The sequence below is a fragment of the Pteropus medius genome, unplaced genomic scaffold (genome assembly GCF_902729225.1).
Source record: "Pteropus medius unplaced genomic scaffold, Ma_sr-lr_union100, whole genome shotgun sequence".
Classification (NCBI taxonomy): Eukaryota; Metazoa; Chordata; class Mammalia; order Chiroptera; family Pteropodidae; genus Pteropus; species Pteropus medius.
This window is the reverse complement of record NW_024353790.1, coordinates 1,807,056-1,879,144: the sequence shown is the minus strand read 5'-3', so window position 1 is coordinate 1,879,144 and position 72,089 is coordinate 1,807,056. Positions and strand designations below refer to the sequence as shown.

The 72,089-nt window shown below is 42.9% G+C and overlaps 1 protein-coding gene and 1 pseudogene across 1 annotated transcript; one reads left to right on the top strand and one right to left on the bottom strand.

Annotated features, from left to right (window-relative positions):
• Window positions 1-28,128: 28,128 nt before the first annotated feature.
• On the bottom strand, window positions 28,129-28,247 carry LOC120593496 (uncharacterized; annotated as a pseudogene).
• Window positions 28,248-48,809: 20,562 nt separating this feature from the next.
• On the top strand, window positions 48,810-65,467 carry IYD (iodotyrosine deiodinase). The gene is made up of 5 exons (XM_039851316.1): window positions 48,810-49,041; window positions 56,255-56,446; window positions 58,372-58,531; window positions 61,886-62,042; window positions 63,852-65,467. The coding sequence occupies exons 1-5, from the start codon at window positions 48,864-48,866 to the stop codon at window positions 64,032-64,034; spliced, it is 870 nt and encodes a 289-aa protein (XP_039707250.1). The 5' UTR covers window positions 48,810-48,863; the 3' UTR covers window positions 64,035-65,467.
• The last annotated feature ends 6,622 nt before the right edge of the window (window positions 65,468-72,089 follow it).

The following is a 72,089-nucleotide window of genomic DNA, read 5'->3' as shown; positions in this document are numbered from 1 at the left end:
GCTCCCTGAAGAATAAAGCCACAAGTACTCCATCACAGGGAAGACAGGTTTAACATAGCCGGGCCAAATGCTTAATTAAACCCCCAGGAAAGGGCCAGAGTTGCCTCTGCTCTTCCCAGCCTTTGTATTCTGTGCTTCTCAGGAAGAGAGGAGCCGAAGTCTGGTATTGTGCAGCGATGAATAAAATGACCTGGCTGGGTGTCAGCTGGCCTGCAAATCTGGCAGCTGGCAAGGAAGAAACAGAACTTCCAAGGAATTGAATCAATTTGCATGTGTAATGTGTTCATATATGCTGTCTGCATATAGATTATATAACATCCATGACATACAAAGGACTTTGGGTTCCTGGATTAGAAAGAAGTTCAGAAATAGACGTTTCTAGGGTGGCACAAGTCAGGATACAGATTCTGGTCTCACACACAAGGTGATCTCAGCTGCCAGAGGACATTTTGGGAGGCAGGGAGGCACACGTGGGGATAAAGGAAGTCATTCCCACAACCGGGCCCTGACCTGAAGCTCAGAGAGGGAGGGGGGGTTTCCTGGCAGCAAAAGAAACTTCCTGTCTTTCCAGCACCCTCATCAAAAGCATAATAAGATGACTTTTTTTTTCCTCCCCTGGATTTTCATTTTTCACTTGGTTTCATCTGAAATTATCGGGAACTCACTGTAATTTGTTTGAGGCCTCATAGGGATCATTCCTCATGGAGAAACTGAGCCCCGAGGAGCTAAATTTCATGTCGCTGAAGAGTTTGGCTGCACTGATGAGTTTGCCAACTCCTACTGTGAGCGAAATGTGATGACAAAACCTCACAGCTAGGAGCAAGGAGGTGACATGGTCTCAAATGCGGTCTCAAATGCCGGCAGAAACAGCAAATCATCGATCTATTAATTTGCATGATTATTCCTACTGTACGCCATTCTGATGTTTTAGAGGGCCGGGCATTGGCTCCCAGCCCCAGATTCACCCCTGCCTGTCTGAAGGCCCTTTGCCTCTCCAGGAGTCACACCCCGAGCCTTCATAGGAGATGTTTCCACCTGCCCCCCACGCGGTACTGTTCTGAGGTTCAGTGTGGGGGTGAAAGAAAACTCCTTGGATTGTAAAAGCCTTCGAGAATGCCACTTTATATATATTTTTATCCCTATGTACTGTATAGGCACTGAGCATTGAGTTGTTTTTTTGTTTGTCTGTTTTGTTTTGTTTTGTCTTTTAGGCGAGGCAACCATTGACCTCATAGATTGCAAGGACCTTGTCAGTTTACAATCTCTTATTTTTTATTTTTTACGCCTACAGTACCTGGTCTTCCTAGGTGGTCTCCCATCCAAGTACTAACCAGGCCCGACCCTGCTTAGCTTTTGAGTTTTTAATATATTAGGTTCTCCAAAAATGTTCATTGTGTTGCATAATAAGAAGCACATATATTTCTGTGGGGTTGCATGGTCCTCGGCCTTTCCAATTACAGAGCACAGTTTTGCTTGGGCATTAAAGGCAAGGGTGTCCCCCAAGAGAAAGGCTTGGAATGTCATATTTTAGCAGCAAACACTTGGATTACATTATAAAGCATTCTCAATGAAATGAAAGAGTCGAGATACAACATTTGTGTAGACTGAGGGGTCCAGAGAGGCACTCACCCAGTGCGTTCTGCCGGGTGACATACTGAGGGGGGCAGATGGGATTTAATACTCCTGGTCACTTCAGATGTTATGGAAAAGGAAGTTCACTGTGTTTCCATGTGTCCAGCCAGAACCTCTCAGGATTATTTTATGGCGAAGGCATGTTCTTCATTTTCTAGAAGCTTTGAGTTTTGGGTTGGGGAGAGGAGCAGAACCTCACTGGGGAGAGAAGCAATGCTGCTGACTACTTGGCATTTTCTACCAGAACAGGAGCAAATAAAGGGCTGGAGGCCCTGTAGGAAGCGTCCATTTTGGAACTGCGTGGGTGAGTCTGTAGGATTGGGCGGGAGACCCTACGCTATGGGTGGGGGACCCTCGCATTAAACTTTCTAGTTTGTATTCCTAGTGGTTGGATCTAGTAACTTTTAAAAACATCTTTCTTTATTTTTTTTCTTTTTCTTAAATGATTATTTTTCTTGACAGATCTGACCCCCCTCTCCTCACAAAAGTGAGCGTTTATCTTTTACTTGCGCCTCTGGTTTCTGAGCTTGTGAAATGTCCTAAATAAACCTAGAGTGGAAGCAAAGATGCCATTTACTTCCTCCCCAGAATGGACCAGCTTCATCCCAGGACCCTGCATCCCAGAATGTGCAGGCAGAGCCAGAGATTAGCCACAGGCTATTGATTCAGATCCTGATCTTGGTTCATTCTGATGAGGATTTATCTGGTGTGTTGTTTTCTTTTTCCTTTCTTTTTTCTTTTTTCATTCCTTTCTTTCCTTTCTTCTGTGTGTGTGTGTGTGTGTGTGTGTGTGTGTGTGTGTGTGTGTGTGTGTGTGTTAAAGGAGAAACTTTATTCAGGTAAACAGCTTGCAAAACAGGAAAACACACCCTCTGATGAAAACCGAAAGCGTGCCCCACTGGTTTGTTGTTGTTTTTGACATGGTGGTGGTGCTGGTGGTTGGCAAGTTTGCCAGATTTGAAAATGAATGGCTTTTCTAAAGTTTTCTCTGGTCATTCCACGTCTTGATCTTCAAGAACGCTTTTGCAACGGTGACTTCTGTAAAGCCTACTTCTCTGGTATTTTCTCCAAATGGTTGACGGTATCAAGTCTAAATTTATGAAAGCTGAAGCTTGTAAAGAACTAACTAATTTCTTTATAAAAACTAAAAGTTGATCCTTTAACATTACCTCAGAACACTCATCTGCTTCTCCAGAGAAAAAGAGAAAGTATTAACTACATGGAAGGCCACTGTCTAGTCTTATTCACCTACTACTGAACTAGCAGCATCATTTCTAAACGTGCAGGGAGATGTAGCAGGTACGTATGTGATCGAGCAGGTGATTACACGCTTAGAGGTGATATTACTGGAATATATCTGGGTCTCAAATAAATACTAAAATAATGATCTTGATATTTCTGTATTTTATTTTTAAAGGTTCATAGAAGTATAGTTGACAAATCAAACTGTTATATATTTAAAGTGTATGATGTAATGATTTGATATACAAATATTATGAAGGGATTCCCCCCATCAAGTTAATTAGCACACTCATCACCTCACATACTAACTTTTTTGGGGAGGACGTGAGAACACTGAAGTTCTACTCACTTTGCACATTTCAATTATACAATGCAGTGTTATCAATTATCATTGATATGCCTTTCTCAGAGCCTGCATGATGCCTCACCTGTGCAGTGTTCACCTGCCTCTACCTCTTCAAACTGTATCCGCCCTTCAGGTCCAACCCAAGTTCTATTTTTCTCATTAATTTTATTCACCTCCTCCTAAGTGCATCTATAACATATCTGATCTGGTCTCAAAGATTTTCATTAATCATAAATTAAACATGATTATTTTATCACAATAATTAGTCATGTTTATCCATGTTAGAGTATAATTAGTTTTACAGACTGTCCCTGGCGTACAACGGTTCTATTTAATGATTTTTCTACTTTATGATAATGCGAAAGAGATACGCATTTCGTAGGAACCATACTTTGAATTTTGTTCTTTTCTTGGGCTAGCGGTATGCGGTACGGTACAGTCTGGTGACGCTGGGCAGTGGCAGCAAGCTGCACTTCCCAGCCAGCCATGCGATCATGAGAGTAAGCCACCGATTGATACTCTTGATTGATACTCTACAGTATACTGTGTTGCCAGCATTTGTGGACATTGTGTTTTGTGTTTGCACATCCCATCATGTCTATGCAACGTCCATCTGTGTCCTGCTTCTGGTGAGAAGAAGCAGGCAGTTACCCTAAAATGAAATTCAACATAATTGCCTAACTGCAACTAATGTAAGTGTTCTGAGCATCTTTAAGGTAGATGAGGTGCATTTTTGACTTATGGTATTTTCAACCTATGATGGGTTTATCCAGACATAACCCCATCCTAAGTCGAGAAACAGCTGTATTCATTCATTAAGGAGATTTTTGGAGACCAGCTGAGATATGGAAATGAGAGACATAATTCCTCCTGGGGTAGCCTGTCACTGAGTGGCCCCAGCTTTTCATGCTTCTGTATACACACCCCTGGATGGTTCCTTACTAAATGAGTCTAGGTGTAATCATGTGACTTGTTCGGCCAATGGGACGACAGCAAATGGGACACAAGAAGAGGGTGAGAAAGTGCTTGCATATTGGATCTTGCCCTGTCTCTTTGCTGGAAACTTCCATCACCCATGAACAAAGCCGAATTGATCTGAAGGATAGAGATCTCAATCATTCCAGTTATCTAATTATCCCAGCCATCTCAGCCGAGGCCCCAGAGGTGAAGGAGAAGCCACCGGACACCATTCGGCACCAGCCAAGCCAGCCTCGACCAGAAAAACTGCCTGCACAGTACTAGCTCTTGGATCTGGAGAGGACACAGATGTGCGCACCAGCAATGACACAGAGCACGGCTATTACTCTGTGAGAGGCAGGTGCCGGGGGGCATGTGTGCAGAGCAGGGGCCGTGGAACTGGCCTGCGGGAGACGAGGAAGGACACGCACAGGTGGTCATGTGGGAGCTAGGACTTGGAGAAGGGGCAGCCACCGGCAAAGTGGACAAGCAGGAGGAGGGTGGTCCAGGACCGAGGAAGAGCTTGGGCGCGGGGCAGAGATGGGGGCAGAGTGTGGAGTTGGAGGGTGCTATGGGGACTGTCCCGCTGTCGGAGGGCACATGCATGGCCAGGCATTCCCTGAAATCAGCCCGTCTTAGCCCCTGCACTTTGTACACCCAAGTGAGTACAGACAGGAACATATATACATAGATGCAGAAAATTCAGGGTAAAGATTCATCAACTGATTGATTTCTCAAAATTCTGTTTTTTAAATCAATTGATTTATTTTTTACTTTTCAGGTTTTTATGACGTCACCATTTCTCAACTTGTTCTTGCTCTCCCCTCTTTGGTGTGAGGGCAGATCTGTTTATCGAATTACTTTTGCGAGCAAGTCTGAGGCTCTATTAAAAAATTTCTTCCTCAGGGCCAGAAAGAACGTATTTGTATAATATAGATCACCCACACCCCCTTTTGACCCCCAAGTTGGACAATTTGTACTGGTAGCCCTCCAGTCTCCTGGGCCCTGCAGGAGATTTAAAATAATTTGAAAGAGTTAACTTCATGTTGTCAGTTATTAAGCTGTTTCTCTCTCTCTCTTCTCTCTTTCTCTATCACCCTGATTCTCTGTCTCTGTCTGTCTCTGTCTCTCTCTTGCTGTTTCTCTCTCTCTCTCTTCTCTCCTCTCTCTCCTCTCTCTGTCTGTCTCTCTCTGATTCTCTGTCTCTGTCTCTCTCTGTCTCCCTCTCTTAGTTTTGCAATTCCTCAGAAGCACTGGAAAACACGGTTTGCGGGGGAATGTGTCTTTCCCCAGCCCCTCTGGATGCCAATGACAACACAGCATGCTCTGTGCTTTTTGGAATAGAGCCCTGGGCCCAGTGGCCAACAGCGACAGGATAACAGTGATCAAACAGGACCTTCAGCTGTCATATCCAGAATGTCACACCCCACGCTTGGAAAAAAACTCTTCACTCATGCTGAATATTGCTTTTGCTGCCGTCTTTCTTGACCCCTTCTGTCATAATGCATAACGATTCACACTTTAGTGTAGTGTGAAAAATTTTTGTTTCTTTTTTTTTCAAGGAGAGTAATTTCTGAGTGTTCCTCGACATGTTGTGAGAAAGCACATTTTGATATGACTGTGCTTTTCTTTTCTCTGTTTAATCCACGTTTTGATCTGCTTACTGGACAGAAGGCAGGGAGGCCAAGAAATTACTGTGATCCTAGAAGGGATGGTTTAGGGCTGGGGCTGCTGTCTTAGACAAAGTTTTCATATGAATTGCAAATGTCTGGGCCAGAAATTTTCAGTAGGTGTTATCAGAAATTAGGATCTTAAGAGCCAGAATGCATTTGTCAGGGCCTTGGCTAGGGTGCTAGACAATGGCTCTAAAATTTAGCCTTACAGAAAAGAAAGTTAACTGGTAAAGAGCACCAACTATACTATTCCGCCCCCCCGCCCCCCGCCCCGCGACACCTTTCCGGCTCACACTCTGAGTATCTGTCCATCTGCCTAATGCAAGTATTTCATACCCTGCGGAAAGAATTAGTATTATCAATAATATTCTTAGGCAACAGGCAAGAGCCAAGATCTAGTCTCTTTTTTTTCCCCCTCTTTAATTCTCCTCGCTCCCCACCCTGCCACCCCTGATCTATGGATGTTGTTGTTTCCCCTTTAAGAATTGGATATCTGAAGGTGGGTGTCTCCTCCCACACATTCCCAAGAGAGACCCCAGCCTTGGGCCAGGCCTGGCCAGGGCCAGTCATCTGCCAGGGGCCCCCAGGGGGCCTGGCGCATGGGTGTATGGTCCATGGCTCCGCCTGGGGCATGAACCCAGGACCTTCTGCATGTAAAGCAGATGTGCCAACCGCTACACTATGGAGCCACCCCAAGATCTAGTCTCTTAAAAGTTTCACTAGTATATAGGTTTTCTATTGCTAAGTAACAAATTATCCTTATACTAATTGTCTTAACACAACAAACCTTTCTTATCTCCTACAGTTCCGGTGGGTCAGGAATCCAAGACTGATTTAACTGGGTGGTTCTGGCTCAGAGTCTCTCATGAGGTTACAGAAAAATGTTGGCCTGGGCTTGCTTGGGGTCAAGCATCTGATTGCAAGATGGCTCCCTCTTGTGACTGTTGGCAAGAGGCAGCAATAATAGGACTTTGATACTGAAAGACAGCTTTCTAAGCCGAAGTGTCCCTCTGCAGTTCTTGTCAAGGGGCCAGTGGAGGGCTCAGCATGGTGGATCTAAGCGAAGAAGAAAGTCGCTGGTGAACTGGTCCAGGGAAGGAGCAGGGAACAATACAGGCAGCTCCCTGAGAGGGAAGATGAGATGAATTAAGGTTAGAGAGTCCTAAAGAGCCTTGTCATGGAGCCGCTGTCTTCCTGGACACAGAAAGGTCTCATTTCAAAGTAGGAGCACACACCTGGGCAAGAGGTTTGGCAATTTGATGGAGAGGGTGTTGAGTATGATGAAATGAGTTTAGCAGCAGAGGTAAGAGCTTGACAATGACTTACTTCTCTACCACTCACAGCAAACTATGGGATGGAGAAGGGGATGAACCATGTGCAAGTCACTGCCAGAAAGAGAGGTTAGTGAAAACTACTCATGAGCAAAAGGGCCAGATTAAATGGTTGCATTTCATTTCCTATGAACTGCAGCATATTCTAGTGTTTATGTACCAAACATACAGCCGTGTTCTCTGAAGTAACATTAACATACCAGCACCAGCCCCAAATTGTAAGCAGACTTATTCCTAGTAGGGAATTAATTGAAGGATGACTCTCATTCAACAAACCATCTTATACAGAAGAAAGAAACTGAGGTTCTAGGAGGAGGTTAACTGATATCCTCGAGGCCACTGAGCCAGTAGCGAATCTGCTACTGGGCCTTCTATCTTCTGCCCCATAGGCCTGAGACTCTTTCCATTATATTTCTAGAGAGATTCCTGCAAGGTTTTAGAAGACAATGAGCTGCCTTATTTCAATTACCCTGGGAAAATGCAGCTCTGAGCTGGAAGCACCCTTTTATCAGCAGACCTGAGGGCGAAGAGATGGAAAAGGATTGTTCAGGCTCCTAATGGATTTACCTCCACTTGTCCTGTGACACCCCCAGCCTTATTCACACTGTGACATGCAACACAGTAGAAGCCTACTAACACTGACAAATCCTTCTGAAGGAATAAATGGTTTGTGCCTTTGGCTCAGGGCATACAGCAACGTTGTGCAGCTGTCCCAGATTTCCAGACACTAGCCTCCTGCGACCTGCGGGGTCAGAGCGCCCATATACATTCCTCCATCCCTCCTGGGCAACCTCAGATCACTGCTGCTGCCAGAAGAACCCGTGTTTCACTTACCTTAAGTCTTTGAAGCCTTCACATGGGTGCCAGGACTCCAGGCTATTTCCCCGGTGAGGCTGAGTTGAGAGACGTCACCAACATATTAGTGTCAGCTTTTCAGAAATGCATTAAGACGTATTCATGCCAAATCAGTCTCGAGAGAGCATCATATGAATGAGTGACTTGCTTTTTGAAGGCTGAGCTGTGAGAACAGAGGCTATATAGAACCAAGCACTTAAGAAGTCACTCACAGCAGCTCTTGCTTTTCTCTGTTGTTCATGCGTCAAGGCCTTGGGTAGTTTGACAAAGAGAAAAAGAAGCCAATCTATGCAGCTCCAGGCCGATGGGCCCTTTGGGTGTGTCTGCAGGGTGACAGGGGCTTTAGATGCTGGCCTTTGCCCCTAGATTCTGGCCATGCTTTGCTTCTCACCCTCAAGCTGACATCCATTACAAGATGATTATTGAGATACTCTTTAAATGTGTGATTCTGATTTAGTCTTCCACCCAGCAGCTGTCTCCAGGAAAATGACTGTGAGCATTCATGGCCCCTTTGGCCAAACAATTTATTACGCTCTTTCGACAGGGTCGGTAGATAGGTGGACATGAGCTGGAGGGAGAGAGACAGTGAGGAACTAATGAGGCCTTGAGACCAGCTCAGCAGAAGAAAATATACAACCAGGAGTCTGGCAGGCTAGTGGAGCCTCCTTTATTCCTCCAAGGTCAGATGCCAGATCGGCAAACTAAAAAACCTGGTAGTGCCAGATACCTTCCTCGTCCCTTTCCCCCTTCGCTTGCCTACCCCGGCCACGCTTCCGCTGGTCAGTTAACAGCAAATGACCATTATACGACCTTACTCAAGGGGCCCTCGACTGGTACGGGCAAAATTAGTTAACTGCGCATGCGCTTACCTTCAAAGTTCCCACGGCTCAGGCGTTTGACTTCCCATCTTCAGGCACACACTGCGCAGGCCTAAGGGAGGAGCAGAAAATTGCGCCGTTTGAGGTAGAAGGGACAGAAAGAGAACAAAGAAACCCTATGGCCCATATAAACCGCAAACCGCAACTTCTTGGGGTCCTCTATTGAGGTGCCCGCTTGGACTTCCCCCAAGTGTACTATCATTAATAAATCCCTTTTGCTTGCTTCTTTCTGTCTGCTCTGTCATTCTTCTCTGAAAGTTGACCTCCATGCAAATATTTTGTGGGGGAATCCAAGGACCGAGCCCCTGACTCGCACAGCACAACGCAGACACCTGATTGCTGGTAAGACGTGCTGTGTGCAGCTGTGGCTGTTGAAGCATTGAGCTCTGCTCCTAGGCAGTGGGGGACTGACTGGCATAAACTGGGTGGCTTTGGCACCTCTGAGGACAAAGATCAAAGCCTGCCGCAATAGGTTTATTGCAAGTGAGAGTGTGAGTTCACTCTGATGTAGGAAAAACCGTCAGGAATGAAGTTGTTAGGAAATGTAGCAGACCACATTTACTAGGGGACAGTTTCTGTCCGATTAGACAGCTAGAGCTCTGCGAAATTTAGCATGTTGCTTTGTTGGTGTTGACCAATAATATCCCAAAGATGCAAGATGCTAAGCACAGTTTCCAGCGGCATGGCCTGGTATCAAGGATGAGTGTGGGAGAGGGAACAGCAGGGCACGTGAGGCTCGCTGGGCCCACAAAACAGGCAGAGCTGGGGCTTAATAAGGTGCCGGTGGTGGCAGGTCATCTGGAGGCCTGTGGGGGCCAATTTTCCCCTTTGCTGTACCACCTGTGTGATATATATCAACAACATGGCTCAGAGAGATCCGGGCTATTTCTGGAAGATTCCTATCACAGTGAATTTCGGCTTAAACAATTAAAAATAGATTACTCTTTCTAGCATAGGTTAGACCAGACTGATTAAATAAATGTCAAAGATTCCCAGAACAAGATACCCTATGGAAAGGGCGAGCAAACTTTGGCCCACAGGCTGGCAACTTGTTTTTGTAATTAAAATTTTATTGGAATGTGCCACACCCGCTTATAAATTATCTACGGCTACTTTCAGGCTGCAAAGGAAGAATAATTTTAAAAGACAGAAAGGCCCACAAAGCCTGAGATACTTACTATCCTGCCTTTTTCGAAAATATTCTGACCCCTGCCCCAGAGCAATGGTCCCTGGGCCAGCCTTTTTCAGTATTTCCAAAATCTAATGGGACTTTGTGCATTTACTGCTGATAGGGCTACAGAAACTGGCCACAGCAGGGGTATCAAACTGGAGGCCCAGAGTTCAAAACAGCCTGCAGATGTGCATTCTCAGGGCAAACGGTTGTGTTTTACCAACATAACCAACATTTTCAAAATAGGATTTCACTAATAAGTGTCTGATTTTTGGCTACACCTGAAAAATTGGTCCATCTGGCCACCCCGGACCCCCATTCCTGCACGGTAATCGTGGGCCAGAGCCTGGCAGCAACAGCCTTCTTTAGAGGGGGTGTATCCTGTTCTACTTTGCCACAGACCTCACCACTTCCTGTTGTCTTCCCAACACTAAGACCATATCAGCTGGAATTGGTTATGACTCTTGTCCTGCTGGGTTCACAGCCCCAGAGGCTTGGTTATATATCACTTGCCAGTTAGCATGAGTTTACAACCCTGGAACTGAAATCAAGGTTCTTTGCTTTGGGCCTGAATTCTCTCAGGTTACTTGAAACTACTGGTTATGTCATTCTGATCAGAAGCTCTGTTCCACTATTACTTACATCAAAAAGATAATAAAAGTAATAGTTCATAGTGAAAAGATGGGGGACTGTTGCTCTAAAATGGCTAAGAAGACAAAATGCATTATCTCATGTAATTAAAGTCATTTTGTTTGTTTTTAACCAATCCTTAGGCACTAAGAAACTGTCACTTCCAGGAGAATAAGGGGTCAGGCTGCTGCTGACTCGTTTTTTCCTTAGCCACGTGGGTCTCTCTTACTTGCTAACATTCTCTCCCAGGGGTCGTTGTGGGTGAGTTTTCCCCAAAGAACAGATCCTGTGCTGCCTGCATAGAGTCTCCTGGAATGCTCATAAAAGACACACATTCTCGGATCCACATCAGAGCAATGGCATTAGAGTCTGTTGTGACCATCGTTAATGCAAGGGGTTGCCATCTAGTTATCACTTTGGACAATTTCATCTGTCTTCTGAATGCCAAGAATAAGGGTATGTTTCACCTTTTTTAGAAAATTGAAGCCTTTACCTGTTATCACGGGGATTTACTTGCTTTGTATTCTGAGAGGGGGGAAAAAATGTTGATTTTTAAGAGGGTTTTAAAAATCATAATCGCATGTCCCTTCTATTTGCTTGTTTACACAGCTTAGCATAGAAGAGGGTTAATTCCTTATTCAGAACCTGATGGAAGTATGAGGCATAAAACTCCCAATTCTGTGGCTAACTGAAGAGAAGATGTTTAAAGTTATATAGCAAGTTTCCATCTAAAGGCACTTGGACAGAGTTAACTTCCTTCATCACAGAAGCCAGCACCTGCAGAAATGGAAGCAGAAACAAGGCTCTTCAAGTGATGGTACTGGCCCCAGTGAGCCTGGGGGCTGGTGGGAAAGGCAGGGTCAGCTCTGTCTTCCATGTTGCATGTACCGTTAGCATCTTCTTTATATGGTCAGTGACATGGAACATTAGAAAATATAACTCTCCTTCCAAAGGTTCAGCTATTTTTGGATGGAATTTATGAATGAAGTGATCGTTTTGTTTTCTTTTTAGGAAACTGGAGATCACTGGGGATTCACCCTGAAGATGTCATCTGAGGTATCCAGTTCAGAATCTACTAGCGGCTCGGATTCTTAGCCTCTGAGTGGATCTCTGGTGCTCTGTGGCTCGCACATTCAATTTCAAGATCACAGAGGTAGGAGACGGATTGGTTACCTCCCACCTCCAGACGTCCATTCAGGGGAGATGTAGGCAGGGCTGGGCTGCTGAGCCTTTGCGAGCACTCTTATTTGGGGCCTTTGGACCATCGACCTTCTTCTAAAAACTCTCTACTCTTCATTTGTTGATTGAAAAACTTTCTTACTTAAAGAAAATATTGAAGCCAGTAGGTATGAACTCATTATTAGGGAGAGGTATGTGTTTTTCTCTCAGCCTAGATCTACTTCCTCCAGGCTGTGTGTAATGTTAATTTTATGTGTCAACGTGGCTAAGATACATGCTGAGATAACTGGTAAGATATGATTGCTGGGTGTTTCTGGAAGAGATTAGCATTTGGTTTAGTAGAGGAGTAAAGAGATCCTTTCTCACCAATGTGGATGGGCATCATCCAATTTTGGGGGGCCCAATGGAGGAAAAAGACAGAGAAAGAGCAAATTCTCTCTTCTTGAGCTATGATGACCTTCTTCTGCTCTTGGATATTGGAGCTTCTGGTTTTTGGACCTTCGAACCCAGACTGAACTATAGCACTGGATTTCCTGGTTCTCCACCTTGCAGACAGCAGATCATTGGAGTTCTGACTTCTTGGCCCCCATAACCATGTGAGCCTTTTATGATAAATATATTCATATATTTCTATATATATTCTATTGGTTCTGTTTCTTTGGAGAACTCTAATACACTGTCCACACCCATTCTTATGTAGCAGAAGAAAAATAATTTTCTCTCTACTCTCCTGAGTTCTTGCCTGAGACCCCTGTGATAAAAGACAGAATAACAAGAAAAACACAAACAGAAGTTTATTAACACGTACACCTTACGTACACATGGGAGATACCCAGGGAAAATGAGTAATCCCCCCAAGGTGGCTTAGAATTTAGAATTAAATACAATCTAAATAGAGAAAGTAGGCTTCTTAGGGGACAGTGATTTTTAGGAAAAATGAATGGGCCCTTAGGAAAATAAATGAGACGCATGAGAGTTTTTGATTAAGTCTGTCTGGCTGTGTTGTACATGTCTTATTTCCTTTCCTGAGATAAGAATCCGTCTTCCCTGGTTAATGAAACTTCTGGGAAGGGACTGATGAGGACTGAGTTCCTTTTGGAGGCCCTGTCTTTAGGCAGATAAGGGGAGTTCAGGGAAAGCTCCTCCCTGCATTTGCTGCTTTTCACATAATCAGAACGCCAAAGTGGCATATTTTGGGGTGGCATGTCCTGAACTCCTATCATCATTTTTTATTTTATTTATTTTCTACCACCATATTTTAAGGTAGCATATTCTGCTACCCTTCACTTATTTTTCTTAATCCTAACTTGCATTTTTTTTTGAAGTCTTTTTAAAAACTTAGGTCCCTCCATTGTTTTCCCTCATCATTTTTATCCTGTCTCCTGTGACGTAGAAAATGCTATTCCTAGGATTGCTTCCTCCTGCTCCTCTCTTGCTCCTTCTTCTTGTAAAACTATATCCAAAAGAAACATGATGAATGTTTACTGGGCACTGGTGATTGATCAGGTTTTCAGGTAACCTCACCTATTCAGAGATATGGGAGAATATTCCACTGCCTCAAGCTCACGCCTTCCTGCTCTAAGTGTGCTGCCTCTTCAAAGTTGAATTCTGGGACTGACACCATCCTTCTGTTTATGGCCTCACGACTCTGCAGGAACATCTATCCTCACCACACTGGGGTATGGAAGCTTAAAATCACCTGCTTCTTCAAACATAAAAGTCTAATGGTAGCACTGCCTGCTCCAGGGTGGGATTCTGTGAAACCTGGAGCTTTGCTCCCAAGATGATGCTTTTACACAAAATGTCGCCAGGCACCCCCGTCTGTGAATTAACAAAAAAGATGAGCCCAGATAAAGAGAAAAGCTTGGTTTATGGCTTAACAAATGAACGTAGTAATAATAATAACCACAATAATAACTTAAAAATAACAAGCCAGTTTTTGAATGTACAATAATTTTTTTAAAAGCCTTGTTAGATTAAAATTAAGGAAATCGTTTTAAAAATTAAGGCCGCATTCTGGTTCCAACTTTGACATATAGCTCTGAGACCTCAGGCAAGGGATGTCTTTTCTGGCTGGGAGCTTTCTTGTGTATGAAATGGCTAAACCTGTTCTAGTGAAGGCACTTGGCAGGGAGTATTGTGCCAGGAGACTCTTTCTTCTTGCCTCTGGCATAGGAGAGCCCCTCTCCTCTGAGTCAGAGCTAATTATTTCTTTTGCTGGGTGTTTATTTCTGTGGGGGTGGCATCTATTATACAGTATTATAAGTAGCTGTTTGCCTGCCAGTTTTCCCAACCAAACAACAATCGAGTTCAAGTATTGTGTTGTAAGTAAGAGAAAATTCAAATCAAGCAGGCTTAGCTGATAAAGATAATTTATTGACTCATGTAGTTGAAAGGTCCAGTTGTAAGTCGGGCCTGAGGTCTTGCTGGATTTGGGGGTCCTGTGATGTGACATCACCCCAGTTTCTCTCTGATTTTGGCTCCATTCACAGGTGGACATGAGATGGCTGCCAGCAGCTCCTGCTATGACATCCACCCTCTGTCATTTCCAAAGGGAACGAGAGCTTTCCTTCCAGCAGATCCAGTGGAAGGTAAACTTTTTCCTTCCCAGAAGCCCCTGCAACTTTTCTATTGGCTGTTTCGGTCAAGCGTCTAATCCCTGAACCAATCACTAAGGCCAAACAGGACAATGAGAAATAATAATTAGCATAAGCTACTCGGGCTTCCCTGCCTCCTGGGAGCCGGGGGCGGCTCCACCCAACTGCCTGTCTGCGGACTGGAAAGCAGTGAGTCCTCAGATATCAAGGTGACCGGAGAGGGGCGAGGCGGATGCTGCAGTTCCCTTCACGCATAGTGATCACCTCCGTTACAGCATTCACCACCGCTTGCTTTAGGTGCAGTTGTCCCTGTCTCAGATAGTGAACACCTGGACTCTGCGTGAGTACGTTTGCACGCCCGGGGCCCGGCATACCACATGTGTCAGGGTCAAGTTTTTCCGATGCGTCTGCCGTCTTCACTTTCATGTGGTGCCTCCTGGCTTCTCCCAAGGACTTTGGATTCTAGGTCTGGAGTGAGTAGATGCAGTTAAGTACGGGAAGCAGCGACAGCCTGGGTCTTGGGAGTGGTCTCCTCCAGGCCATGCTAAGAGCTTTCTAACAGAAAGAGATTGTTGAAAGATGGGAGTGGAAATTAACATCCCTCCCCCATTCTGGAGGAGGAATCTGGAATTTGGCTGAAGGCAGCTACTGTAAAAAGATTTGTGGCAGCGACTGTGGTAGAGAAATGAAGTGTCAGGGTTTCTTCCCTGGCTGGGCCCACATCAGGTCAGTGCAGATGGCATCCGCTGCCATGCAGGGTGCTGAAAATATACTTTCAAGGGTATTTTGTCAACTTAGCAAACTATGGTACTGGAACATAATGGCAAGTGAGATAGTTAATAAGATGCTGTGTGAAAATGTTGATTAATATGGATACGGTATTTGAAATAATGTAAGTTAAAAAAAAAACAAACCCTAGAATCAAAATAGCATGAACACATTGATTATAGCTCCATAAAAAATGTGTTAATTTTTAAATACTGTGAGAGTGTTTGGAGTAAAGTAAATAGTGTTTATGAGATTGGAAGCCTTAATTTCTCATTAGTTTAAAAGGATTTCTGCAGAATGATCTTCTCTGAGCAAATGAGTGATGCGTTTTCAGGAATTAAAATCTGCTCATCTGGGCCAATGGATGTGGGTGGTGGTTTTAATCTAAAACTGAGGGTTGGAGTATGAGGAGAGGGCCAAAGGGAAGATGCCAGGGAGGGAGGGTGCACTGGGGCGGTTCCTGGGTTTCCCTGCCTAAGGATATCAAAGCTTAAAGTGATCGCTCTGCAGTTTTGCTAATCCTTTGAAGATTGTTGCAAGAAGCAGGGGCAACGTATGCAGGGCACTAGCCTAGAGCAGGTGCTAAGCTAGAGTGGGCTGATAGTACCCATACCCATGGTATCATGATGCCCCCTGAGATCAGCGGCCATCTCTCAAGCTCTCTCCACCCATGGCCAAGGGCACGTTCACAGTGAAAGGGTGTGTGTTGATATGAGAGTAGATTCTGCCCACATCCAATCGACTTCTGCATCTTTAGCAATTCTGTTCAACAGCAGGGACCATAAGAGTTCATTTCTGGGAGGTCTTAAAAGATATTTGTTCATTTAATTTTTGTTTTTAAAGAAATGGCTGGAGAAAAGCCAGCTCTCTTCTCTTTTATTGATGAAGGGCAAGTTGCTTATGTTAAATACAACATCTCAAAATCTTTCAAATGGAAGTAATGCTGAGACAGACTCAACCTCAGCACACAAATGGGGAATTACTGACTCAGGAAGAGAATGCTCGTAGTTTTAAATCCCTGGCAGTCCCTGGTGCTTGATCCATTAATGTTGTGGGTGATGCTATTAGCCCCCTTCATTCTAATGGGAGATGTCACCTCACATCTCAGAACACCTGCAGACTGAGAGGGAAGGAGGGGTGACCCGTATGAGGCCTCATCTGGACGATTTTCATAATGTTATTTTTTAAACAGCTATTGTTAGAACTTGAAGTAGTTTCAGGTCAGATCAGCCCTGTCGTCTCTGAGGTCTGTGCCCCTAGAGGGGAAGAAGAGGTAACAGTTCAAGTTTACTGGAAGCAAAAGTACATTCTTAAAAAGGAAAGTACACTCTAGGTTCCTTTTAATGACACTCATTGTGTTGTGTTTTCTGGGAGAAGGATGGAGATGTGGCTGTTGGTATTTCTGGGCCACATCTGTTTTGCACACTGACCTTCAGGCTTTGGCTGTTTTTAAAAAAAGATATCTCCAGAAGCCAAACAAAAAATTATGTTTACTCACTATTTACGAATATTTCACATCCATGTAGTGAAGGTATAAATAGTGGTAAAGGGAAGATGGTGCCATTTGGGTAAGTTTCCATGTCATGTAGATCGAGACCAAAGTGAAACTATGAGATAAGCGGTTTGTCTTCAGGGCCCGCCACTCCCTCTTGTCAGCAGTGTCCTTCCAAGTGACTTTCCCCCAGATGCTTCCTTGACACCAGAAAGGCCAGGGCCTCAGCATGCAGGCTGTACTCAGCCTCTTTCTAGGGAAACTGATCGCTCGCCCTGTGCTCCTTAGCTGTGCTGTGCTCCTGGGCATCACGAGAAGCTCCCCTGTTCCCAATCCCCACCAATGCCACTCCTTTAAGATAAGTGGACTTGGGGAGGACTCCTGCTTTAAGAGCACATAGTCTATGCTGTCAGTTAGTGAAGGGGCTTGGCATTAAAGCCTTACCCAAGAGGAGCAAAGTGATTGAAATCAGAGTTTCTCTCTCTCTCTCTTTCTCTCTCTCTCTCTCTGGAATTGGCATTGGTGAAACAGGTAAAAGTCACAGTTAGTGGTAGGCTCAGATGAAAAGACTCGCAGACATACACCAGGAGGAGGGGTGGGGTGGGGGTGGGGTGGGGAGGGCACAGTCAAGCTGCAGAGATGAGAGAGCAGAAGGCAAGGAGGCCAAGAAAGACTCAGGGCAGGGCAGTGCCTCTATGGTGCCAGGAACAGGAAGGAGGAGGACAGACTGGGCCAGCTCACTCTGAGGTGGGGTCTGCCGGCCACCAGGACAGGGTCCCTAGTCACCAGAATGGCTTCGAATCAGGCTCCTCCAGCTCCTGGACTGAGAGGTCTGCTCTCTGTGAGGCTGGCTGCCCAGTGGCGCCATTTGGTCCTGGGGCCAGGCGATTGGTGAGTGAGCTTTTCCGGGATTCCCATGAGGTCTGGACAAGATCCCGTTTTCCCTCCTCCCACACATATATGTGTCCTTAAGATGAAGTCCTCCTTTCATGAACCCGGAGTGGGTTTGATTCCTGTGTGACAGCCTGGTGGTGTCTTCTTATCTTCTCACTGATAATCTCCGTCTTTGCTCTGAATTTTTTGGTTTTAGGGAAAGAAAACATCAGACTCTGTAGGAAGAATAACACATTAAAGTCATGCTGAAACTTGACAGATGTTTCATGTAAGGAACCCAGGCCTCTTCCACCCAGGACAGATAGCTTCTTAGACCTCTCCAGGTTGATGCCAAGGGACAGAAAGCCAGAACCCCAGGGCAGGGCCCAGTATTAAAAACGGAAGTGGAAGGGGCCAGGGAGGAGGCGGATGGGGAGGGGATTGTCTCACTCAGACTTTGTACCATAGGCTGAGTGCCTTCAACGGCAGACGTGTATTTGTCACAATTCTGAAGGCTGGAAGTCAGATTGTCGTAGCCGGCAGCCCACGAAAGACTCACGGACCACCAGAAATCAGTGAGTTATAGGAAACACACTCTTTATTCAGCCAGCAGGGTCTGCCAGGGGTACGCAGACCCCAAATTAAGCAGCCCCGAAATGTAGAGGTACAGGATTTTTAAGCCCTAAATCCCATTCCTCATTCTGTCTTAAACACAAAGGTCTATTTTTCTCCTATTCACTACCTGTCAACCCACAGGTCAGGTGTGCAAGCAGGGGTACAGAAGCAGAAAGCTTATTGTTAGAATGTTATGTTCCCATGGGTGATGGCCTATGTTCCCATGGGCAAGAGCCTATGTTCCCATGGGCGATAGCCAAGCAGTAATTTTCCAGCCACCACATTCCCCACTGGCCTTAGCAGAAAATCAAATCCTTGATTCTTCATGTGGAATTTGCTCATAGCCTCTATTTTGTAATACTAAAAGTTTAATAGAATTAATTCTCTTCCTTATATATACAAACAAGAAATCGAGGAAACATGGGCCAAAAGTTAAGAAGAGGAGGAGGATTAAAGGTCCAGCTATAGCAGGTAGAAGGGTTGTTAGCCATGGGGACCAATTGAACATCCTATGAAACCAGTTATCTGATTCTAGTCTTTGTTTTTCCCTGGTATCTAAATTTCTCTCTACTAGTCGTAAGCTCTCTCTAATTACTCCAGAATTATTAGCATAGAAGCAACAAGTTTCACCTAGAGCCATACATAACCCATCTTGTTCTAAGAATAATAAATCTAAACCTCTTCTATTTTGGAGGACTACTTCTGCTAGTGAATCGACTTGAAGTTCTAGCCTGCTGAGCTCAGTTAAGTTTAGGGGAGTTTCTACCCCGACATAGTAAGGGGGTGTTTTGGGTTTCGGCACAACCAGCAATCTTGTCCTATGTCTGGGGTGGTCTTATTTAAGACCTTGTGTATTGTCGTTAGCAAAGTTATTAATGCTCCTTCTGATTTTGGTTGTGGCTGGTTGAATGCCTGGGCTAAAGAGATAAAAAGGAAGAAACAAAGGGTTATACTTATGTATGCTTGAGTCTTAGTCTTAAGAGTCCGTCTTCCTGAGCTGTCCACTCTCATGCTGCCTTCACGTGGGAGTGATGAATCCAGGATGCCGTCTACTTTAACTGCAATGGGTGTCGTCAGGTAGACAGTGAAGGGTCCTTTCCATTTGGGTTCTAGTCCCTTGGAAGTGAACTTCTGGATCCACGCAGTCCCCAGGCTGAAACTGGTGGGGAAGTCTGTCCCCTGGGGCTGAATGGGCAGTACAAACCCCAGACCAAATCTCCTTCTGTACACTTCGAAGGGCCTGTAAAGACTTAAGTAAGACAAGGTTACAGAGTTCTGCCTTTTTCTCATCTTCTATTCTAGGTACTAAAGGTGGGGGTTTTCCAAAGAAAATTTCAAATGGGGTGAATCTATTAATATATGGTGTACACCCGGCTTGGAGAAGAGCAAAGGGGAGAAGTTCTACCCAGGTGCCACCAATTTCTAATCCTAACTTGACTAATGTCTTTTTTTAGGGTCCAATTCATTCGCCCTACTTGGCCCGAACTTTTGGGGCCGGTAGGCGCAGTGGAGTTTCCATTGCAAATTTAGGTAGCTAGTCAATTGTGATACCTTTGCTATGAAGGCTGGCCTGTCATCCAACCCTAAAGTTCTGGGGAGACCAAATCGAGGGAGAATTTCTTGTAGTAGTTTCTTAGTAACTACTAAGGCAGTCTCTTTCCTGGTAGGGAAGGCCTCTACCCATCCTGAAAATGTGTCTATAAAAACAAGTAAATATTTGTAGCCCCCCACAGTCGGGGTTATCTCAGTGAAATCTACTTCTCAGTGGTCCCCTGGATAAGTTTCTCTTTCCCTATGTCTAGGTTCTTCCATCTTCCCCTTCTTTGGATTAACTTGGGCACAAGCCGGGCATCGTGAGGCGATCTCCTCTGCAGTTCTTCTCCCTTTTAACAAGTGAAAGTAGGGGTCTAAAGCTTGGAGCATCTTAGTTCACCCTAGGTGTATGGTCTGGTGTAGTTGGTGGAGGAGAGTCCTTCCAAGGGCCGTGAGAGCCCGGTTTTTCCATCTGGGGTTGTCCACCACCCCGGTGGGTTCCTAGTGGCTCCCTTATCTTGAAAATATATGTTCTCTTCCGCCATATAGGTCAGAGACGGAGGCAGTTCTGGGTAAGGGACAACAGTCAGTAGATGTGGTGGGGGCCCCACTGGCCTTGTGGCCACTGTTCTTGTCTCTGCATTGGCTCGTCGGTTTCCCTCAGCCTCAGGACTATTCCCTTTTTGATGCCCTTTACAAAGAACAATAGCAAGAGCCTTAGGCATCTATATGGCTTCAAGTAAGGCTAAGATCTCCCCCTTGTTCTTGATGTCCTTCCCAGCTGAAGTCAGAAGCCCTCTTTCCTTGTAGATGGCTCCGTGTACACGTGCAGTGGCAAAGGCGTATCGGCTGTCGGTGTATATTGTGACTGCCTTATCCATTCTCCATCTTAGTGCCTCAGTGAGGGCGATGAGTTCTGCCTTTTGAGCAGAAGTCTTATAGGGAAGAGCTTGTGACCAGATGGTGCCAGTTAGAGTTACGACCACTGCCCCAGCATACCTCCTTCCTTCCTGCATGAAGCTGCTCCCGTCCGTGAACAGAACTTCATCAGCTTCAGGCAGAAGGGAGTCTTTGAGGTCTGGCCGCGAGGAACACACAGCAACAGTGAAATCTATGCAGTCATGAACGGGAGTCTCGGGGTCTGGGTCTGGCAACAGATTGGCTGGGTTGATGACAGTAGCTTTGGATTTTAGCCATACGTTTGGGGTCATCCGGTGCCTCCCTGTTGTTGAACACCTTCTGGGCTATCTCAACAAGTTGGGACAGGTTCATCCCTGCAAAACCTTCTAATTTTTTGCAATTTACACCGGATATCAGGGGCTGCCTGAGTAGCAAAGGCTATATTAATTGCCTGCTGGGCCTCAGAATCAGTGGGGGTGTATACCCGGTACGCCTCGTTCAAGAAATGCTCCAGGGGATTCCTGAGGTCCCTGTATAACTTCAGTTACCTTAGAAAGGTTAGTTGGCTGATAAGCAGCCATCTTAATTCCCCCAATTAGAAATTGGTGGTACCGATCTAATGCCATTCTCCCTGTTTGAGAATTGTGTCCTCAGTCTGGGTGGGTGGAGGGAAATTCCTCTTCGATCTGTTCCCTGCTCCCTCAACTCTCCTCCCTCCCGCAGCTGTCTTTTGTGTTTGAGTCCGAATGCAGAATGCAATGTGTCCACGTTATTCCTCCGTGAAGGGGGTAATTAAAAGCTGTTGGCAATTGTCCCAGGTGAGGCAGTGAGTCTGAAAGACACTTTCTAAGAGTCCTATTAATGCCTGGGGTTTCTCAGAGAAAGGCGGATTCTGTGCCTTCCAGTTGTACAGGTCACTAGTCGAGAAAGGCATGTAAACCATAAAGGGCCTGTCTGTGTGATGCCCCTGGGGTGGTGCTTCTCGCAAGGGGAGGATGGCCAGGGTGGTGGTATTGGCTGGTGCCCCGCCCGGAGCAGGAGCAGGAGGCCCATAGGGGTTACCTGCCTGCGTCTGAGGAGGTGAGGCGGTGTTATTGGGCCTCTGTTGTCTTGGATTGTAGGGTGGGGGAAGGTCACTGTCTTCCAGTGGAGATTGGAGGACTGAGGGACTGGGCTGTCTTGGAGATTCAGTTGCTGCATGTTTCGGGGGGCCCACAACTAAGACTTACGCCCCTAGAGAAAGGGCACACCAGCAGAGCCAAGGAGGGGGTGTCTGAACAAGGTTTAACCATTGATTGATGTAGGGAAACTGATTGGGATATCCCGGGTCTCCCGTGACAATCTTCCAAACATTCCTCACTAAACTCCTGTCAAAAGAACCCTCCGGAGACTAGTTTACATCAAAAGACAGCCACTCAACTTTACACAATGTTTTTAGTCTGGCCTGGAGAAAACTTTATGCCATAGTCAGCTCCTTCTACAAACCCTTCTTTGAAATGTCGCAGGAGACAACCCAAGGGTGTCTTCTGTGAACTCAGGCTTCCCCGCATCGCTTGCGCAGAAAACACAAAACAGACACTCGGAAAAGAACAATCAGACACTCAGACAAGAACAATTACTGGGATGTAGGTGGACCCAGAGAAGTCCGCCACCTACAACCTAGACAAGACCAGAGACAATAAATAGGACCTGACAACAGGGCACAGGAGGCGGCGTCCCACGGCCTGGCCACGGTCCGGGAGATATGACTGCGTCCAGTCTCTCCACGGACCCCCACTGACCGGTCAACAGAAACAGGAAGGTACCTTTTATCCAGACACTGAGGCCTCGGAGATTCCAGATTCCCGTCGGGACCAGGAACAAAGAGCATGTCCTAAAGGTTGCGTCCTTGATGATTGTACTAACCCGTCACAGCATTCAAGGGCCCTGGAACGTCTCAGGTTGGCCACCCCTTTGAATCCGTAACAGGGACAGCAACCGCTTCGGAGGCCGGTCCGGTCTTAGATCCTAGGGCCACTCCCTGAGATCTCACTGGGGCCTCCAAATGTTGTAGCCGCCAGCCCCCGAAAGACACCAGAAAGACACCGGACCACCAGAAATCAGTGAGTTATAGGAGACACGCTCTTTATTCAGCCAGCAGGGTCTGCCAGGGGTACGAAGACCCCAAATTAAGCAGCCCCGAAATGTAGAGGTACAGGATTTTTAAGCCCTAAATCCCATTCCTCATTCTGTCTTAAACACAAAGGTCTATTTTTCTCCTATTCACTACCTGTCAACCCACAGGTCAGGTGTGCAAGCGGGGGTACAGAAGCAGAAAGCTTATTGTTAGAATGTTATGTTCCCATGGGTGATAGCCTATGTTCCTATGGGCGATAGCCAAGCAGTAATTTTCCAGCCAGCACAAGATCAGGGTGCCAGCATGGTTTGGTTGGGGTGAGGGCCCTCTTCCTGGCTTCTAGGCAGCTGCCATTTCATTGTGTCCTTCCCTGGGGTGGGGGGTGGGGTGGAAGGCAAGGAGGGGGAAGGAGGAAGAGGGAAGGAGGGAGAGAGAGCTTCCGGTATCTTCTTATAAGGGCACTAATCATATTAGATCAGGATCCACCCTTATGACCTCATTTAACCTTAATTACCTGCTTAGAGACCCATCTCCAAATACAGCCCCACTGGGGGTTAGGGTTTTAATGTATGAATTTGGGTGTGGGGTCGGAGGACACAATTCAGTCCACAGCAGAGATCGGAGAGAAAAATACAGCTCCTTGATGCCCAGCCAGTGGTGAACTCTGAGTTGCTTTATGGTTGACTTGATGTTTATCTATTAATTAATCCATTCATTAGTTCAACAAGGACTGGCGAAAGCCTATGGTATGAGCACCTCGGCAACGTGATATAAGTACCATGTACTACTCCTAAATAATATTATTTGTATAATGCACTAATTATATAAATAATAAGGAACGTGGGATGGCATTAATGCCTAGAAGAAAGCATCGGTGGAGGTGAGGCAGAGTGCGTGCATGTTTATAATTTTAGGTAGTTGGTATTTTGAACAATGGTCTGGTTGTAAATAGAAACTTTGATGATTTCATCGGATCATGGCAGGAAGTCGCTCTGGACACATTGTCTCTTTCTCTCCTTTCTTGCTTTAAAAATCAGGGCACTGGCTGGGGGCGTGCCTGCCTTTCAGGGACCCAGTCAAGGAGTGAAATCCAGAGGAAGAGGGCGCTCACCATTGTCAAGGTAATAATCCACTGACCAGAGGCACATCCCCCACTCTGCCCTCACGGACACTGGCCAAATCCATTACCCGTAGCCACGGCCTACTGTTGGCCAGTGTCTCCCGGTCTCTGGGGCTTTACTTAAAGGATACATGGCAGAGACCCCTGCACTAGGAGGGGAGCCTGGTGCCTCTGGACCCCGGCTCATGCTGAGGTGAAACGGACTCAGAGTGAGTGCCCACGACCAGTTCTGGGAAAACAAACCATCACCGTGTCCAGGTTGCTTTGGGAATAAAACCTCTGAGAAGTAAATGACCCTAGAGCTCAGGTAAGTTAAATATTTGCATGTCACAGATGTTTGTTTAAAGGAAACAACTTTACCCACAATTTCTTTAATCTTTCCTGATGCGGGCCAATTGCTTCGTCGATCAGAGCTGGATTGTGGGAGAGGACATTGGGGACTAATTCCTCCTCAGTGTCTTCCCTGCCGTATCTGGTAGGAGATGATGCTGTGAGCAGCAAACAGCAGGGGCTGAAATGATGATGTGAGTGTCCCCCTATTTTTGAGCTCTTATGCTGGGCCATCTCTGGATTTAACCAAAACCTTGTCATTTGAGGCCGGAAATGAGGGTTAGAGGCAAGCCTGATACTCTCGGTAGCTTGCTGGCTGCAAAGCACTTACACGGTCGAGCACACAGCATTTGGTGGCTTGTGTGACACATCTAGTGGCCCTCGCCCAGCGGAACGCTGTTTCTGCAGCTTAGCTCCACAGGGCAGCCCGAGCTGCTTAGGTATTCACGTGTCCAGGCAGCACTAAAACTCTGATGGGCTTCGGCGTTGCGTCCCATCCACCTCCAGGTTTGGGAGCCTGGGCTGCAGTCAGAGGTGTGGGGCTGACTCTCCACGGCTCAGTGGCTCTGTGGGATGGTGGCAGTGCTACATCGTGGTTAGACACAGACTCTGGCATCTGGATGCCCGCTCTGCTGCCTCCTAGGTGTGGGCAGGTTATTTCAACTCTCTGTTCCTTCTGGGGGTAATAATGTTACCTCTCTCATAGGATTGTTGCGAGGACTAGATGAAATAAGGTTTTTGTGCCAGACATAAAGCAAGTGTTTAGTATGGAAAATATCTGAAAACCATTGGCGATAATGAGCGGGAACTTTCATGTGGGGCTGTTTGGACTGTAAGAATCCTGGTTTGTTCTTTCACATACTCTGATTTTCTATCGACTAGTCAAGAGAGTGATGCCGCCTACCCCGTGCTAACTGTTGATATCTGTTGGAGACTTCGCCTGGAAAATTGAATTATGTGTCTGAAAGTGGTTCGCTCAGTGGGAAAGGGGCTCCCAGGCCCCAGTTTCTCTGACTGTCTCTCTGTCTAGAACAGGTGGCCTCCACAAGGACCCCTGAAGTAGCAGCTGCTCCCTGATCCCTTGGCACATGCCTGCCACCTAGTAGGCCCTCAATTAACGTCTGTCGAGTAAAGGGAGAGATGGAACACGTCATTTTGTACCTGGGTAGAGTTTTGATTTCTGTGAGGCTTTTGTATGGATGAGGCCAGGCTGGGGCTCTCTCCCAGAGGTCATGACCTCTCCCCACTTTCCCTGTGCTTTACGAGAGAGTCACAGGGATAGGCAACTCCTACAGTGTGATAAATGCAGGGTAGCCATCAAATTAGACCCAAAATACAGCCTCCAGTGACGACACTGCCCACAGTTTACGTCAAGAAGGAGGGAACATGGTGTAATTGCAGCAGCCGAGGGCCGAATGCAGCAGCACGCCCCGGCAGTGGGCCAGGATGTGCACTGAAGGAACACTTACTACATCCATCGACCCCGGATATGGTTTCGGCCCTGTCAGCGGCAGCTCCTCCGTGTCCCTCAGCTGATCCTGGTGCAGACCACGTGCGGCTTGGATGGCTCACGTGAGATAGGAGAGCACTGTCCTGGGAGCATGGTGTGTTTAATTACCACTCACACATTGGTTGCGATATCTTGCAAAGATAATGATTTTTCTAGGACTAGGAGCCACCTGGGGGCCCTTTCCGGAATGCAAAACTGGCATAAAAGCAATCTATGTTCTGAGAATCGGTGTCCAGAAAAAACACACACTCTCGTGGTACTTCCCATGCCTAAGATCAGTAAAGGCAGAAAAAAAAGTCTCTTGACTTCAATGTTAGTGACTCGTGTTTCACAGAATTTTAAAGCCACATTTAGTCCAATGTTTGTAGATGAAAACCTGAGGCTTCGAGGAAATGAAACGACTTGTCATACAACTCCTAACAAAACCTTGATTAGAGCCTCGAGTTTCTTCGACTGTTGGATTATCTAAAATCCACTTTCATTTAAAAATTTGCCCCAGTATTGACACATTGTTTCCAAGATGTTTATTTAGTTTTGTTATATTGAAGTGACAGCCAGTTGGAACTTTCGTCCTCAAGGAGTTTTTTCTTTTTCAAAAAAAAAAAAAAAAAAAAAAAAGTAATATCACCACCATCACCGGTTGCTGAAGCTAAAAAACTTCTGAGTTATCCTTGGTCTACCTTCACCTCCATTTCTGGCCCCAGCAACATCTAATCCGAAAGATCCTGTTTGTTCTACTTCTAAAATACATTTCAAATCCTTCTACCGTCTCCTCTGTCTCAAGCCCCACCATCGGTTGCCATATCTACTGCAAAGCTTCCCATCCATTCCCCACACTGGAACCAGAATGATTGTTGTTGTTTTTTTTTTTAACTTTTTAATTTTGAAATGATGACAGATTCATGAGAAATTGCAAAACATAATGTACTGGGAGACGCCATGTACCCATCACCCGGTTTTCCCCAGTGATGACATAGTGAAACAGGAAGGAGACTTTGGTGCAAGGCACAGTTAATTTCATCAGTTTTACAAGCTCTCCTGTGTGTGCATATCACCGGTCGTTCTGTGCAACCACCACCACGATCAAGAACATTATCTTCAAAAACTGTAAATCAGTCCTGTTACCTCCTTGCTGAAATCTGTCAGCATTATCCCATCCTTCTAGAATACACTCAGACTCCCTCCTGAGCAACCTCTCAGCTTCCTCCCTGACCGGGCACTCTCTCCCTGCTGCAGGCTAACCCTCCACGAGCCTCCAGAGCCTTTGAGGCTGTGGCTGCTTCTAGCAGGTTTGCTTTGTTCTTGGCTGTTCCCGCGGCCTGTTTATTCAGGTCTCACTTGCCCAGCTGCCTTCTCTGAGTACTTACCCTCTGTCACAGCTCCCCGTAGGGCTTTTCACGGCACTGCCGAGATGCTTGCTCACCTACTTCTTTATTCCTCGGAGATGAATAAACTTGCCTCGTCAACAGTTATCCCTTCAAAACTGACTGCTGGGCCTGGCACCTGGTAAACATGTCGAATGATGGTCTGGGGTGATCTACCCCATAATGCCCAGAATCAGCCAGGGTAACTTCGGGGCTGAATTTGTTTGATGGGAAAGACATATGTAGAGAAAAATCTCATGTTTTAAAAAGAATAATTGCATAGTGACATATGTAGAGAAAAATCTCATGTTTTAAAAAGAATAATTGCCTCATGTAATTATTAAAGGATAAATAATACTTTAAGAATGAAGTGGTATTAACTTTTGCAATGTTTTCTTAAAGTCTGTAACCAATACTTTTTGAGGTACTGCAAGGAACGCTGTACTTTAAATTCTTTATCAAATCCTTTTTTTAGGTAAATGCTTAAGATAGTTCTGTTTCTTTTTCTGCACTATAGTTCAGACCTTTAAGAAGAGTATCAAACCCATCTGTCTATGTATACTAAGAGTAAACATTCTGAATACTCCAATGTTGCATTATACAAAGTACAATAGTATTTTGCATTGCAAAGTCTGTGCTTTTGCAGCATAATACAATTTACGCTGCTTGGAGGTATCTGCTTCAGGGTCCTCAGCCACTTCCACACAGTGACTGGTGACAATATTTAGGAGTAGTCCCCAAAGTATGGCTGCAGAGCACTTTTGGGTTAGGCAAACACACTGAAAATGTTGTGCCAATTGGCCAACAGCGGGACATGTAATGCCTCATATTTCAAGATCATTTACAAAAGTTTTCCTCTTTATCACAAGCCCTTCGGATGCATTCATATTATTTAAAATATGGAAGCAAATTATTTATTTTATTTTATTTTATTTTTTCAGGTGAGGCAACCCTTGGTTGACCTCACAGATTGCAAGGACCTTGTCAGCATACAATCTCTTATTTTTTATTTTTTACGCCTGCAGCACCTGGTCTTCCTAGGTGGTCTCCCATCCAATTATTAACCAGACCCCGCCCTGCTTAGCTTCCGAGATCAGACAGGATCAGGCTTGTTCAGGGTGGTATGGCCGTAGACGGAAGCAAAATTTTTCAGTGTGGCTGCCACAGAAGGCTCTGTTGTCAGGACAGAAAAAGCTTCTTTTTTTGTTTACTCTGAATTGAGGGAATCAGCTGAAGTGACACAGGCCATTGGAAACACAGGCTCTTCTGTCAGGTTAATTGGTCATGTCTCCTATGGGACACTCTGCTGTGTATGAACCGCTGTGGACAAGACTGAGGAGGAGAACAAACTTAGGTTCCATTTCTCCATGCGCATTTCCCTTTTTTCTGTCTCATGAGGGTTGTTCGCCCTGCTTCTTCAGCCTCGTCTGTCAGAAGCCTGGCTCTGTTAACTCCCGCCACGTTTCCTTAGGCAATCTAGTCTTTAGCGCTAATTCATTAATTCATTAAACACCCACGAACTGGCACTACTGTGGGTCAGGCACAGTGTCAGAGACACACAGGTAAAAGACGTGTTAATGTTGGCCACCCAGACACTTCCCCCTGCCGATAAATGGATAGATAGGCAGGCCCAGTAAAACGTGCCGGCTGTCACGGGCTATGCGCCTTATGTAACAAGCCTTGTAGAGTTTGGTCCCGATAAAGCCAGCTGAGAAGGATAAAAAGAAAGAGCTGTTCTTTGAACAAAAATAAAAGCTGGCATTTGAGACCTCCTGCTCACAAGTTCTGGGACAAGTGGGGTGTCCTTTCATTGTCCTGGAGGGTTGACTTCTCCTCTTTTCTGACCCTACAGCAGCGGGCGTGACCAGCAGGTGATGGGTGATTCCTTTTCCAAATCTCCTGGGTTTTTCTGTTGTACTTTGCCAGCTTCCTGATTAAAGTCCAGGAGATGTGGCTGCAAGGGCGGGAAGCTCCATGTGGCCGTGGCACTGTCCACTGCATCAGAGAAGGGGGTCCTGGCAGAGGTCTTAAGGTCACTACTTTCTCCCCTTAATTGAGTTTCACCTGACGAGGAGGCTTCTCTTGCAATGTCCGGGTTATCCCCAGGTTTATTAAGATATATTCACACAACCGATTTGTCTCTGTACTTATAAATGCTTTCTTGATTGCATTTAAAAATTAAGAAAATAATACCTATTTACATTTTTCTTTTTCCCCTGAAAGGAAGGTATTGGTAAAAGCCTTCAGCTTCCTTCCTGCCATGGTTACTGCTCTGTCCTCACTCAGTCTGATTCTATTGAAGAAAAAACTCTCATTCTTGAAGCCAATTTGCTGGGGGTCTGCAGCTGCCTCTTTTCTCAATTCAGGTTACTGTGTGTGGCAGATCTGCCCAGAGGCTGCTTGGGACATAAGTGTATGTTTATTTTCTTTGAAGCCTTGTGTCCTCGTAATGGTCAGTTCCTGTCGTGGGAGGATAAGCTGACGATGGCCAAACCCAGACCTGCCTATGAGAACCCACGTGATGCTTCGTTCACCAGCTTTTCTCTGAGATTGCAGAGTGGAAACTCCCTGCCATGCGCAGCCTCTGCTTTAAGGACACCCTCATGGTCAAATTATTTCTTTTCACGTTTTAAGTGTTCAGAGGAACAGAAAGCTGTGGCCTCCTCTCTCTTTCCTCTCTCCTGCTTGCTGCAGGGAAGGGCACCTGAGACCACAGAGGTAGGAAGATATGTAGGTGTTGTTTGTTTTTAACTCTTTCTAATGCAATAATGTAGTCACCTTTCCCCATCTGCACCTTCAGTGAACCAGGAACGCTTCCAGGGGTCACAAATAAAAAACAGCCAACAAAACAGAGAAACATTTCTTGCCCTCGCAGGCTTTGTAAAGGTGGGACAGACTGATAACAATGTCAGATTCTGACGAGTGCTAAAGTAAAGCAGGGAAAGAGGTGAAAAGTTTGAAAACGTTTGGGGTTGCAGTTTTAAATGGAGTCTCCTTCCCTCCAACTGGAAAAGGATTCCTTGGGGCCAAGGAAGGACCAGTGATAAGGGAAAGGGCAAAATGACGTGTTGAGCGGTCTGCCTAGAAGTGCCCGATTTCTCTGCAGAGCCCGGGGGTGGGAGCAAGCGAGCACCCAGGGGCGTCTGGGCAGGCCAGGTCTCACCCAGCTTCATAGCAAGGCTGGGAGCAGCACAAAGAGTCTGCTGGGTCCAGCCAACCATTGGGTTCCATGTGGGCAAAATGAGGGAAGGATCAGAGGTGACCTAGGGGGGGACCAGAGGCTGGATCAATGATCCAGCATCTGTCTGGACCCCGCCCTGCATGCACTGTGGGAGGTCCTTGGACTCTAGACCCAGTTCTAGGGAAGGCAGAGCAGGGTGTTTGACACCTGCAAATTAACTGAGATTTGGTGGCTGCAAATACTGCCCAAATAAAATAGGAAAGGAGGTGGGGGGAGGGGAACTTGCTCATTTTGTGCTTATATAACCATGGAAAACCTCTGGAATGCTGGGCAACTTGGTTGGCTATGGTTGTCTTTGGGGCGGAGACCCTTTGTCCTTTCGAACTTGTGTCACATGCATCTGCCTCTTACCTCTTTTTTAAAGAATGTGATGAATGTGTACAGCCCGACCTCTAGAAAGAAATTAATTTGTATAATTTTTGTGGACTTTTCTATTTGTTTGAGCGGATGAAAAAACTTACTTACGGCGCAGTATTTTTACTAAGGGGCATCAGGCTGTCTTACTCTGGGGACTTGCTGAATGCATATCGCTTTAGGTACGATCTGGCCTTTTTCCTCCCTATATTTAATATCTTGTTTTATCTTTGTACTTATCTTGATCTGTAAGCTATCTCAAATTCTTTCAGTAAAACATTTTTTACAAAGAATATTATTTAGACTATTTATTTAAAATTTCAAAAAATAATTTCAATAAGAGAAGGTTCCTGAATAATTTTAGATAAGTGAATGCATTTATATTCCAGGTGACGATGGGGATGCTGGAGGATTTATTGGCTCGTGTATAAGTCCTACACTCCAATCATGATGGGATTTTCTTATTCTATGCCAGAATTTACCTCAAGTCCTTAGAAAATGGTAGGGAAGTCTCATTTCTAGTCATTCCATCTCATTCCTAGATCAAAACCTCTATGTCTGTGGCATATGCTATACGTTTAATTTTTATTGTCATTTAATTATACGGTTTTCAAAATTTTCAGGTAAGGTAGAATACAAGAAAGCAACATTGATGGAATGCTGACGAACATCGGGGCCAATAGGAGCAGGATTTTGTGACCATAACCTTGAAAGAAGGTGCTGGAACTTTGGTATCGCATTCTGGGAGGGACCCTTGTTTTGGAATTTGCAATAGGGATGTTGGAATGGCTCAACAGGTAGTTACTGACTCATGGTTGGTTTATTGCGATGAGATTAGGAGAATTGAAGCCCTTGAATGGGGTCTCAGAATGGGGTCTCTTTTTTCAGATACCTTTATCTCACATGTGACCTCTAGAGTTTAAATTATTTGCAAGTGATCTGAAAAGCCCACGATATGTAGTAACTTTTAGATTGGCTGAGGCTAGGAATGAGGTGTGCTTTAGAGCTGGTGTGTAGAAACAAATCTCCTAGCTAACGAGTGAGCCTAGCCAGCTGCCAGCATCTCCAATTCTACTGGACTTAACTGTTTTCTCTTTGTTGCCTCATTTGCCTGTAGATGTCGCTCCCCTCCCCGCCCCCACCCTGACTGCTTTTAAAGAATATTTCATCTCAGACTCAGGCATTGAAATAAAAGGCGACACCACATAAACACACTTTATTATCTCACAACATGTTTGAAAACGGAAAGTAGTGTCGAAACAATATTACAGAGAGGAAACTGAAATTGAAAAGGGACAGTTAATACCTTACGATGAATATTCTTCCTCTTCCATATTAGGTTAAGATTCAAGTCTGACTAAAAAGGTAAGCAACAGAGCAACAGTACAATAGACGCCCTCATCTGTCCCTCCTATTTTTCTCTTTTGTCCTTTGGTTGGGGGCTGACTGGAAGTGCCTTCAACTGAGCTTGAAGTGGGAAAAGAAGGTGGCCCCATGTTCCATTTCTGGAGGTTTGACAACAAATTTCTTGGAACCAGTTCTGGTGTGTCTGTTGTCCTAGCAGACTGACATTCCTACCCATGTGAAACTCTGCACGATGATATTTAAAAAAAAAAAAAGCCCGAGTTTTTTGTGTAGTTTGTCAACATCTTCCTGACAGTAACTCAGGAGCCCTGGTGCTCACCATCTTGTCATTCATCTTGGGCAGAGGGAAGACCTGCCCACAAAGAGGAAGTCTGATACTATCTTCCCACTGTGATACCTCTGAGATTAGGAATACTTCCTTTACATATGTCCCTTGAGCTTCCCAGTTGCCTGTGAGGCAGGAGACAAAGTGTTTTATTGCCCTCATTTTAGAGATAAGAAATCCAGGACAGGAGAGGTTAAGTGACTTGCCCAAGGTCAAACAGCCTGAAAATGCTTGAGCAGGTTTTCTGACTCCAGGGCTGGGTGGGGAGAACACTCCCAGATCTGGTTAATATTCTAGGTAGCTAGTGGCACAACTCTTTTAAGCAACTTCTCAGCCAGAAAGGGAGAGTCAGGGGTTACCTGGGGGATCCCCAAAGTTCCGTGACTCGTGTGAAGTCAGTTATCCATTTTTCCCTCCCACCGACCCCCAGTAAGTAATTCACAGGTATGGAAATGTGGAATACAGGATAATACTTTCCAGTGAGATTTTATTTCTTTCCCATGAGTACAGATATGCTGGAAAATCACTGGGGAATCAGCAAAATCTCTCAGTACCTCCAAACTTCCTTAAGAAATTTGTGCCCCCTAAGAGAAAAGTCAAGCTCTGACTTTGTCCTGAGCAGCTGGCAAGCTGCCTGTCTAATTACAACATGGCAGGAATCTCTATTATGTCTTGCAGAACGACGATTAAATTTTACCTATAATTGTGTCTTAGGACAACTGTGATTTTAGAATGTGAGTTATCAAAGGATGTCACAGAGTCTGGATTCTGGTTGTTGGGGTTCTGTGAACTTTATGTCACCACCTGAAGTCACCTCCGCATTTTTTTGGGGTAAACTTCCTGCTAGTGTTTCTGACCCTGAAAATAGAACTTTTTCTTGTCAGCGATGAGATTCAGTTTTCTGAGTATATTGTCTTGATTTCTATAGTAACCCTCCCCTGTGCCCCCGATTTCCCAAGGGAGAAACAAAGAAATAAGTTAACATCATATGAGCTCCCTCTCAAATCCACATGAGGAAATGGATTTTTTTGAGTGAGGCAACCCCGCCATTAACCACACTTCTGCTCAGCAACACTCTCCTCTCCTGGGGCAATCCTGCTTTTAGAATCACTCTGTTATTTCTCATTTTAGCGCAGAGCAGTGGTAATTGATGTCGATGCTCTATTAAACAGATGGGCGATGAGCCAGAAGCATCTTAGTTAAAAGGCAGTTTGATTCTATCAGGTTTGTTGAAACACTTTGCTCTCTGATTTAATTTTATTCTACTGGGATTTGATGGATAATGGCTCCTGATTCTCTGTTGTTGTTCATGTGGGTATACTCTAGAAAATAGGTAAGACTTTTCTCCTGCCCTTTATCCCTTCTAGATTATGAGTGTGAGATGCAGACACAAACACCATCCCTTGAAAGGGCTTTCTCTTGTGAATTCCCCGCTGCCAGCCGGCAGATGGGGTGGCAGCCTTGATGGCAGGCGACGAGAGAGAAGGGGAAAAAAATCACGATCGAAATGGTGCAAAAGCTTGATCTGAAGCTGTGAATCCAAACTTCTGAGTTTCTGGGGGTTTTCTCTGAAATAAAATCTGAGTATTTAACCTCTTCCTTTCTGGTCGGATACCTGAATAGAGAATGATATAAATGGTATGCCAAAAAAATAAAAAATAAAAAAATCCAGACTGAAAATAGAAGCTAAAGAGGGATTAGAACATATTTTTCTTAGAATAGTTGTTGAAGTAACAGTCGCAGTCACTGTGTCTGAAAGCATGGACTTCTTATACCTTCAGGATGGCTTATGTCAGTTGTGACTCAGGAGAAGTATATTCATTTCCAGAAGGCATTGGTTGCTTGGCATTTAAGGAGATGCCTGTTGTATTTGTTTCCTAGAGCTGCTTTAACAAAGCATCACCAACGAGGTGGCTTAAAACCACAGGAAGTTGTTGTCTCACAGTTTTAGAGACTAGAATTCTGGAATCGAGGTGTTGGCAGGGCATCTTCCAGCTTCTGGAGTTCCTTGGCTTGTAGGTGAATCAATCACTCCAATCTCTGTCTCCATGACCACATGGCTGTGTCCCTATGTATCTCTGTGTCTATGTCTTTCCTTTTATAAAGACACTGGTCATCCTGGAGTTGGGACCCACCCTACTCTAATAAGACCTCATCTTTACCCAATTACATTTGCAATGACACTATTTCAAAATAAGATCACATTCTGAGGCACTGGGCTGAGGACCTCAGCATACAATTTTTGGAGGCACAATTTAACCCGTAATAAGAGAGGATACAGAATTCAAGGTTTCCCCAACTTCTATGCCCAGAGAACCTTTTGAAGAGAATACCGTGGAACTCTTCCGTTCCTGTGGACCATATTTGTAGAATGATGTCCTGAGCCCTCTGGAATGCTCGCTCATGGAGTTCTCCAGTTGACCTTGAAAATTTACCCTCAACAAAGCCTCCACGTCTTTCAGGTTCCAACCCCACTATTGTTCCATTTCAAGTTCTCCGAGATCCTCAGAACTTGTCTCCCCGTGAGGAACTGCTCCTGCATTTTGAGTGAGCCTGCACAGGGGGCCTGACCCTGACAAGCCCAGGCATTTCTCTCTCACATTGCAATTCTGCCCCTCTCTAAGTGCATGCCTGCCATCTTGTGGCTGGATCTGCTGTCCCCTGGCAGAATTTTTTTTTTTTTTTTTTTTAAGTGAAATGGAAGCATTTTGCCTCTGTCTAGATAGCTGCTGTCTCAAAGTCCAAACCATCTGAGGCAGTCGTTCCATCCGCTCTCTGCCCTCCTGGGCCAACCTGGTCACGCTCTGTTTTTTACACTGGTCTTCAAAAGACTAGACCAGGTGCTGTTTGGCCTGTTTTGTCTCTACTACTTTCACAGGTGTCTCTGACCCCACTGATGACTCTAGAACATCTCACTTCCTGGGTCCTTTGTCCTACTTCTCTGTTCCTTTGTAAGTCTTTTTTGTCTGGTCTTTGTTAATTAACCCAACCTGTGAATATCAATCAGTGAGATGAATGGCTTTCAAACTTCTTTGATCAACATCAGTTTGCCTTTAATCTTGAACCAACACGCCATATATAAAAATATTTTTTTCTTTTTAAACTTTTTTTATGCTTTATTAATTTTTTAAAGAAAATTTATTATTAGTTTCAATTATACAGTACATTGGTTATACATTTATATAGTTATAAAACAATCCCCCTAATGCTTCCTCTCCTCTGGCCCTCCACCTGGCCACTACATTAATGCTGACTGCATTCCCTATGCCGTGCTCCTCATCTCCGTGACCATCTATCAACTACTAATTTGTACTTCTTTAACCCTTTACCTCTTTCTCTCAGGCCCCCCAAATTCCCTCCCCTCTGGCCATCACCAGATTGTCCTATACAGTTGTGAGTCTTGTTTTTGATTAGTTTGTTCTTTTTGTTCCTTAGATATCGCATATAAGTGAAATCATATGGTATTTATCTTTCTCTGTCTGATATTTCACTCAACATAATAAGCTCTAAGTCCATCCATGTCATTGGTAATGGTAGGATTTTTTTTTAATGGCTGAGTAATATTCCATTGTATATATGAACCATAACTTCTTTATCCAATCCTCTGCTGATAGGCATTTAGGTTGCTTCCATATCTTGGCTATTGTAAATTGTACTGCCATGAATATTGGGGTGCATAGATCTTTATGAATTGTTGATTTGATTTTCTTTGGATAAATACCCAGAAGTGCAATTGCTGGATCAAAAGGTGTACAAATTTTTAATTTTTTAAGAAACCTCCAGACTGTTTTCCATAATGGCTGTTCATACTCCAGTTCATTCTCACCAACAATGTATGAGGGTTCCCTTTTCTCTGCATCCTCGCCAACACTTCCTGTTTTTTGATTTATTGATGATAGCCATTCTGACAGGTGTGAGGTGAATCTCTTTTTGGTTTTAATTTGCATTTCTCTGATGATTACTGATCTTGAGCATCTTTTCATATGGCTATTAGCCATCTGTATTTCCTCTTTAGAGAATATTCCGTTCAGGTCTTCTGCTCATTTTTTAATTGGTTTATTTGGTTTTTTGTTGTTGAGTTGTATAAGTTCTTTACATATTTTGGATATTAACCTTTTATCAGATGTATCATAAATGAATATCTTCTCCCATTCAGTCAGTTGTCTTTTTGTTTTGTTGATGGTTTCCTTTGCTGTACAAAAACCTTTTTAGTTTGATGTAGTCCAATCCGAAAAGAAATTCTTGTTGGTAATATCAGAGTTACTGCCTATGTTTTCTTCTAGAAGTTTTATGGTTTCGGGCCTTACATTTAAGTCTTTAATCCATTTTGAGTCTATTCTTGTAAATGGTGTAAGAAGGTGGGTGGACCAGCTTCTTCTTCTTCTTTTTTTTTTTTTTTTGCATGTATCTGTCCAATTTTCCCAGCACCATTTAATGATGAGACTGTCTTTACCCTACTGTATATTCTTGCCTCCTTTGTGATATATTAAGTGAGTGTACAGGCGTGGATTTATTTCTGGGCTCTCTATTCTGTTTCATTGATTGATGTATCTGTTTTTATGCCAGTACCATGCTGTTTTGATTACTGCAGCCTTATAGTATAGTTTGAAATCAGGTAGTGTGATACTTTGTTCTTTCTCCAACTTTGTTCTTCTTTCTCAAGATTGCCATGGCTATTCGATTTTTTTATGGCTCCATATAAATTTTAGGATTATTCGTTCTAGCTCTCTGAAAAATGACATTGGTATTTTGATAGGGATTACATTGAATTTCTAGATTACTTTGGGTAGTACGGCCATTTTAATGATGTTGATTCTTCCTACCCATGAGCACGGTGTATGCTTCCATTTATTTGTATCTTCTCCAATTTCTTTTTTCAGTGACTTATAATTTCCTGAGAACAGATCTTTTACCTCCTTGGTTAATTTGATTCCCAGGTATTTTATTGTTTTCAATGCAAATGGGATTGTTTTCTTAATTTCTCTTTCCAAAAGTTCATCATTGGTATATAAAAATGCCACTGACTTCTGAATATTAATTTTGTATCCTGCTACTTTACTGAATTCGTTGACCAGTTCTAGCAGTTTTTGGTGGAATCTTTAGGGTTCTTTCTATATAGTATCATAAACATATTTTTAACTCCATTAAGTATCATGTAACAATATTTACTCTTACAGAATTCCATACACTCAATTTTCTGTCCTATTTTATTTTATTCACGTCTAGCCCAGGCTATTTTATTTTAAAATGTTCTTCACAACTGTTGAATTGGTTTTACCACCTGTGACGGCCTGCTGAAATGTGAAAAGGTTAAAGGATAATTAAAACCTGAAACTGAACAAGGGAAGTCTATACCTTAGGTCTAGTTTCTGGAACCGCTAACTGCATTCTGTTAATCATGAAACTTGTAACAATGAGCTCACACGCTAACTGCCAATTTTAGCTTGTGTAACCCTGCTTGCTTGCATGGCATGAAAAATAATCAATTATATATAAGCTGAAAATTACTGTTTGGCCATCGCCCATGGGAATACTGGCTATTGCTCATGGGAACATAGGCCATCACCCAAAGGAACATAACATTCTAACAACAAGCTTTCTGCTTTTATACTCCCCGCTTGCACACCCCGACCTATAGGTTGACAGGTAGTGAATAAAAGAAAAATAGACCTTTGTGTTTAAGATAGAATGAAGAACGGGATTTAGGGCTTAAAAACCTTGTATCTTGGCATTTCGGGGCTGCTCCTTTGTACGGGACAGCCGCCGGCTAATAAACAGCCTTCGAGAGCATACTTGGTTTGGTCTATTCTATACAGGCCACAACACACCCATTAATGGGCTGCAGCTCCCATTTTGAGAACAGTGACCTAGATTAAGGCAAAAACCTCTCGAACGGTCTCCCTACTTCTATTCTCATTTCTTTGCCATCTATTTTCCACCCAGCAGCAAGAATAATCTTTTCAAAACCTATATTAAGTCAAGTCTCTTGAGTACGTAAAGCCCTCCAGGGTCTTTTCATTCACGTACGATAAAACCCACACTCCTTATCAGGGCCTATATGCTCCAACATGGAAGCTTTGTTTCTTCTCACACCCGGACTAGATCTCTCCTCCCCAGCTGGACCTGGACACTCCTCTCCAGCTCAGTGGCCTTCTTTCTGTTTTACAAACATCTGCTAATCCCAACCTTTGGCTGTTTTGATGCTTTTTGTCTCAGTATCTTGGCCTCAGTATCTGAGGCCTTCCCTGACCACTCAACCCCTGTCTTGTCACTGCTTATGAATTTTCCCTGTTTCGTGTTCCTTCTGGTACCTTCTAAAGTTATGGTTGGTTTGCTTTCTTGTTTGGTCTCTGGCTCTCCCATTAGGATATAAGCCCTCAGGAGGGAGACTGCCATAGACACCGAGAAGAAGATTTCCACGCGGGCCTTTGTTAGGGACTTCTGGGGGCCAACACTGTGGAAGGGCAGAGGGAGACACGGGACCATGATGCCATCACAGCAAATGCCTCGGCCTACCCTACAGAGAGTTCTGAAGATGGAATGACCCCTCGGAACTGTCCAGATTCGGGCTAGAGGCCCAGACCTTTGGACTTCTGCTCAATAGATAATTGGATATGAGTCACCCCAGCAAGGGGGCACAATGGTGGGCAAGACCCCCTGGGGGTGACAGCTAGACTGAGTGCTGGCATCACCCTCAGGATTCCCAAAGGGGAACTTATCACATCATCCATGACTGGCGTCATGAGCCTTTTCGCTACCACAGCCCATCACGGAGGACAGGACCCAGTCCTGGTGCTCAATCGTTGTCCCTGTTCGGGTGGCTGCTGTTCTCTGATCCTCTTCCTCCAGTTCAGCTCCCCACTCAGGTTCCCATTATGAGCCTCAGAGTCTCTTTGATCTGATTACTTGTTCTTTCCTGGAGGCCAGCGTCTTCTCTTGACCACGATCCCATTCTCTCCTGCCCAGAACTTTTGAAATCAGGAACAGTGGTTCCTGCCACCTTCTTTGGGCCACATTTTAGGATTTCTTGCCCAGCACTCAAAGCGAATGGTCTTTCCCCATTCGAAACAACAAAGGGCCCTCAACAACCCAGGTCTTTGTGTTACCAGCAAGTGTCATCATCGATCTCAGGGCAAAAGGAACCCAGAACGTGCTGGGAAAAAGCAAAAATGGCTGATTTGAGATTTGCTTCCACTGACATGTCATTGCCCATATTATTGAACCATACTATGTTATAATAACAATAATAATAATATGATGATGATGATGATGATGATGACAATGACAGAGCTCTATGTTCACAGATGGATTACTCATGCTGGGCAAGTCGTTTCTGACACTTGCAAGACCACATGAAAGGAGTGAGAAAGAGGCGAGAAGTGACTAAATCTTTGCTTTATGGAAACATCACCGTTGTCTTGGCACTGTAGTCTAGTTTTTTGAGGTGGGGGGTAGTGTGTGGAGGGTAAAGATGTAAAAGAACTAAGAGAAATGGGCCTTCCTCTTAAGGAGCCTGTACTCTAATCAAGGAGATCTCTTTCTTCCTTTTCTAAATAATAATAATAGCTGTCTTTCATAGGGCCTACTCTATGCACTGTACATATATTAACTCAGCAAATCCTCACAACAACCAACCCTAGGGGAAGTGGACCATTATTGTCCCCAATTTTTCAGAGTAAGAATCTGAGGTGCAAGTTTTAAGTAACTTGCTTTTATAAGTGAGATTGATATTTTTTGTTTGCTGTCTTTGTTGAGCTTTGTTAATAGGATTATACTACTTTTGCTCAATAAATTGAGCAGTTTTTCATAGTTATATATACCCCGATACTTTTTATTTAGCTTAGGTAATATTGTTCTTTGAAAGTTTGAAAAGTTTCTCATCTCTGAGCTAGGATATATATATAAAGTTATTTGATAATGTGTTAATTTTTTTGCTGATTTCTGGGGTCTGTTTTGGAATTTTGATTGTTTTTTCTCCAGAATATTGCCTGTTTTATCAAGATTTTAAAAATGTATCCACATTAGATTATTACATAAAGCTTGATGTAATTTAAAATGTCCCTTTGTAATTGTTTTAGATATGATCTAAATTCTAATTCTGTAAAATGGTTTTTTCTCATTTACTTTTGCTAGTGTACATTTTTTTCTCTAAAGAATCAGATCTACTATTTATTTAATAAAATGAACTTACTTTTAAAAGAAACACTTAACAATTAAAAGGTAAAAATTTAAAGGTTATCGTGATGCTAATTAGGAAAAAAATCAAGTTTCAGAAAAATTAGGCAACTTACGTTGTATAATTTTTTTTTTTTTTTTTTTTTTTTTTTTGAGAATCAGACCCCATGGATTCTGGGCAACCAATTTTAGAGTCAGAATTTTTAGTTTCTCAAACTGAACTATATCGTTAGTAGTGCTGAAAAGAATAGCATGACACAACAATGTTTATAGCAGCATTATTTACAGTAGCCCAAAGGTGGAGGCAACTCAAGTGCCCATCGACAGAATAAAAGATAAAGAAAATGTGATATGTACATACAATGGAATATTATTCAGCCTTACAAAAGAAGGAAACTCTGACACAGGCTATTACATAGATGAACCCTGAAGACATTATGCTAAGTTAAGTAAACCAGACACAAAAGGAGAAGGTGGGTCAAGGTGGAGGCCAGAGCGATTTGATGTGAGAAGGACTTGACCAACTGTTGCTTGTTATAGTAGTTAGCATTATCTAATTAAATTTTAAGAAAAATTAAAATATGTAACCTTTGAACCGCTGACCTTTCCAGAGTCCACCGTTGGATCTAGACACATAAAAAAGGGTTCTAGTCTTCAATATTTGTATTGAGCAATCTCAAAGTCCCAGCTGAACGCGTTAGTTGTTGATGAGCCCTCACCTGAAACAGAGGACTGATGAGAGACTAGTTGGTTGAGTGAACACTTTGTCTTCAAGGAGAGAGAGAAATGAATGCAATTTCTCTTGCCCTCCTCACTTTACAATTAGAAAGACCAAAAACCTGGAGACACTGTCAAACACTGATGAGTTAACTTTTCCTCATACGAAATAGGCTGAAGTATCTTCACTTCCATTTTACCAGGTGTTATGGGTTGAAATGTGTCCCCAGAAAGATACGTTCGTGTTTACCTGGACTCTGTGAATGTGGCCTTATTTGGAGACAGGGCCTTTGCAGATGTAATCAAGTTAGGGTGAGGTTAGTAAGGTGGGTCCTAATCTAAAATAACTGGTGTTCTCCTAAGGGGAGGAGAAGAAACATTCACGCACGTGTGTGCACTCGCGCGCGCACACACACACACACACACACATGCACGCACGCATGCGGAGAATGATGTGAACATACGGGGAGAATAATCTTCAGAGGCAGAGACTGGAGTGATGTGTCTGCGAGCCAAGGAGCGTCAAGGATTTGCTGGCAACCACCAGGAGCTAAGAGAAAGGCCTGGAACAGATTCTCCCCTTGAGTCTTCAGACGGAGCGTGGCCCAGCCAACACCTTGATTTTGGACTTCTTGCCTCCAGAACTCAGAGACCATTTAAAGCCCTCCAGTTTGTGGCACTTTGTTTCAGCAGCCCTAGGAAACTAATACACCAGGCATCACCTTAAAGACCAAGTGACCAATACCTTTATCAAGAGCCACCTTGTATTGTCGACATTATGCCTCATCGTTTATTCTCAGAGGAGAAATAAGATTGAGAAACAATCACTAGTTCTGATGATAATTTTTTCATTAATTTGTAGAAAAGCAAAAATAAAATCCTGTAGGAAACAAATATAGTATTGGTAAATGCTATGTAATATAGCTCTGGAACGTGCCATTTTTCTATTAAAAAATATTTGTGACTAATCTCACCACAGAGTTTTTGTCCCCTTGTCTAGAATGAATGTCACTTTGTGGCTCAGCTCTTTCATATAAAAACATTTTTTTTCAAAAGATAACATAATTCAGTGGTTAGAGAACTCCGGTCATTTTTCTTTTGTGGACCCCAATCCATGACCTGGCAGTACTGTTTGTATATTGCTTGGTGAGGAAAAGAAACACTTGGGAAATTTCCAGTCTCAGAAGTGACATTTTGATGGGGCAAGGACGGTCTCACTTGATGAATCACATTCTGGAACAATCCCCAGCTTTATGAGTCACATATTTTCTTTCGAGTTGTTTTTTTTTTTTCCCCAAGAGTTCTTTCTAGTACAGAGTCTCTCCCCGCAGGGAACCCCATTGCTGGCCCCACTTAAATGCTCACTAGGTTAAATAAAAAGAAAAGGCTGCGAAATCCAAACTCTCTCCCCAGGGAAAGTAAGGAGTGAAACAAAATGTGGACTGGAATACGTGATTTGCTTGGAAAAGGAGGGATGTAATTTTTGATTTCGACTCCGTAACCCCCATGTCTAGACTGTCTAACTTCCGCCACCTCCAAATTTTATGCAAAATCAGGTGTCAAAAAAAGCTGTGGCAAGGAAGGCCAGACAAAGAACCATTGTAGCAGTCGGATGAGAGCTAACAGAGGTCTCATCTGGGGAGAAAGTCGTGGGTGAGCAAATATCTCTTTGAGATCCTGCTTTCAATTCTTCTGTGTATATAACCAGAAATGGGATTGCTGGGGCAGTAAAGTTTCTTATAAAGTGCCTCATCTTGTGGATTACATGGGGTAACATAGATAAAGGGTCGACACAGTGCTGGCACATGGCAACATAAATGTCTGCACCATACAGCCTCTGGGTAATTAGATACATATGTAATAAATATATATAATAAAACTCTTGATGGCGTTGATATTATTAGTGAGTGTGAATTTTGTGTGAGGATGATTAGGTTTAAAAACATTTTTGAATCTTGTTTTCCCCTCAACTTCACACTTAAACTAAGATTATGGTATAGACACAGGCACATCCTATTTCAAGCTTAAACACTTGCTAAATGAGCATTTAATAGAAATGCGTGATAACGGTTTGCTTGTGTGAATCATCACAACTGTGTTATCTCACTCAGCACTCAAGGAGTCTCTTTCCTAGAAAGTCCTCTTTCACATCATTTGACTTCTGCTGCACACACAGACACAGGATATTAGGAAAGCAGGAAGGAAATGGGGACAGGGCTAATCAGATTAAACATCAACGTTGAAAGTTAAAAATCATATGTGTGTCTTGGGAAAACGGGCTTTCTAGAATGATGCTATTCACAATGTGGTCTGCCGACTGGCCAGCCCATCCACCCTGATTGTCAGTGACGAAATGAGATACAGAGCATGTGCTAGAATGTAAATTCAGGTAAATCGACTACATCATCACTACACATATCGTTTAGGTCAGCTGACTTTTTCTTTTTTTTTCTTTTTTGTAACATCTTGAGGACGGAAATAGTACATTGATTACATTCTGGTACAGCTCCTTGAGTTGCACTGGCCCAGAAGACAATGAGTTTGTTGAGACTCAGTTAAAACTTTATGTCCTCTGTGGGGTCTTGTCCTGTGTCAGACTGAATGAGGGACCCTGTGTGCACGTCTATCATAGTATTCATCATACTGTATTGTATTATATTTGTAATCGTCTTTAAAACATCACAAAGTCTTTTTCAATTATAAAAATGACACATGCTAAGCCATAAAAAAGAATAAAATTCTGATATGTAATAAAACATGGATGAACCTTGAAGATATTACGCTAAGTGAAATAAGCCATTAACAAAACGACAGTCACAAGAATGTGAAGTACAGCATAGGGAATACAGTTAATAATGTTGTAATAATTATGCATGGTGTCAGATGGGTACTGGAGTTAACAAGGTGATCACTTCATAAGTTATATAAATGTCTAACCACTGCACTACACCTGAAATTAATATAATATTGAGTGTCAACTGTAATTGAAAAAAGTTAAAATAATTTAAAAAACCAAAAGAACAAATATTGAATGATTGATTCCACTAATACGATGTGTCTAGAGTAGTCAGAATCATACAGACAAGAAGTAGATTAGAGGTTAGCCAGGCAGGGGGAAGGGAAAGTAGAAAAGTATTGCTTAATGCTTACAGAGTTTCTGTTTTAGAGGATGACTCGGTTCTGGAAATAGTGGTGATGAGTGTACAACACTGTGAATGTATTTGATGCAGCGAGGAGGCTGAAGATGCTCTTCTGCGAAGGCGGCCTGTACTGTGCGTGTCACCTCCGACAGGACATTTTGCTGGACTCCAGCAAGAAGGGGCCCACATTCAGGCCCAGACGCCTCTCCTTCGCTACTGGAACACACTGAGGGTGACCAGGGAAAGGACAAGAGAGAGAATTCTAACTGTCCCCACTGTGAAATGGAAGAGGTGGTATTGTCTCGATAGCAACATTAGTTTTCTACCAGCAGTGGGAATGAAATGACGAAAACAGCCAATGAATCTGAAATGAGTAACAAAGAAATTATAATGATAAATAGTATAAAAGTATCTCCTACCATCCTCCACGGCATCTACCCGTTCCACCTTCTAACTTCAGATTGTGTTGGGCCGACGACCCCAGACCCCAGGATGCTTTAGAACTACTAAGTAGAGGGGTGTATTTGGGCCAATATTCAGCCATATGGCATCTCTCTGTCCCCACATCACAAGTTCTGTTTCAGAAGTAAAACTGATGTGAAACCATGATATTATCAAGAGCTTTTTGGTAATGCTTGGTGCTGACTATAAAGGATTTTACTCTCTTGCCTTTATTAGGAGTGGGAGGCCTGGCCGTGGAGATAATGTTGGTCTGTGAAGAACCGTGAAGACCCACTCGGTTAGGCTCAGGCGAGTGTTGCAGGAATTCACATGGAGCAGAAGGAGATGGTCTCATAGAAATCTAAGAACAAGAGTCCTGGGAAGGCTCTGCTTCACTGAGACCAGCACGGCCAGGTGCTTTGGGATAGAGGCCGGCTCGGGTACCATAGCTTAGGGGCTGAGCATCTCCCCTTTGGGCATCACCAGTAACTGCTTCGGCTCCTGTCATGGTTTTCTCCTCTCGCCCTTTACCTGATCATAACTTCGAAGTTCTTTTCCTCTGTGCTGTACAGATTTTTAAATCCCGTTTTTGTATTCCTTCTAAGCTAAGCATGAGCCATGGGAAATTATGATTTAGTCAGCTCAGGCTTCTATAACAAAAATACCACCGATTGGGTGGCTTTAAAAAAACATTTATTTCTCACAGCTCTGGAGGTTGGGAGGTTTAACATCAAGGCACTGGTAGATTTGGTGTCTGGTGAAAGCCTGATTTCTGGTTCACAGGCAGCTGCGTTGGGCTACGTTCTCACAGGGCTGGGAGAGAACTAGCTAGCTTTCAGGTGTCTCTTTTAAGAGCATTAATCCCATTCGTGAGGGCTCCGTTGTTGTGTTTTAATTACCTCCTAAAACCTCCATCTCCAAATACCATCACATTGGAATCCGGCTTTCAACATATAAATTTTGGTGGGGACACAAACATTTGGTCCATAGCATCCCATCTTCCACTCCCCAGTTTGGTTCCAGTGGGTTTTAGGCTAAGAGTCTCAGCTGGCTATGAAGTAAACGACATAGGCCTTTTTAGGCTAATACACGAGAGTTATTTCTGGCCCGCTTACATAACACCTGGCTTATTATTTCATCTCCGTGTGCTTCATTTTCTTCATTTGTAAAATGGGGGTAATAATGGGTTGTTTTGAGGCATATATGAGTTAATATGTATCAAGTGCTAAGAAGAGAAGCTGGTACCACATGGTAAGCACTTGGTAAGTGTCAGCTATTACTGACCTGCCACTTCCACTCCACGTTCCACTTAGGGTAAAGAGAACGATTTATTTACACGTCGTACAGACACCCATATCATGTAGTGCTTACTCATCTCTTGGCATCATCTGGCTTCCTGCATCCCCTGCTTCCTTCCCCATTCCAGTTCCCCACAGGTGCCGGTTCTGTCAAAGCACAGACCTTGCCCACACTTTCCGTTTTGCCTGGAAGGTTTTTTCCTCCTCTCCCTACTTCATTAACTCCTATTCATCGTTCCAACCTCAGCTCCTTCTTCTGGGAAAGCTCTGATCTCACCAACTAGGCCAAACCATGCTCTGTTCCACTCCCTACCAGTTTTATGGAAGTTGAAATGTGCCGTTAATTTGTCAGACTGCTAGGGCATGTGTTGTCTGCCGCCCACCATTTTATTTTTAGCACCTAATGCAATGCCTTTCACAATGATGATAAGAAATATATGTTGATGAATGAGTGAATGAATGAATGAGGGGTCACTTTTCTTTCTCTGTCTTGAGCCAAACCATACAAAATAAGAGTCACCTCTTTTCCCACAGTAAGTAGCCAGATATGATGAAAAGCATCCATTTAGCACAATTGTCCTGATATTTCTTATCCTTTTTGATGGTTTCAGAATTCTCCTAAAGACTTGTTTTGCTAGGCATATGGCCTGAAATCCAGGAGATTCAAGCAACACCTCGATTAGCCAACGAGCTACTCCATCCCGTGCGCCATCGCCAATTATGCCCACATTTCTTCCAGGTTTAATCTCGTTCCTGGCACTGACATGAGTTGGATTCTGTGATGACAGGAATAGAGGATCACTCTGATACTTTGAGGGTAAGGAGTCACGTGGGTGGAAATTGAGCCAGACCTGGGACCTGCCAGAGACGGAGGTCTTTGCAGCCAGTGGCTGTTCACTCTGTCCTTCCGTATGGTCTGTATCATGTTGCTTCTTTTCAGCTCTTGCCTCTCTTGTTACTAAGTGGCTTATTTATTCTGTACTTTTAGTGGAAAGACACGATGAGCTGGCCACACGGTCTGGTTGCCTTGGGTCAGGTATAAGGTTGGATCAAATGGAACCAGACGTGGCACCTCTGATGTTCTTTCGAGGAATTGTAGGGGTACTTCCTATAGAAGACACTGTCATTGTGGTGGCATTGTCCGCCATGCCTACAGCTCATTGGAGTCCAGTTTTTTCGTAATAAACTTTGCCTACGATCTTACACAACTCTCTGAAGTTAGAACTGGTACATCACACGTTAAAAAAATAGTTGTCTATCGTAAAAAGGAATATTAAAATATATAATAAAATAAAACAGAAAACAGAAAAAGGGCTTATTAAAATAAATAACATTTATTTAATTTTTGAATAGGCAATAATATATTCATAATAGTTAACATTTTTTAAATCATAGAATAGTAAAAATTCTGTCTCCCACCCTTGTCCCATATCTATCCAATTACCATATCCCCTCCAAAACTAGTAACCACTGTTGTTTTTAAACTTTTTTACTTAAAAATAAATACAGATCCACAAGAAATTGCAAAACCGACAGAACTCCCAATGTAACCACTGTTTTAAATTTATGCCATGGTGTTTCAGGCAATGTTCTAAATATATAATCAGATACAAATATAGAATATTTTCTACTCTGTTTTGCTCAAAATGGTGTCATATCATGCACAATTTGGTACCTTACTGCCATGGACTAGATGTTTCGGTTTCCCCAAATTAATATGTTGAAGCCCAAACCCCCACTGTGATGGTGTTTGGAGGTGGGCCTTTGGGAGCTGATTAGGTCATGTGGGTGGAGCCCTTGTGAGTGAGACTGGTGCCCTTAGAAGAAGACACAGGAGAGAGACGATCTTTTCCCCTGCCATGTGACACAATGAGAAGGCATCTATCTGCGAATCAGGAGGAACAAAACCAGCCTGCATCTTAATCTTGGACTTCCCAGCCTCCAGAACTACAATAAATAAATTTCTGTTATTCACGCCATCTAGTCAATGGTATTTCTGTTAAAGCAGCCCAAACTAAGACATTTTAAAAATAGCTCTATTTAAGTTATTACATAATTAATCGAGCTGTCATTTTAATTTCTTTTTGAATCACTTTTCGTGGATCAAAATTTTTCTCCAATGCAAAACATAATTTCTTCACTCTATGTAAAGTTGGCTCAGGCTTCATTTTTTAAAAACACTAAAACCTCAGTGCAGTGTTTCACAAACATGCTGTTTTAAAAAGCCGATTATCAGGCCTCTTTCCTGGAAATTCTCTTGCAATAGTTATGAATTGGTGTCTGGAAATCTATTCTTTTGTAAACAAGTTCTCCAGGTGATTCCTAGCTTGGGCAAGTTGAAGACACATTGTTACTCTCAGAGAAACTATACTATCCCACTGCTACAAGATCTAGTACATCAAAGTACTTACTCAGATCCTGGCAATTATTGTCTAAGAAAATACTGATTAAATACACAATTTTGACAAGTGAACGCACCTGTGCGCTACCAAACTCACAACACACCCCGAATGCACACGGCTATGATCTTTGCTCCCTGGCAAAGTCCTCACAGAGTCAGAGTTTACTTTGTTCCCTCCCCGACGTGCCTCTCTCTCCCTGCACTCCACATTCTGGCATTACCCATTTCAGTTCCGTTTGTTTAAATACCGGTGAGTGGGAAGTGTGTACGCGGTTCAGGGTCCTTCTCTTGACCATGTTTTCCCTGATTCCAGTCTTGGTAGCAATTGTCTGCATTTTGATCGTATGGATCTTTAAAAATGTTGCTAGAGGCATCAAGAGAAGAAAAGAGGAGCCCAGAGCCCAGGCGGAGGCTCGACCCTGTGTGCGTGACAACTTAAAGGACAGCACTGGCCTCCACCAAGTGGAAGAAGGTAAAGACACGGGCAATGCTGTCTGGTTTCCAACATTTGCATTTTTACGATGCATGAGAGCTGACGGCAGGGCTTATGGAGGGGAAGAAACAGATGCTGGTCAGTTTCCTCATCAACGCCTACTGTACAGACAAATTAGTATGTGACAGGGACAGATCATTTCTCTCGGGTGGTCAGCTTGTAAACTGCCGGCACCAACTCCCCTTCATTCTTGGATACTCAATAAAAAGCTGTTGAAACTGAGTGTCCAAATCAAAAGACAAAGCAATAAACAGACAACAATTAGAGAGTAACAGAGAGGAACTAGGCGGAACTGATTATAAAGTGTTTCAAGTAGGCTTGGGGCTGTGGTGGGGCAGTTAGGAAAACCAGGCTTGGTGAATTGATAGGACATGAATAGCAAGGGTTAGGAGATATCTCAGGGATGAGGAGCAGAAAGAGCATAGGTACAGGGACCAAACCCCTGGGAAAGACGCTGTGAAGGTGAAGTCTTGAGCTGCTCAGGAAAAGGAGTAAAATGAAATGGGGTAGAGAAGGAGGGCCAGGTCATGGCTGACCTGAGAGAGAAGAAGTGAGGAGGGAGGTGGGCAGGAAGGAAGAGGTTCTTGAAGAACCTTGGGTAATCTGAGTTTGAGGTTTATCTGATGTGGGTTTGTGAGATGGATTCGATTTGGAAGAGGCTCAGTGATTCTCAGCTGGGCTAGTGATGCCCCTGCCTGCCAACAGAGGCCATCGGGAGGTGTGTGCATGTGTCAGTGTGTATATGTGTGTGCATGTGTGTGCATGTGTGTGCTCATGTGTGTCCTGAGTTGTCCTAATCTCAGGATCTGGGGTGGGGCATACCTAGCTGGCTATCAGTGCTGGGAGCCAGTGATGCTGAGTGTCCCACAGAGGGTTCAAGCCCGGGCAGCCTCTTAGCAGGGCTACATCTTACTCTGACACGGTGAAGGAAATTCTACTTGAATGCCAGTTACTCCCAGTTGAGAAGCACTGCCCTTGACCAAAGGGATGTCCATTAGGAAGGTGGGTAATGGTTTGTTCTGGTAAAGATGGCCTGGGTGGTGGAGGTGGTGGGGATGCAGAGGAAGGAGTGAATCGGGGTGAAGTTAAAGGAAGAACAAGAGGATTTGGTAATAAACTGGATATGGGGAGAAGAGGAGGGTGAGATTTGGGGGCTGGACAAGTCAGAAGGACATTATCATAGATAGGTGAGGGAAGAGGGTCCAGTTTAAAGGGGAAGATGAGGGTAGTCTAGGATGTGTGAGATTTGAGAAGACAGTGATGTGTTGAAGCAGACAAGGAGAGAAGGGATCCAGACTGCAGTTACTGATTGGAGAGTCACCAGCATAGGGGTGGGACTTGGAACTTGGAAAACCAATGCATTCGCTCAAGGGATATTGCTAGAAGAAGACTGAGGATAGAACTTGGGGGCGGGGTGCACCTGCAGACAAGAAGATAAGGAAAAAGGAGTCGGGACCCAGACAGTCTGGTTCCAGAGTCCAGGCATATAGCCAGTTTGCTAGGCTGCTTTCCAACTGGAGAATGGCTTGGAACAGAGGATGCAGGAGACGGCCAGCAGTTAAAAATTACCTAAGAACTGAAAGGCGGTGTGTATTGAGGAAAGGCCACTAGATTTGAAGGCCCAAGAGTTTGGGGGATACAAGAGGGATTGATAAGGTTGGTGGGGAGTCAGAGACTTGGGGTTGGGCCTGGAGGTTGGAGACACAGAGCAGAGCTATATGGCCCCGTTTTGGTTCTATGCCTGATTATTCACTTTCCCAAATCCTCTACCTTTTCATTCTCTAGTCCTCGCTCAGAGGAATGAATCTGACACATAGTGGACCCCTCAGCAGCTATGGACAAATCTGGCCTGAATGTGGAGTTCACGGTCTCTTGTTGAAATTTTTGTTGTTTATATAAGCAATACCTACTGAGGTCACACAGGTGGTAGAGAAAATCAACGTTTAAACTCAGTCTCCTCTGCTACCCAGTCCCAGATCCTAACCACTGGATGGGTAGACACGGCCTCAAAGAGGACCCACCGCTTGTTCTGAGCGGGGTATAACTGGAGAAGGCAAGGCATTCCAGTACTGAAGAAACATGGAGATAGTTTTGATGACAGCAAATAGATACCAGATCCACACGACTTTGAAAATTAACAGTAAGAGACAAATCAGTAAAACAAGAATTGTAGGTCTTTCTTGGGTGAGTTAAGGGAAATATGGGCACCAGTCCAACCTTCTCCAGCTCTGATTTACAAAGAATTCCTATTTCACGTTCGTAGATGAGGGAATCAGCATGTGTGTGGGCAGGTGGGTGGGGTATTAGTAGGGGCCGAGTGAGGCCCTGCTTATTTGATGTCAGACACAGACACCCTTCAGGGACCAGTCATGCACCGTGTCCTGTTAGTGCTTTCGGTTCCCTGTTTTTCTGTAGCAGAGGTCTAAGGAGGAGAAGTTACAGATATTTATCTCAAAGTAAAAACTTGAGATTGCTCCCCTCATATGAACCAAACATCCTGCGCAAAAATTCTCTAGTCAGGCACAGGTTCTTGGAAGCTCGTGGAAACGAAAATAGGAGAAAAAGATCTAAGGAACCCGTCTCATAAGACACGTCCATTTTAACGGTGGTGGGGGTATTTCTTCGCTGAGCTTCGCTGAGCTTTGCAACTAAAATTTTGATTATCCCAGGTTGTCCAGTCACTGCTAAGTAAGGCCTGTGTTAAAATTTTTATCTAGTGTGGGTAACTCCTGAGAATAAAAATGTTCCCACAGCCTTGGGAACTAACAGATTTTTATGTACCCATGGTAACAAGTGGCTATCAGAACAAGTTTCGAACCTGCTCAATGGATCAATGACAACTCATTTCAGTAAAAGCTTAGCAAGTCAATCAGTGGCAGCCTCTTTCTTCTGAAAACCAGCCATTTGTGGATGGTCTCACTCCACTACCAGCCTCTCTGAACGCCAATCAATCGACAATCTCAACTAAGTAACACTGTTCCTACAGAGGAAGTCAGCCTTCTTACACACCTGGAGGTCCACCAATCCCTGAACTCCGTGCTTCCCAACCAAGTAATGTGCTGGAGCTGCCCTAGGAGATAGCCAGAACCAATTGTTAAATATTCAGGAAATTTGTGGGACACTTTTTCAATCGTCAGTAGCTTGAAGTCAGGCGATGACGGAGTGTTTACGCCATGGAGACAAGTGCTATAAGCCAGGGCTGTTCTCTTCCCCTCAGAGAGCTGATTTACCGGTACACCATTGACAAAAATAAGGTCAGCAGCATTCTACTCTGCTCACAGAGGTGGAGCTTGACCAGCATAGCTCTCCTTTGATATAGGAAGCAATACATTCAGCTTCATATCTGCCTTTTATCATTTACCTTTGACACGCATGCACCCTTGAAAACTTTTATGTGGCTAATTTAAAAGGTTTGTTGACCAAGGATCCTGTAGACCTTAGGTTTTAGGATAATGGACAGGTAAATTCAGATGAGGGAAGATTAAGAAAGAGAGAGGACTTGGATGGAGTCTTTGAGCTTTTGACTTTCTGGTTGGTGCATCCGCCGCAGCGGCTGCCAGTGAAGCGGTCACTCTAGACTGCAGCTTGGGAGGAGAATGACTGAGAGGCCACGTGGGAAGCAGAGCGATGGCCGGGGAAGTTGGGAAAGAGGTGTTCTCGGGGCAGGTGTTGAGTCCTGAATTTGATCCCATCGCCACCTTCGGAATCTGTCTCCCGCAAGAGCCGTTGTCTCCCTCGGATTTCTTAAACATTGCTCCTCAAGCCTCCCAAAATATTGCAGGGAGGGGAATAAAAATGACACGACACCGATCAGCCTTGGAGTTTCATAGCTGGAAACTATTTGGCCCACTGGCAAAGATTTTGAAGTAGAACTGCAAGACACAAAAGCCGCTTATGCAGCCAAAAATACCTCTCGGTGAAACATTAAAGAAGAGACTGTGACCTAGAATTACTTGCCCATTAAACCTAATTATGGAGCAACGTGGTGTTCCTTGGCATGAAAGCAAGGAAAATAGACGAGTTGCGCTTGGTGTCAATAGCAACCCCCACGTGTGGCAGCACAGGATGCATATTAAGAAGCAGACCACAATAGCGGGCATTTGTTGAGCAATACGTGGACGTCACGGCTTGAATAAATCCCCCAGAGTGATTTGGCTGGTCTAGAATGGAACAAGGACTGCTACACAGAGTTTATAGAGGCTGTTCTCCTTCCTCTTGGCAAGGGCCACATTCCTTGGGGGCAGTCAGGAGGTCAAGGGGATAGAAGTGGTGCCTTCAGTATTGTGTTTGTATTGGTTCACTGCCCTGAGGGTCCTTCAGTGCTTTCTCTCCAAGCAAGGCTTGGCCTGTCTCTTTTCCCAGGCAGGAGGTAGACCTTTTGCACTGCTCAGAGAGCCCTGCAGGATGATCCAACTCAGCAGTGATTAGACCATTTGTCTGCCTTGCTCAGAAATAATGGCCTGGCTGATAAGGCTCAGGCAGCAGCTGCTTCATTCCTCTAGAGAAGGAGCGAGTGGCTGCCCTGGACTTTAGAAGTTGCAGAAATTGCCAAGTCATGCACCTGGCTGGCCTTTAGTTTAGACAAATGCTGGCTGAGTGGATCTTAAGAGTAGGTAACTTATGTTTCAAACAGTTAAGTAAGCATTTCATGCATTTGCTCATTTACCACTTACTGACTACAGAGGTTGTCAGACTTCATAGCAAATGGTGTAGGAAGTATGGTTGGTGTCGAAAGTCTTTTTTGACATATTTGATAATATTTGATTCGGTATCCGGTACTAGAAAGCTGATAGATGTTTATTGCCACCCCTCCATCATACCTACTTCCTTTCAACTTAGTAACTGGGACTTCTCCTTAAATGTGTATAGTCTGGGCCCAAACTGCCCCCAGTAGAAAAGCGTAAAAAGGAGTTTTTCACTGAGCGCTATGAGCAAATCACAGTACCTGCTGGTGTTGTAGTTGAGTTCTCAGTCCCTCTGAAGTTAGTTCCTCTTTCACGAGTGTTCTCTCCTGCCTTGCTTCTCTCCATCCTCAGATACCTGGGAGTGAAGAGTGGGGGAGAAAGTTAATCCTCTACTTGAATTCCGCCTGGAATTATTTTATCATTTGTAATTTAATATTATAATAGTTTTCTTCTTTTAGCCTAACTAATGCCTTTAGCCATAATTTCGCTTTTATCTGATATTGATATACTTATGAGATGCATGTATAATTTTTCTAGCTTTTTACTTTCAACCTTTCTATCTTCTTATGTGTTAGTTGCGTTAAAAACAAATAACAGGCACAAAACGAAGTCATTTATGCCAAGCCCCACATCACCAAACTTAATTACAATTTCAGGTCTCTCAGAAATGGAATCTTAAACCAGCCAGTCGGAAATCATCTGATCAGCACTAGTGAGGTCATCTGCCTAACAGGCCCCTGCCATTCTCTAAGGGAACGAGAACTTGAAATAATTAAGCTACTTCTTGGCTTAGTATAACTTTTTGGTCCCTGCTCCATTCTGTCTGTAAGAGTCTCTCATTTTGTACAATTCCTCGGAATAACTATGTTGTACATCTGAAACTCATACAATAGTGTCAACTATACTTTAATAAAAAAATATATTAAGATTTAAAAATTGAAATCATTAGCCTGTATGAGGAGCATTTAATCCACTTATATTCAATGCAATTATTCTTGTTGCTGCTAGGATTTCAATATTTCTTCTTGTTGTTCTTTCTAAGGTAATATTTTTTCTCTGGCTGCTTTTAATATTTTATATTTGTTTATAAAAGGTGTGGATTTCTTTTTCTTATACTGCTTGAAATTGGGCCTCTTGAATATGTAGAGATGGTATTTTTGATCAGTTCTGGGAAAATTTCAGATACTGTCGCTTCAAATATTGCCTCTGTCACACCTTCTTTCTTCACTCCTGTCATTACTATCATCAGATGTATGTTAGCCATTCTCATTCTACTCTATTTTTTCTTGCTTTTATGTTTTCCATCTTTGGTCTCTTGCTCCATTCTAGATATTTTCTTCTGAGTTACCTTCCAGTTCATAGCTCTTTCTTTAGGTATGTCTAACCTGCTACTAAACCTACCCATTACATTTTTAATGCTATTATTTTATTTTTCCATTCAAAAAGTTCTGTTTTTTTTCATATTTCCCATGTCACTTTTTATCTTTTTCTATACCCTACATATTTATATAAATTCGTCCTCTTTTTTCTCTATATCTAGTGATCATAGTTATTTCATCTTTTGAGGCCGCTAATTCCAACATTTGGAAACTTTGGACATTTGACTCTATTTTTAAAAATTGATTCTGCTGTTTCTTGCTCAGGCTGTTTTGTGTCTTTGTATACCTGACTATATTTTGCGGGTCGCTGGTAATCATATTTAAGATTTTTAGTATATTGGCAATTGCTTCTGCTGGGCAATAGGAATATTTTCAGGTAGGACGACCATAATTAAGTTTGAGGCAGGAACCACCAAAATAGTATAACTCTTTAGGGCCTGATTCATTTATGATTCGTATGGGCCTGGGCTTTGATTCCTATCCTTCTTGATTCCTGAAAAATATAAAAATGAAAATTTAAATGTGTAGAAATTAGCAAATACAATCAGGAAAAATGCAGCTTCTGTGTTTATTTACCTCTGCAGGTTTATATTTTCCCTTTAATTTTGGCTTAAGAATTTCTTACTATGTTGTCAGCAACACAATGATTTTAAAAAGACTTAAAAATTTTTTTTAAAGTGATCTTAATGGTTTTAAGCTGATGAGAGAGTGTTTCAAATAAGCTAGTTTACCATGAACAAAAATTTGCATTCCTCATTTTGTGTAGGTAAATTTTTTTCTTAATTTATAATCAGTCTGGAGTTTGAAGGATTGTCAAGATCAGAGGTCAAGATTCCGTAGATCTATTCTCATTTTTTGTTGATGTTTTTGAGCTCATTACAAACATTTTTGAGAACTTTATCTCCTTTTCCCCAGTGGCTACCTCACCTCATGGCCAAGAGAGACCATTTATTTATTTATTTACTTACTTAATTCTTCTTCTTCTTTTTTTATAGCAAACAGAAGTGATTTTATTAAGTAAAGGCAGAGTAAAGTACACTTGGAAGAAAATCCAAGTGGGCACTTCAGTAGAGATGGGGGCCCAAGAGAGACTATTTAGTTTGCCACTTTTTTTGTTCTTATTTGCAGATGCTGATGCATGGCAAGAGTCAGAGATAAGCGTTGAACATGTCCCGTTCTCCCACACTCGGTATCCTGAGAAGGAAATGATTAAGAGATCCAAGGAATTTTATGAACTTCTCAATAAAAGACGGTCTGTGAGATTTATAAGTAATGAGCAGGTCCCCATGGAAGTAATTCGTAATGTCATCAGAACAGCAGGTCTGTAATTGCAAATTAGGCTTTTGAGAATATTAACTGCTGTGATAATATTGGAGCAATGTTGAAATTCAAACACAGCGAATGAAGCCCAGAATGATAAGCTTACCTATAAAGTCTTACCCAGGTGTTGACTGACTTCTAGAAACATAACGATTCCACTTTCTACAAAGTTTTGACTATTATAAACTTCTTGGGAGCAGATGTGACAACGGCTTAAAATTTCTGAAATTACTCAACATTATGAACTTTTATTAAAAACAAAAATTACTGAGAACTCTTATACACTAAAAGAGAAATATCTTCTTCTTAAAATATTCTTAAAAAATTAAGAGAACTTAAATACTCTTAAAAAATTACTGAGAACTCTTATACACTAAAAGAGAAACATCCTCTTCTTAAAATATTCTCTCTCTCTCGTTCTCACTTCATTTACACATTTCTCTTTTTGGAACCAAATTTCTTATATTATATAACATAATACTCTCATACTATATTCTAATGAACTACCAGATTTACTCATGTGAATTTGCAAAGTAAACAAAATTGAAGAAAACCCATTTTCAGTGTAAATTAATATCTCCACAGAGGAAAAAATGAGAATTATGAAAAGGGGGCAGGAAATATAAGAGAAAGCCCCTATTTGAGAATCTCTTGCTTAGGGTCTTATTCTTGTATAAATCACATTTAAGTTCATTTACAGAAATTAGTGCTTGACCATTGTAAATCCATTGCCCAAATTAAAATGAAGCAATAATAAAACATTTTATTTCAGTTAAGAATACAAATGTATTACTGTCTAACTAATTGAAGTTATTAAATTTCTTCTGTGTATATATCTGTATCTATATATGTATATGTGTACATATGACATTCAGACAAATTTAGAATAATTGAAAACATTAGAGAACAATTTATTTCTTATGTGAATGACACAAATATTTAGTGGACAAACAACAAAGGTACAAAGTGAACTGGAATCACTCTGATCAGGAATGTATGGGCTTTACGTTTAGCTTTTGACTTGCTAAAGCATTTCACAATTCATTCAGTCCTCTCTATCATGACTAGTGGTGAGAGCAAACAAGAACCCCATGAAGGCTGGCCAGCCTGACCCTCCTCATGTAGAGTTTAAGCCATTAAATTACTCACTAGGAAGAAAAAAATGGTTGCTTCTGAAATATTCCACCAGAGGGTCATTGTGGTCTATTCCTAGGAACAATGGCCCATCTCTAGGACAGAGGGATGACATCCGGATCAGAAGCTAGCCCAGGCCCTGGCTGGAATCTTAAAGCTAATTTAAGCTTCTTGGGCACTGTGATGCACTGTGAGGGTTTGCCCAGGACACTGGGGCTGGTCGAAGTGTAGACTGGTGTTCCTGAAGTCTGTGTGAGTTTGAAGACACTCTGTTGTGTGTACTGAGTGCCTGGAGCAAAGACCAGAAACCCCACAATGCCACGCTTCAGAGCTTGATATCGCTGCTAAACAGTTTATAGTTTAGTTGCCTTTCGAAGAGTGTTTCTAAAACTATTTTACCATTTCCAATCAACTTGATGACTTTATCCTTTTTCAAAAACATTGAAACAAATGACATTTTTGAGAAGCTGGGCTGTTAGAACTTGCCCTCCGAATTCTCTCGGAGGTCGTGGTACAGTTCCTTAAGGACATTTTATCCCATATAATGAGAGAATAGCGATAAATTCCCACAGCTGTAGAACTGCTGACCTTGATCTCAGGCCATCGGTGTAGAGACTGCTAAAGTGACGGGGAATGAAATGGAGTTGGCGGCGACAGCCAGCATCTACCACCAAGCTTTTCGTTTGCCAGAAGATCTAACTGTATTTTGAGCAAGTATTATATTTATTCTTAAATAACAGTCTCACATTTTCCTGCAGTTTTAATTTCTGATTTTAATTTAATGGTAACAGGAACAGCCCCAAGTGGGGCACACACAGAGCCCTGGACCTTTGTGGTTGTGAAGGACCCAGACATGAAGCATAGGATTCGGGAGATCATTGAGGAGGAGGAGGAAATAAACTATTCGAAAAGGATGGGACGGCAATGGGTTACAGACCTGAAGAAACTGAGGTACAAAAGTTGTAGAATTTAGGGATGTCTAGTTTGGCTTCTTAGAATGAAATAACTATGACTTTAGTTTTCTGGTTTTGTTTTTTTAAAAGTTTGATTCTACCTCTAGAAGCAATTATGGAAGTTAACGCAGGACTAGCCACTGTATTGCCTTGAGCGCATGTATCGTGGAATGGTTGGGAATGCTGGCTAGGATCAGGTCTGTGTTCAAATCTTAGCTCTGGTTTTTCAATTGCAAGACCTTGGGCATTTATTCGCTCTTTCTAAGCATACTAGTCTGAGTTCTCCAGAGAAACAGAATGAATGGAGAGAGAGACCGACAGAGAGACAGAGAGAAAGATTTATTATAAATAATTGAATCATGCGATTAAGGAGGCTGAGACGTTCCAAGATCTGCAGGGGGCAAGCTGGAGCCCCAGGAGAGCCGATGGCATAATTTCAGTCCAACACCGAATGCCTGAGAAGCAGGACAGTCAATGGTGTGAGTTATAATTCTACTTTGAGTCCGAAGGCAGAAGACTCATGTCCCAGCTTAAAGGCAGGCATGGAGGGAAAATTCTCCCTTACTCTACCTTTTTGTTTCTATTCACTGCGATACAAACCTAAAAAAAGAGTGACAGTCTTGGGCTAACGTGGGACTTCTCCTCAAGTAGCTAGGGCTGGGGTGATGTGAAGTGAACCTCTTGGCTCTGCTCTTGTCTTATTTATTTGGCCCCAGAGAGCAATTTTTTCCTAAGATTTAAAAATCTTATCTTTTAAAAATTTTTTAAATGAAATGTATTAGGGTAACATTGATTAATAACATTACATAAATTTCAGGTGTACGACTTTATGACATCTGCATACTCTATTGTGTGCTCACTGCCCAAAGTCTAGTTTCCTTCCATCACCGTTTATCTGATGCCCTTTATACTCTTCATCCTCCTCATCAAAATTGACGTTTTATGGAGTTGTAACTAATTACCATGTTCTGGAACAAGTGCAGGATATTAATAACAGATATAAACATTTTATTGCATATTCATCAAAAACAAATGGGATGGGTAAAAGTCAAGTCGAGTTTCTACTCTTAGAGAGATCCTGTGCTCTAGGTGTGCCCAGTGCCCACAAAATGCCATCAGTTTTCCCAACGAAGGCAAAATTAGTTGCCCTCTCATCTGCATGCTCACCTTCCATGCATCTCAGACAGCCACGACCCCATAATATGTTAATCATTTGTTTAGTTTGTTCTCATTTGATAGGCCATATTTTAGAGATCTTTGTTGTATATCAAGGCATTCTTGAGAATCCAATTAAAGTTTTAGGCTTTCTCCACAAACAGTATGTACACACACACACACATATACATAAAAACTCTAGCGATTCAGGAAGCTCTCTCTCGTTTAAGAAAATTTTACGTTATATCATCTAGCATTGTGTTGATACATAGTAGGTAAATGAATAAATGCTTGGTAAATTGAATTGCAAATGAACATATGTCCTGACATCCTGTTTGAGTCAGTTATGAAACCTATCGCTGTCATTAAAGGCTTGGTATACAAGCTAGACCCAACCTACATGTCAAACCTATTTTCCTGCTATCTGGAGGGAGTCCTTCATCCCAGGCAGAAGATGCTACTTGCCCTTTTCTTAATAGGCCTGTGAGTTGCTGTCTTTATTAGCTCTACTATAATGTCATAATAAATTCTTGCAAGATAGAACAAACCCAAAATATTGGATATCAATGTATGCTTAGGCAAAATAAATAAGTCCAAAAATTGTTAAAAATTATAACTTACCCTTAAACTAGGTAAATTGCTTAATCTTCATCTGTATTTAAAAAATTTAATTATGCATTGTAAAATAATATTAGTAGTAAAAATACTAGCTAACATACATGGCACTATGTACTAGATACTATTCTAAGTACTTTATCTATTTTGATTGATTTCACCCTTACAATAACTGTTTGAAGTGAGTGTACAATACCATATGTACGTTTACCCATGAGGAAACTGAACTGTGAGAAGTTAAGTAGCTTTCCCAACATAGCACGGCTAGTTGACTCAAGAATTTATCTTCTAAACCATTGACATGCTCCCTCTTTAGGAGAAAAGAATTGACAGCTGTTGAATGTACTTAAGCATGTTGCAGTGTGGTAAAGAAACTTTGAAAATGCAACCTGTAAAAGTTAATAGTGGAAGAAGAATCATAGGAAAACACACACGTGAGTTTAGCATGTTTTAAAACAGTGAACCGTAATAAGGCTAGAAATGAAATGAATGATGTTTTGCTACTTAATGACAATATATCCTAAGAGAAAATTACAATATATAGCATTACATAAGCATCTTTTTTTTTTTTTTGTATATCTGTGTTAGAATGACGCTTTTGCTGAAAGGTATGGGATAGATAATAGAATAGAGAAAGATATGCTCTTAGCTGGAAAGCAAAAATTTAAACTCAACATTTATAACTCACATGAATTATTTCCCACTCACGCAAAAGTTCCTTTCTTCTTCTCCGAGACTGAGCAAATGGTGTTACTATCCGCCTACATGTAATTGAGGTTAAACTTCACCATTATCTTTTTCTTTTCTTTTGCACACTCCTAGACCAGATCTGTCAGCTTCAGCCTCCACAATTCCCTCAAGTTCTCCTGGGCTATTGCCATCGTTTCCTGTCTGGTCCCCGCTCGGGCTGGTCCCTTGCCTGCACCAATCTGCCCCTTCCTGAAATGGATCTGATCATGGGATGCTTCTCAGAAGCTCGTGATCATTCTCCATCACTTATCAAATGAAGTCCAGGCACCTGCAAAACCTGTATGTAACCTGCCAATCCACTGTGCCCTACTACATGCCGCATCCTCCAGCCTATCAGGCTTCTGGAAACTTCTCGCTCTGCCAAGCCCTCTCTATCCTGGCTCTGCCTTTACTCATCTCACTAGGAAGCCCACCCCAGGGCCTCTTCCTCCCCTTGGTCTTCAGTAGCCTGCTTCAAGGAAAACATTGGAAATCTTCTTCTAATCCTCTATTCAAAATTAACATTCTGTTTTGGGGGCTCCTGGTGCATTTGGCTTATGTTCCTTTAATAGCTCTTACTGAGTTTTATTTTGCTAAATGAGATTTACTCCATCTTTGCATTTTTCAGAATTTCCGGTGCCTTGCCATACTAGGCCCTTATCAATACCTGTTTATTGAACTTGGATAGAAAAAGATGAATATGACATGAACAAAAATGCTGCCCCTTTTTAATTTAAACATAAAAGACAAGTGAATATGTTTTATTTTTAACACAAATAAGCTAAGATAGTAAAAAGAGAGCAAAAATTCTTAAAAGCAAATATTCTCCAGAATATCTTTTTCTCCCCTTCAGAACCAATTGGATTAAAGAGTACTTGGACACAGCTCCTGTTTTGATTCTCATTTTCAAGCAAGTCTACGGTTTTGCTGCAAATAACCAAAAAAAGGTCCATTACTACAATGAGATCAGTGTTTCCATTGCTTGTGGCATCCTCCTAGCTGCCTTGCAGGTATGTTACCCTCCTACCTGGCCCAAGAGAGAGAGATGTGATTCTTGGGGGCCAAATGATGGCCGTATTGGCAAATTTCAAATGAGTTCCTAGTTCAGGGACATTTGGAAATTGTTTATCTGAAGTTGAATTCCTAAGGAAGGTAACTCTGATGTGAAAACTGACTCTGAAAACCTGGATGGGTGAGTATGATGGTTTAACAAGCTGGAATTCTTCCTGGAAATTCACTTGTAACACCATTTCAGGGTCTGAGAGATGGCTGTTGTGTTTGCCATGATCTGTAACGGCACGAAGTTCAAGGGTGTTGGTAGACACACATGAAGAGCTTCAGAGCCTGAACGTTTCAGAGACTGGCTCCCTAACTGTGTTTACACTGTCTGAGCTGACAGGATGATTAAAACCCTATAAGAAGGACTATCCTAGAGTATCTTTCCTGAGAGTTGAGTTTATATTGTTTTGTGTTAGAAAGATGTGCTTAAAGAAATTCCAACTACACAGTAGCTAGAGCAATGCTAAGCGCGAAACAGAGCAGACTGACATATGCCTTTCCCGTGATTCAGTTCCTTCTCTTGGCAAATGTTTTCTGAGCTCTTTCTACGTGACAAGTCCTGGGAGGCACCAGAAATAGTTGCCTCATGAAGTGTACATGCTGCGGGGGACAGGGTGGAGAGAGACAGTAAACATGTAACACAAATAAAGCAAACAAGACTATAAGAGCAGGTGATCACACTGTCCAGGGACAATTTATTCCAAAACACTATGTGGTTCTTCACTATCTCAAAGAAAAGTTTTTATGCTGAAAACACCTTGCAAAATATTACATGAAAGAGGAATAGATTATTTGAAAACGTCCTAAAAGAGCTGGCATCTTACTTTTTTTTTTTTTTCCTAATTCTGTATATGATAAATAACACCACCACTGTGCCACCTCAGACCACAAGGCACTTCCATCCATCTTGGTTGGGCCCCAGGAGAAGTGGGTGAGTCCTGGAAAGAGCTCAATTCACAGTGGCTTCTGTGCCTTCAAACCAGAGACCTGTTTTTTCACCATAGTGTTGAGTTTGCTGCCCTCTAGCTTTCTGTAAGGCATAATTCTGAGTGTAGGTCATGGTTTGTGAGGGAGGAAAGAGAAATCTTCCTGAAGTTTCCATCTGGACAGATTGCGTAGTGACTTGAGTCACGCGGGACTCTCAAAGGCAGTTCTTGAACTTCTTTCTGCTCAGGCTTGGGGGTGATGATCTGAATGGAAAAGCAGCGGGGGATGGAGAGGGCCCGCAGGGGAAGTGTCCTGAAGGTACACATGATGTTCATTATCTGGAGGGGCTTGGAGAGAGGTTAATGGAATATTTCTTTTACCTTCAACATACCCCCTGGCCACTGGGTCCTCTGTCACTGGACATAGGCACTTTCAGCTGGGATGATGCTCTGCCCGCAAGGCTGGATATAAAATCATAGGAATTGCCTGTTGTTTATTGTCATTCCAGTGGTATAGTTAGATTCTCCAAATTTCTTTCCATGAAACGACAATTCCTCTTTCTTAAGCAATAATGAAATAGGGGACTGGTATTTTTCTTCTTTGAGACGCTTCCCATTGTTTGATTAAAAGAAAGTGGTGTCTGAGAAGGCTGAGGAGAGCAAGTAAGACTCAAGACACTTGTGCCCGAGCTGGCAGCCACTCTGCTGCCCAACTTCAGGGAAACGAAGGAAGAAGCTGGTTTAATAGACACTAGATTGTCCCCCCAGGCTTGGAACAGAGCTGTGACTTTGCCTGCTGACTTTAAAAAGTATTCCTTTCCTCTCCTGTTTTAGAATGCAGGACTGGTGACCGTCACTACCACTCCTCTCAACTGCGGCCCCCGTCTGAGAATGTTCCTGAGCCGCCCCACAAATGAAAAGCTGCTGATGCTGCTCCCCGTGGGGTACCCCAGCAAACAGGCCACGGTGCCTGACCTAAAACGGAAACCTCTGGATCAGATCATGGTGACTGTGTAGGCAGGAGACCAGCAGGGAGGTGATGGCCCGGCTCCCCTCTCCTGTCCTTGCTGAGTCTATGAGACACTCTTTCTCTGGCCACTAGGACTTTCCAGCACTCTACTCCACAGGAATGGCCACTCCATGGGTCAGGAAACCTTTCTACACTCTCCAGCACTTCGAGTTTGAAATCCTTGCTTCTAGTAGACAGGTGCGATGAGGTGACTATGTAAAGTAAGAGATCAACAGGTACGTGCTCATCCACTTTGGAAATACATTAGAATTTGACTAAGAACTTTATGGATATTCTGCCGGATTTGAGTAAGTTAACATCGAAATAATTAAAACATCACACTCACAGAACAGAACAGTGCACACTTGAGTAGATGGGTTAGACCGGTAGCCATTGGAACATATACATGGTTAGCTGGAGCCAGTTCATGTCAGCTCATGGAGGCTGATTGTTAAATATTTAAGAATATTGTGAGCCAGTTATCAAATTGCTCATGGTGGGATATTTACACCACTGCAATCGGTAGACACTGCATCATGTTTTCTTTTTCTTAAAGAGAACTGTTTTTCCCCCCGCAACTCTAACCACGTCTCCCTTCTTTTCTACTCTACCCCATGAAACACACTTATGCCTTCTCTCCAGACGGCAGTCGAGCTGTTCAGAGCTGATGGGGTCACAGGTGCTAGGTTGGGAATGCCAGACCTAGTCTTTTAACTGCCACGTTCTGTCTTCCCTTCCAAAGGGGCTGTACATACAGGCACACTCATAGCTTGAAGCTTGAATAAATGTTCACCAAGCAACTCTACTCATCTCTTTATTCCTTTCCACTGGCTTTTTCTCTCATTTTTTTCTTTTCTTTTTCACTCAGTTCTTTTCAGAAAATCTCTCCTGCCTCCTTTCATTCCATTTCATTCCAATGCAAGAAAAGCTCTTAGTATCATTGATAAGAGTCAGAGCAGGTGACAAATCTGTATCAGAAAAAAGGAAGAGCTTTTTCCCCCTCAAAATATAATTAGATATTACAAGAAGCTGTGTTCTCAACCTTCAAAGTCCTTTGAAGTACCCAGAAGTCTCTTTTAGAATCTCCAAAGTCTTCTACCTGTATCTTAATTTTTCTCTAAACATGTTTTTTCCCAAGTCTACGCATTTTAATAAATACAGACTTTCTTACATTTTATTTCTATTCTTTTTGTAAAAAAATTTATTAGTTGTTTATTATCTGGTGGGGAGGGGCAGGTCCTGGAGAGAGGTTAATTCATTAGTACTGTGATAAGTATTTGTCCTGTACTCTCTATTGTAAGTGAGCACTGCTTTAATTACACATGGCTTTCTTAGACTTATGTGGGCTGGCATGGGAACATAATCACTGTACTTCATATTGTTTTTAACGGGAAAAAGATACTCTCAGTTCCAAATATCAGAACAATAAACATACTTTGGCATCACAGTGCAAAGAGTTGAAGTTATAAACTTTCTTCTATTTCTTATGTTTAGAGACTATTTGAGTGCAAAGAGCTTTTTTGCTAGTTTTAGTCCACCCTGCTGAGGGTGCCTGAGAACTTTGCCTCTTGGGATGTGGGGTGGAGAGGGAACTGGCCAGTGGTGGAGGTCCCAGTACAGTCATTCAAATACAGAGCCACTTGAGAGGAAAGAGAAAGTCTAGACTGCACATGAGTTAGCGTGCCTAAAGCAAAAGATTACAAAGGCCTAGCACCACATCCGGAAACACAGCTTCAGTTTCTCATGGATGCTGAACAAAGGTGCAAAGGCACAGATTTGGGACATGATACAGCCAGCTTTCTCTTTGGGGGATGGAATTAATACTGACTCAGTCTAGACAGCACAGCATAGACAGACTTGGATTCAAATTTCTCAGAGGGAGGGGAAACGTCATCCTTCTGTGCTTGGAAGGAGAGGATGCCCAGATGTGGGTAGGCATTAGAAGTCTCTTTCTCAAGAACAAATAACTTTGAACTTGAGGAATAAATTGGAAATAACAAAAAAAGAGGGGAGAGGAAGGAAGGTTGAAGAAATTGGTAAAATTGGAATAAGGTGGTAAAAGGCATGAAGATTCTCCTCTGAAAGGTTAACATTAAGGTTGGTTGATATTTGATATAGCTTTTGAATATGCTATCAATTTGGGATTATGAAATACATACATACATACATACATACATAAATACATTATATATATGTATGTGTGTGTATATATATGTGTGTGTATATGTATATTTGTATGTGTATATGTATGTGTGTGTGTATGTGTATGTGTGTATATATATATATATATATATATATATATATATATAAATAAATAAAGCAACCAAAATTCCCTTCTTTCTAAATGATCCTGTTTTTGCCCACAAAATGAAAACTTCTACTGAAGGTAAGCCCTCATTTTCTCTTCTTATTTACTCAACCCTATGAAAGAAAGAGAGACTTCTCTGATGAGTAAAATTGGGGAAAAATGTTTATTGCATATGTTCAAACCTCAACAAAGTACACTCCATTTTAAACCATATAAACAAATTAAGGATGATTATTCACCTTAGAAAGATGACCCACCAATGGACATCTCTAAATATTAGGTTTTCAAAGACTATTTAAACTGACACATTTTTAAAAAAAATTGTAAACATCTTTAAGGAATATCTATAAATTAAAGAAAAACATAGTTATCAATGAATATCTTGCCTGAAAGGCTTGAGAAATACAATTTATTAACTAGGTATCAGCAGAGTACTCCGCTATAACTTGGAATCAGAGCAATTGTAATGTTTCGATCCACACATATCAACAAACGATGAAAAATCTAAAACAAATGTTGCTCCAGCTCTGCTGCTGTGGCGCCCCCTCTCCCCCACACAAAAAGGCTGGGCATTCAAAAAGGAGGCATTTATCTCCCTCTTAGAGGTTAACAAAGAGAATGGGAGGTGGGGTGGTAAGGTGACTCTCCACGCTGGAGTGTAGGGAATGGGCTACTGCATCTGAGGTTGAGACCAGATCAGTGCCCACTTCGGGTGACCTCAGCTGCCTTACAGGATGTCCAGGGGCAGGCAAAGCTCAAGGGAAAAAAGCACCTGGAGCAGAAGTCTTACAGAGTTAAATACGGTAGTTCTGATGAAATGCGAGATGCTATAATCCCATTTGGAAATTCTTAAAAAGTCACAAGGAAGGGGAATGGTTTGTGTTATTATCACGACTTTAGAGTCCTGGCGTAGAGCCAGTTGTTCAGGATTAACCTCGACAGCCTTAAAATTCCCTAAGAACAACATGAAAATATGCTAGCAATGTCTGCAGAAGGCCAAGTAAGCACAGAAGCTAATGAAGTAATAAAGGAAGTTAGCTAACTTGGGTGGAGGTCGAGTTGTTGACTTCCTTCTATTCTAATAATTAAAAATAAAGAGGTAACTGGAAGGAAGGTTCTAAAATCAAAGTCCTCTGAAGTGTGTCCCTTATTGTGACAATGCCACAGAAAAGGTCATGATGCTCACTTCCCTTCTGACTTCTCCTATCCAACCTCAGCTTAACCAAAGTGTCCACCATATTGTCACTGTGAGTTTCTGACCTGGTAACATTGACTTCCTTGAGGTAGAAAATCTGTTCCCTTGTTGAGTAAGTGACTTTCCAAGTCTAGGAATGTTTAGAATTGAATAAGGAGATGATGAAATAAATCAAACCCAGAATATTGGTACTTTCATATTAAGCTTAGAAATAATCTTGTGTATGTTTCTTATTTAAATGATTCAAGTGTTTTAAAGAACTTAAAATTCCAATTTAAAGTATAAAATTGATTTTAGGCTTTTGATTTTAAGTTGAAAAGTGTAGGAAAATTTGACATAGCTCATTAATAGTATTAGGATAGATTCATTATATTTATAAGTTTAATTTATTAGGTTTAATGGAGATATTGAAATATATGAGAAAATTTTAGCTTAATTGGTAGTAAGCATGCCAGGTCAATTACTTGAAGTGCTAAAACAGAAAATCAACTGTGATTAAGTCTGTACAGCACTTTAAAATATTTAAAAGATTTTAATAAGTAATGCTTGTAAATGAGACTGATGGTTTAAAGGAGTTTAGCTTATTCAACTTGAGTTAATTAAACATTAATCAGTCCTTTTCCCCAAAAGTGATTAGTTTTATTTTATTTAAATTTACTACATTTGTAAATACAGTAATAAAACACATGTATCAGGTTAGAATGCTTTGGGGGGAAAGCAACAAACAAATAATAATAAAAAAAAAACCGGCTGTAGTAGTCTAAATAAGTAAGGCGTTATTTTCCCTCATAATGACAAGTTTGAATGCATGTCCATTGGTTCAATGAAATCTGTCAAAATCTCAGTGGTTCTCTTGGCCTTTCTTTGTGACCACAGAATGCTGCTATAACTTCATCCATCACAACCAAGCACACAGTGCTTGAAATGTAATAAATATTGGTAAAAGATAGAATTTATCCAAAAAAATTACATACATCATAAAATTTTGAACACGAGATCAGAATGGGACCTGGGTTTCTGTGCCATTCATGAGTACTCCAGGTGATTCTGCTGACCAGGCAAGTCGGGTAAACCTAAAGAGCATTCTCTGGTGAGCTCATCCATCTCAGGGCTTTAAGTACCTGTCATCCAGTAGGGCCTCACAGGTCTCTATCTCTAGACGTGACCTTTCTCTTAAACTACTTTAAACTGCAAAATCTTACACCCAACTGCTTTTTATGCACCTCCACCTAGATATCTCTTAGGCATCTCAACCTTCACATGCTCACGTTAGTACTTACGCATCTTTGCCTTCCCTTGCCTGGGCCCTCAGTTGGCCCTGCTGTAAGTATAGCCCCCAACCTAGGAAGCACCTTAGGTTTCTATCAGTCTCTTATTCCCTATCTCCAAATCCATCAGCAAGTCTTACTGACTCCATCTCTGAACACGCCCTCCGGGAAGGGAGCACAGAGAACCAATGTGAAGAAGCAGCTTGTGCTGCCTGCTGCCGTGAATAACAACATCTTGTGCTCTGACCCAGATGCCTTGTGTCTTCTGCCAGCACTATAAACTGTCGGGCCACATTGCTAGCTTGTAAGTAGGGAACAACTTCAGACCCTTCTCTCTACCCAAAATGCTCCTCCCCAGATTTTGTTGTGGCTGGCTTCTTCACGTCACTCACATTTTCAGCTCAACTGTTACCTCTCTGAGAAGTTTCCTCTGACGACCCAATCCAAATATTTCCACGTCAGTCACTCTTGATCACATCATAGCACCTATCATTACTTAATAAGTTAAAAAAAAATTGTTAAGACATTTAAAATATATACATGCAATCTAAAAAATATTATAATAAATAACCATGTATTCACAACTTAGGTTAAGATACAGAACAAATACTATCAGTAAAGTTGTTAACCCATGTCCCCCTCCCCAATTCCATCCTCTTTCCTCTCTCCACAGAGGAAAATGCTAACCTGAATTCAGTGTTATTCATTCCCATGGCTTAAAAAAAATAGTGCTGCCACTCGATAAAATATAGTATTACTTTACATACTTTAATTTTACACAGATGATAGGGCGTTGTACATATTTTTCTGCAACGTGCCTCTTTAAGCCAATGCTATGTTCGTGAGACAGTCTATGTTGATATGTGTGGCTCCAGTTCATTCATTTTCATTGCTCAATACTGCTGTGGGAACACAGCACACAGTATTCATTCTGTGAGTTGGCATTCAAATTCTTTTATGTTTATTTTTTCTCCTTGTGTAAATGTTTAAGAATTTCTCCAGAGTATATACTTAAGCATTGAGTTACTGGATCAAAAGGCATTCACATTTCAATTTTTCTAGATATTACTAAATCGTTCTCTTAAGGTACCCACTCCCTGCTGATTTTTAAAATTCATTTACTGAGTATCTCTTGTGATCAGACTGTACATTTTAAAATGTCTTTTTAGTCATGTTCATCTCTATATCCCCGTTGCCAAGAACAGTGGTTGCTACGTGAATGTTTGTTGAATGGCTGAAGAAATGGGTGCCCGGAGGGGTGCAGTGATTTGTCCAGGGTTACAAACTGTCTTAGTGGCAATGTTGAAACTCGAGTCCAAGGTATTGATTCCCTGGTGTGGGCCAGACACAGTCTCCCCATAGAGTTGGGAGTATAGTTCCTGGAGACTCTTCAGAAGGTGAAGATCTGTCCTAAGAGCATAGGAACAGAGCTGCTGGGGCAGCAGGGGCTGTGGTGGCAGAGTGGAGGGGACAGGTGGGGACAGGCCACTGTGCTGACAGAGATAATGCTGACTCAGCAGAGGCTCCCTGTGGGGACCCTGAGATCTCATCAGTCTTTAAAGGGCAAAGAAGAAACACCAAGAGACCTTCTCTCGACACTCCCCACGATAGCCTGGAGAGACTGCTTTGAGATGGAGAGCTGGGGAGGACAGCTCAGACGGATGCACAGCCTTGCTTCCGTTCAAACTGTTAGTTTGAGGCCTTTAAGTTTGTGTTTATTCTGGCCTTTCTTTCTAGTCGATTTGCATTTGGTTTTCATCCCACACTGTCTTGGATCCAGCCTGGAATGTATAAATCACTTAGCAAGCAAGAAAACAGCAGGGCCACCAAAGAATGGAACATAAAACTCCCAAAGTGGGTTCGAGGGAGGGCAATTGGAATAAGAGGAGGTGGGGGAGGAATGGGCAGGGGGCAGAGAGGAGATGAGGATGTGAGTCACAGATGCGGTAATAGTGTCTCCTAGTCCCCGAGGACCAGACTCAGATGCCTGGAGACCTGGAGTGAGAGAGGAAGAGAGAGAGAGAGAAAAAGAGAGAGAAAGTTGGAGGGAGGAGGGTCTGGACTGAGCATGTGTATAGAGAGTATGTGACAGATAACAAACTCAAGAATCCAGCACTGGGGTGTCTGACCGTCACTGGGGATCAGCTTCCCTCTGTTGGGTTCCACTTAGTCAAAATGGACCATTTTCTGTGCTCCCAAATCCCCGTGGCTGCCTTCCCTGCTCGGACCCAGACACCTTTCCATAGACTTTTCCTGACTTTATCGTCTCATCTTATAAGGCCCAGCTTTCTGTCACTTTGTTGAAGAAGTGTCCTCAATTTCTCCAATCAGACTTTTATAGGGAAAGACCAAGGCTGGGCTTGTCTCTCTCCTGAGCATCCACAGCATCTTCTTTTATGGCACTTGCCATTCTCTTCCTCAGATCAAGCCCTCTACTAGACTCTCAGCTCTTAGAGGGCAAGGACCAAGTCTAGCTCAGTTCGGTGTCCCCACCTAGCACCCAGTTCGGTGTCCCCACCTAGCACCCAGCATGGCAGGCCCTCGGTAGGTGTTGGCTGATAAGATTCACTTTGCAGAGACTCCCTGTAATTTGGTGCCATCACTGGATGGTTGGGAGACTTCACTAAAATTTGTCTGCATTTTTGGTGGAAGATCTTGAGAAAAAGAAAGAAGAAGAATCGAAGTCTCTCAGATTTAGTAGCTAGATAAACTAGCTACAGCAAAACCCACATAATTATGGGCAGAGTGGAGTTATACATTTGGAAGGGGGGTGGGACAGGATGGCAGGAAACTAAGTGTAACCACTTCACTCTTTGGCACTCTGAGTTTCTAATTTATCTTCTAGTCACAAACTGGGAGCATTGGGTTAACTAAACACTATGTTTCTGTATTTTTTGGACTGAAAAAAGGAATTGAGGGGCTATTTCTAAGTCTAGTCTCTGCTCTTGGAAGGGATGGATGCCACCCATGTTGCTTCCTTCTAAGAAAGATATTACAGGATGTATTATTGACAGGTCCAGCCAAGTCAACAGATGCCATCCATACTAGGTATTGCCATAAAGAGCACTGGAAAGTGAAAGGCGACAGTTGATGAGCCATTCCTGTGTCCTCCCCGGTCCTGGGGGCAGCGGTGGGAGGTGTGGAAGAGGCTTACCCGAGGAACAACCTGGAGGAAGCTTGGAACATGAATGGCCTACCAGGTAGGTGCTGGTTTCACAGGGCAATGTGGCCACAGCCAAGGACATGGCCTGAGATAGAGAAGACCTTGCCCTTCCTCCTCCCCTCCAAATTC

What these genes read in the sequence shown, in the direction of transcription:
- IYD (XM_039851316.1), top strand. Translation starts at nt 48,864, where the DNA reads ATGTTTTCCCTGATTCCAGTCTTGGTAGCAATTGTCTGCATTTTGATC. An exon ending in CCTCCACCAAGTGGAAGAAG is followed by an intron (nt 49,042 to 56,254) that starts GTAAAGACACGG and finishes TCTTATTTGCAG; the next exon opens with ATGCTGATGCATGGCAAGAG. An exon ending in ACAGACCTGAAGAAACTGAG is followed by an intron (nt 58,532 to 61,885) that starts GTACAAAAGTTG and finishes TCTCCCCTTCAG; the next exon opens with AACCAATTGGATTAAAGAGT.